The sequence below is a fragment of the Peromyscus eremicus genome, chromosome 3, assembly GCF_949786415.1.
Source record: "Peromyscus eremicus chromosome 3, PerEre_H2_v1, whole genome shotgun sequence".
Taxonomy (NCBI): domain Eukaryota; kingdom Metazoa; phylum Chordata; class Mammalia; order Rodentia; family Cricetidae; genus Peromyscus; species Peromyscus eremicus.
The window spans coordinates 73273831-73345919 of record NC_081418.1 but is presented as its reverse complement, the minus strand read 5'-3'; the positions used below and the strand labels follow the sequence as shown (position 1 = coordinate 73345919).

General features: G+C 39.9%; 1 protein-coding gene across 1 annotated transcript; it reads left to right on the top strand.

Moving 5' to 3' along the window:
• The first annotated feature begins 11945 nt into the window (after positions 1-11945).
• LOC131906999 (E3 ISG15--protein ligase Herc6-like) lies at positions 11946-68742 on the top strand. Its single transcript, XM_059257893.1, has 23 exons — positions 11946-12228; positions 14115-14274; positions 15446-15522; positions 23289-23516; positions 25294-25391; positions 27660-27787; positions 31039-31175; positions 31644-31717; positions 35727-35845; positions 36704-36763; positions 40485-40578; positions 42520-42709; positions 45555-45715; positions 52890-52994; positions 53864-53971; positions 59222-59353; positions 61184-61327; positions 63687-63853; positions 65431-65494; positions 65913-65983; positions 67866-68049; positions 68145-68247; positions 68477-68742. The coding sequence occupies exons 1-23, from the start codon at positions 12036-12038 to the stop codon at positions 68689-68691; spliced, it is 3012 nt and encodes a 1003-aa protein (XP_059113876.1). The 5' UTR covers positions 11946-12035; the 3' UTR covers positions 68692-68742.
• The last annotated feature ends 3347 nt before the right edge of the window (positions 68743-72089 follow it).

Genomic DNA, 72089 nt, shown 5'->3' with positions numbered 1-72089 from the left:
AAGAGTCAGAGACATCCCCTGCTCCTACCGTGAGGAGTCTCACAAGAAGACCAAGCTACACAACTGTAACATATATTCATAAAGCCTAGGTCAGTCCCAGTTCTATACAGGCTCCCTGGTTGTCAGTTTAGTCTCGGTAAGCCCCTACGAGCCCAAGTTAGTTGATTTTGTGGGTTTTCTTATGATGTCTTTGACCCTTCTGGCTCCTACAATCCTTTCTCCCCCTCTTCTGCAGGATTCTCTGAGTTTCACCTAATGTTTGACAGTGGGTCTCTGCATCTGTTTCCATCGGCTGCTGGATGAAGTCTTTCCGATGACAACTGGGCTAGGCACCAATCTATGAGTATAGCAGAATAGCATTAGGAATCATTTCATTGATTTTATTTTATTTTTTGACAGTTGTGTTTGATTCTATCCTAGGCCTCTGGGCTATCCAGCCTCTGGGTCCTGATCCTCCAAGCAGTACCAGGGGTGGGCTCCCTCTTGTGGGTCACAAGCTGGACCAGTCATTGGTTTGACACTTCCACCATTTCTGCACCACCTATATCCTAGCACATCTTGTAGGCAGGACAAATTGTGGGTTGAAGGTTACGTGGCTGGGTGGGTGTCCCAATCCCTCTACTGGAAGTATTGCCTGTTGTTTCTCCTTCTTCCTCCCAGTCTCTCCCCCCATCTCCCCTCTGACCCTCTCCACCCACTCCTCCTCTATTTCTACTTACAGGAAGGCAGGCCTTCCGTGGCTGTCAACCACACATGGCATATCAAATTGAAGGCTAGACAAGGCAATGCAGTATGAGGAAAAGAGTCCCAGAAGAAAAAAAAAAAAAAAAAAAAAAAAAGAGATGGCCAGTTTAGGCTCTGTACCCCTCATTTCTAGGAGTCTTAGTTAGGGTGATCATCGTAAATTCCTGGGAATTTCCACTGCTCTAGATTTCTAGCTCATCCCTGAGATGCCCCCAATTCCAGTTGTCTCTCCTATTACTTCTCTCCATTCTCCCCCCACCTGATCCCTCCTGTTCCCATCCTCCCACCCCCTCCTCCACTCAAGATGTCTATTCTATTTTCCCTTCCCAAGGAGATTCATACATTCCCCCTTGAGCTCTCCTTGTTACATAGTTTCTCTGGAACTGTGGATTGTAACCTGCTTATCCTTTACTTTACAGCTAATATCAACTTATAAGTAAGTACCTACCATGTCTGTCTTTCTGGGTCAGGGTTACTTCACTCAGGATGACTTTTTTCTAGTTCCATACATTTTCCTGAATATTTCATGATGTCATTGCTTTTAATAGCTGAGTAATCCTCCACTGTGTAAATGCACCACAATTTCTTTATCCCTTCTTCTGTTGAGAGACATCGAGGTTGTTTCAAGTTTATGGCTATTATGAATAAAGCTGGAATGAACATGACTGAGCAAGTGTCCTTGTGGTAGGATGGAGCATCCTTTGGGTACATGCATAAGAGTGATATAGCTGGGTCTTGAGATAGATTGATTCCCATTTTTCTGAGAAACTGCCATATTGTTTTCCAAAGTGGCTGTACAAGTTTGCACTCCCACCAGCAGTGGAAGAGTGTTCCCCTTGCTCCACATCCTTGATAGAATGAACTGTTACTTGTGTTTTTAATCTTAGCCATTCTGTGTAAGACAAAAATCTCAAAGTAGCTTTGATTTGCATTTCCCTGATGGCTAAGAACATTGAACATTTCTTTAAGTGCTTCTTGGCCATTTGAGATTTTTCTGTTAAGAATTCCCTGTTTATATTTGTACCTCATTTTTTGAGAAAATCATCAAAATAGATAAATCCTTATCCAAACTAACTAAAAGGCAGAAAGAGAATATCCAAATTAACAAAATCAGAAACAAAGAGGGGGGCATAACAACAGATCCAAGGAAATCCAGAATCATCAGATCATAATTCAAAAACCTGTACTCCACAAAACTGTAAATCTAAAGGAAATGGACAAATTTCTTGATAGATACCACTTACCAAAGTTATATCAAGACCAGATAAATGATTTAAATAGACCTATAACCCACCCAAGGAAATAGACACCATCACGATTTTAGCACAGAATTCTGCCAGAGTTTCAAAGAATAGCTAATGCCAATACTCCTCTAATTATTCCACAAAATAGAAACAGAAAGAACATCGCCAATTTCATTTTATGAGGCCACAGGCACCCTGATACCCAAACCAAACAAAGATTCAACAGAGAAAGAAAAGTACAGACCAATATCTCTCATGAACATTGATGCAAAAATACTCAATAAAATACTCGGGGGCTGAAGAGATGGCTCAGAGGTTAAGAGCACTGGCTGCTCTTCCAGAGGTCTTTAATTCAATTCAATTCCCAGCAACTACATCTATAATGAGATCTGATGCCTTCTGATGGTGGCAGGCATACATGTAGTCAGAACACTATATACATAATAAATAAATCTTCAAAAAAAAAAGTACTCCCAAACTGAATCCAAGAACACATCAAAAAGATCATCCACCATGATCAAGTGGTCTCCCTCTCCTTCCAGAATTCCAAAAGAGAGTGTTCATTTGGGAAGAAGTAGCTACTGTCAGCACAAAGCACAGCTCTCACCCTACATGGGCTAAAAGCTAGTATTTCTGAAGCCAAATATAAATGACCATGGCCCAGGAACACAGTAAACTTTTAGGTTACCCCAAATGCCGTGTTCCAACATAGAAGCAGTTTCAAGAAGTTTTTATACTTTTACAGAACAAAGAAAACTCATAAATCAGGGTACTTTTCAAACACATTGGTGGGAACATCAATGATTATAGCCCAACAAAGAAATCTAAGCTACAGGTCTCAGATGCTAAAAATGTTCTTAGTCCTTTGATGGGTTGAAAACTGGATTTTGTCAAATTAATACACTACAGGTTTGCATCTGTTAGTCACAGGATGTTAGGTTTAACACAGAGGTGCAAAAACAATGGTTATTTATGGGCTATAGGCAGCCCTACATAAATTGTAATTAGGTTCTGGAAAAGCGACATTCTAAGCTCTCCACATCAGTGATGTTCTTTCTATTCAGTTAGTAAGCCTTCACAGCCAGCTTCCTTCTAGGAATTCTTATTCACAGCTCCCCCTGCTGACCAAGCTCCACACTTCGTACACACAGGAAGCCACATACTATTTATTCCCATGCACCTAGGACTCTAATTTCTAGGTCTGATATAGATGAGTAGAGGGCAGGACAAAGCCTTCAGCAGAGAGGAATAGCTGGAAAAACCATTAAGAAAGAAACTCCTCGATCAAATCAAATTATTAGCCATCATGATCTGGATCAGACTCCTTTTGTCCTCCAAATCTGATACATTAGCATGTGACATATAAGATTATTATACTTGAAATTAAAATGTTAAAGCTGGATTTGTTTCTACCTGTATTTACTGTTATGTTTATTCTATGGACTACCTCACTTACATTTAGGTTATTTAAAAAAATTCTCTCTCTCTCTCTCTCTCAGGATTTTTGTCTGGTTTGAGCCTGTAGTTTAACTTCATGTGGTTACATCTAACTCTAGCAAAGATTTATCTTCAATATTTAAATTATCATATCTCTTCTATGTGATTACTAACTTGGTCTGATGTGTTTTATTGATATTATTTAGTTTGCAAAAATATATGGAAAGCTATGCTACAGAAAAGGTTAGATAACAATATACTATCTTTTTATACTTTTTTTTAACAGGATTGTCTTTTTATATGCCAAATATTAATAGTGATAGAAACAAGAAATCAGACATGCTAGGAATCAGAATTTTATACTCCTCATAGGTATAACCAAATATCACCTTTTTTAAATGGTTAGTGATGCAATAAGACTCTAGAAGGATTCATTGTAGTATTGCTCATTTCCTTTTTCTTAGCAAAATGCAAGTGATCTATTCTTTAAAAAACTTGGCTCATTATACTACAGACACCTTAGACACTAATTTAATAAAGAAACATCAGTATTTATGGTATATAACATCATAAATGTTGTTATTAGAGATTGATGTCTTTTATATAATTTGACGAGAGGAGTTAATGCAAATCTTTGAGTATCTCTAAGTACAGTAAACAGAATTAAAGTTTGTTAAACATCTGAGCATATTATAGAGCCTTTTACAATGTTTAATTTGTTGTATATTCATAGTGATAAAAGTTGGTCTGGCCCAGTACACACACACACACACACATACACATGCACACACACACACACACACACACACACACACACACACATACATTTTAAATAGAAATAAATTTCTTTTCTTTAGCTGTAAGAATTTGAATTTAAAATACAGGTATCCCAAATGGAGTTTCCTTTGGAAGATTTAAAGTAAGCTTTTGACAACTTAAAAACTAGTTATTCTTGTCATGTCCTAAGGAAATTTAAAACTTGAGCCTGTGACTATAATTTAAAAAAAAAAGAGGTTAGTAGCCAGTTCTTATTATAACTGTTACCAAGCCTAGACCAATAATGTATCAGAACTCAATTTACTAAAGTTATACCTTGAACTTTGAAGTCAACATTATATGTCTAATCTTGTATCATTTTTTACATACCTTGAATCACTTCCTAAGACAGCAGTTGTAGTGATATATTTGTAACCTAAGAAATAAAGCTTGCCTGAAGATCAGAGGACAGAGCCAGCCACAGAGTTAGCCACAGAGGTCAGGCAGTGGTGGCACACACCTTCAGTCCTAACACTCAGGAGGCAGAGGCAGAGATCAGTCTGGATCTCTGTGAGTTCAAGGCCACATTGCTACATGAGATTAATCCAGTCTAAAAGAGAAACAGAGCCAGGCAGTGGTGGCACACAGCTTTAATCCCAGAACTAGGAAGGTTGAAACAGGAAGTGATATGGCTAGGCAGAGAAAGGAATGTAAGATGGGAGGAGAGAGGAACTCTGCCTCTTTCAGGCTGAGGAGTTGGTGAGGTAAGAGGTGATGGCTGTGGCTTACTCTGATCTTTCAGCTTTCACCCTGATATCTGGCTCTGGATTTTTATTAAGACCAATTAGGCTTTGCCCAACAACCAGCATGGTAGCTGGAGTTTGCTTTACATTGAAACCTGTTTTTTTGACTTTTTTCTTTCTCAGCATGTAGCCTGTAAGCAAGGTAAACCTGTCTGAGTTTGCCTTTCTCAATGGGAAACCTAGTACTGGCAAAACAAGGCTTGATTTTTACATATAAAACCAAGTTAGACCGGTAGGTAATTGAGCCAAAACCACAAAACCACAAAACCTTTTTTTTATTTAAGAGACAAGTAATTTAAACATCTTACACTTTTTTAAAAATTTGTATCATCAACTAACATGTCCATCTTTTATACCCAAACTCATTGTAAAGCCAAAATTTTTTTAAAGGTGAAAACAGACCTTTTAGCTCTTGATTTTCAAGAGTGGAGAGTAGAGAAAGCCAAGATATAAGTGATTTGGGGGACCACTTGCTTGTGAAGTGGCCGAAGTTGTTATTGTCTGTGAGAATTCGGAAATTGAGTGTGCCATTTTAGCTCTGAATGGACTGACCTGGCAGTTTAGCCTCATGGGAGGGCCTGGCTGAGGTCCTCTTGGTGCTGCTAAATTATCTGACATGGCTAGGGCCCTCCATCAAGGCCATCACAGAGATCTGAGATGGATACATTTGACCACATAGATCAAGTGGCCTCTACCAGCTAAAATGACAGAGACTTACCCACTACCTGGACAGCCAGCCTGGGATCCTCCATGGTAATCTTAATGGCTTTGCTGGGGGGCAGAGGTCATTAGTCTTTGGCTGCCACACGGGACAGTGTTAAGTCTTCCAGCTGCCACCCAAGGCGGCAACATCAGCCTTTGTCCTCCAGACCCAGAAGATCTGAGAGATCTTCCTGTGGAGGAGGAACTTGGGAAACCGGCCTTACCTTGCTTGGCAAGGAAGAGTTGGGCAGTCAACCCAATAGTCTCCAGAGTTATTCCAGAGCCCTAGCAGTGGGCAGGGCATGGGGCCGTTTTTTGCTCAGTGATCAGCATTCCCACACATGAAGCAAGTCCAAGCTGAGTCTTCTGTGGAGGTAGCCACAGGGATACCAGAAGCTGGTATTTTTGTCTATCAGGGGAAAACTTTTCATTGAATACCTTTACATGCCGTATTCAGCAGATTTCTCTGAAGAGTTTGAGGGCCACAGCTAATCTAAATATACCTGGCTTTAAACAAAATTTACTTGTTTTTAGTTACTTGCCTCGGGGTTAACCTTGACAGCATATATAGAGGGCTGAAGCTTGTCCCTGTAAATGAATCCCATTTGTACATAGCGTGACTACAAGCATAGTTCCAAGTACGTTAAAGAATTTGATCATTATAAGCAGATCATTAACTTGTCTGTCTTGATTATCTTTAACAGTTTACAAGTTAATAAGATTGTGACATTACAATTTTATCCCTGTTAAGTTTGAGGCTTGAATAGTTTAAATTGAAGAAAGTTTATCATCAAAATAAAAGTTTAAACCATAAATACAGTCAACAGAGAGACTGGGAACCTTATTTTCCAGATCCTTACAGAATATCACAGTTTCAATTGAATATTCTTTAGTATCAAAATAAAGCCTTACAATATAAGTACAGTCCACAGAGAGACTGAGAACCTTATTTTCCTGATTCTTTCGTGGTGTACCTATACAGAATACCACAGTTTCTTGTATAACTCAGTTTATCCAAATAGTTAAAGCTTAACAAAGTAAGGCAAAGAAGCTAGGCATACATCTTTCAATCATTTTTTGCTAGCTTGAATAGACTTGGGAATTCATAAACATTATTTATCAAACACATGGTGTTCCTTATTCATTTTTTTAGAAGCCTGGTGTTGAACACAGTTAACAAAGGCATACATAGTTAGACATACATCTCTAAGTTTTTGTTAGCCTGAGTAGACCAGAAGTTGAACTTATAAGGCTGGGACAATAAATCTATGTATCCTGGACTTGGCAAAACAAGATATGAGGAGAAATGGGCTCAACTGACCAGAAGTTGAACTCAGAGGAGAGTAGGACTGCAACAATAAATCTGAATGTATATATCCTGGGTTCAACAAAAGCAGGACATAGGGAGTAAAAATTTCCTGAGAACTCCCCTAGCACCATGTTTCACCATATCCTCCTGATGTCTTTCTCTATCAAGGTGACACGGGAGAGATTTATGGAAAAGGGTCACAAATAAGAACTCTGCCAGAGGAAGAATTCCAATAGAGGAGACGGATAAGTGCCTTAGCAGAGAGAGGCCCTGAATCACAGTGGAGAAGTGTACAGGGGGTTCCAGCCTGCCCAGGAGAGACAGCCTTTCTAAGTGATAGATATCCAGGAGGGCATGACAGGCTCCAGGAGCCAGAGAGACTAAGAGGACACTTACCCAGTAGGTGAGGAGAGAGGCGTGGTTAGAGCAGGCGGAGGAGAAGTGGCTGGAGAGGTGAACTCTGGCATTCGGAGTGAAATACAGTGGGTGGCAGAAACCAGCAGAAGCAAATGATTCAGACATTACAAGGGTCAAATCACCCCCAGTTTTTCTAACTGCCAGAAGTCCTTCTATAATCTGGCTCGAGCTGGGCCACAACTGTCATTTCAAGGGGAGAGGGGGCATCTGTGCCCCTCCCAGGTCCTCAGCACCATATGTATGCTGAGGACAGGAAACTACCAAAATGACCACTCCATTAGGGGAAAGGTTTTTACTGTGGGTAAGAGAGAGAAAATATCCAGAGGCATCTGGAAGAGTCCGGAACAGAGAGAAAAAGCAGCAGATTGGCCGTGGCTAGGGATAGGGGAGCAGGAATGGCAAGGACTAGCAAGAGTGGGGATAGTAGACAATAGCCTGTTGTGTGGAGGATGAGTAAACAGCTGAGGCGAGAAGCCTGTGAGCTGGAACAGGCCTGCGGGTTGAGGGCAGGGGTAGGTCAGAAGGGCTAGGACACTGAAATGTATGATGAGTACTTGTGAGTGGGGACTATCGGAGCCTGGAGCCAGCATGGGCTTTGATACGCAACCACAGTATGTGTCAATAGAGAACCACATGTCCTTTCTGCCTGAGGGACATGCAAGGGAAATGATTTCTTTTGGCAGACAAAAACCATTTCACAAACTCCTGAGTAATGCTGGCTTTTCTCTAACTGCCAGAAGTCCTTCTATAATCTGTCTCGAGCTGGGCCACAACTGTCATTTCAAGACATGTGTTCTGCCTTTTGGAGTTTGGGGAATTGGAGTTTCCTTTGGATCTGACAATTCTTAAAATCCAAATTATGTTGAATCATGAGAATATATTTCTTTGTAGAGACAATGACAAAATGAGCCATTTAGACATTGCTATGCCTGTATGGCGAGTCCCCCCACAAGAAGACCACCAAGGAGCCGACTTCTGACGCAAAAACAAACGGTTTCTTTATTCAAGCCAAGCCCAGGCGAGACTTCCTCTGACACTCCGTTACAGCTAGTGAAGGAGGAAACCCCGAGCACTTATTACAAGGGGTTTGTATAGGAAAAAGTTTACGAGCAGTAGGTTACATATCTTGTGTCTTAGGATTGGACGAGGGAGCTAGGGGTGAGGTAGTTCTTTGAAGTTATTGGCTGAACTATAAGCGTGAAATTACTAATGGTTGACAGGATGCAGGGTATCTATAGAGACATAAATTTTTACTTCCTATATTCTGTTTCACTGAGCCCAAAATATATATCCATTCAGATTTATTGTTCCAGTTCAGTCACTGGTCAGCTCTGGGTTCATCTACAAGTCAGCAGATACCTCAAGATGGGGGCCAACTCTCAAGAGGGCTACTAATTTTTCCCCTTCAACACTAAAACTAGACTCATGTAAGATGGGAATTCTGGGTAAGCAAACAATCATAGCAAATAAGATGATTATGAAAGGACATAATTTCATTAAATTTGTCATTTCATTAAAACCAAGATTAGCATTATTTAATCTCTTAATATATCGGGTGCTTTGTTCTCCCAGATCTAATCCCCCATTCTCATCCCCAGCTCTGTATCAGAATACCAGTGGCATCCTTCCTTGACTCCCTGCTCCTATCTCCTGTAAATCCCACAGATCTTCCCCTTCTAACCTTCCTCACCCCACTCATTGCTTTTTCCAAGACCCCAACCCCAGAAGGCACCCCCTGCTAACCCAAGGGCTTCTCTTCCTAGGGCAACAAGTAGGCTGAAGCTGGACCCATACCATTCCTACTGATCTTGAGATCCAAGCCCCCTGTCTCATCCCCATCTCTGTAGCAGGAACCAAGATGCAGTCTCCCTTTTCTTTCTGACCCCATCCTCCATCACAAAGATCTCCCCTCACCTTCCTTCCCCCAATTCAGCCCATTGTCCCAGCCTCCAACATCAGCAAGCATTACCTGTGAATACACCAGCTCAGCAGACCAGGAAACAGGCAACAGCAGCTATCACACTCTACCAAAATTGAGAGGAAACAGAAATCAAGGAACAAAACACTCACCCAACAAAGACAAATGCATAAATCAGCACCTAGACCTATAGTGTAAGAACACCATCAATAACAGCCAGGGCAATATGTCTCCACAAGAGCCCAGTTAGCCTACTACAGCAGGCCCCGAATATTCTAACATGGTTGAAGAACAAGACAAAGATCTTAAAACCAACTATATGAAGATGATAGCATTCCTTAAAGAGGAAATTAATAACTCTCTTAAAGAAATCCAGGAAAACACAAACAAACAGTATAAAGAAATAAATAAAACTGGTTAAGAATTTTGGCAATGGAGTCAATAAAGAAAACTCAGACTTCTGAGAATTCTGGAAATGAAAAATTTAGGAATTAAAACAGGAACTACAGAGGCAAACTTCACCAACAGAATACAAGAGATGTAAGAGAGAACCTCAGGTGTTAAAGATACGATAGAAGAAATAGATATATCAGTCAACAAACATGTTAAATCTAAAAAAATCCCCAACATAAAGCATCCAGATAATCCGGGACACTATGAAAGGACCACATCTAAGAATAAGAGGCATAGAGGAAGGAGAAGAAACCCAGCTCAAAGGCCCAGAAAATGTTTTCAACAAAATCATAGAAGAAAATTTTCGTAACCTAAAGAAGGAGATGGCTATAAAGGTACAGGAAGGATACAGATCACCAAACAGATTGGGCCAAGAAAGAAAATCCCCTTGCCCCATAATATCAAAACACTAAACATACAGAACAAAGAAAGAATATTAAAAGCTGGTTTTCAGAGTCTCCATTGAGAAATCTTGGTCTTTTACTCTTGTAGCTGCTTAGGTGACCAAGAACCAGTATCTAGATAGCCCACAGACCTAGGGTAAAACCAAATACTACTTGCTTTGAAAAAACAAAAGACAAAAGTAAAAAGGTAACAATAAAATGACTCTTAATGATATTCTGCTATACTCAGAGATCAGTGCCTTATTCAGCAATCATCAGAGAGGCTTCATCCTGCAGCAGATGGGAACAAATACAGAGACCCACAGCCAGGCATTATGCAGACAGACACAGAGAGAGAGAGAGTCGCCTTGGAACACACAGCTCTAGAAGAGGCATTTGCATTAAATTCCTCCCTTCAGAGCTCAGCAAATTGAACCCGAAGATGAGAAGACAGAAGGAGTGGGGGAGACAGAGGGGATGGAGGACACCGGGAGAACAAGGTCCTCTAAATCAGCTGAACAAAACCCATCTGAACTCAGAGAGTGGAGCAGCAAGAACAGAGCCTGCATGGTCTGCACTAGGTCCTCTGCATAAGTACTTCAGCTTGCAGTTTAGTATTTTTATGGGACTCCTGAATGTGTGAGAGAGGGCGTCTCTGATTCTGGTGCCTACTCTTGGGGCCCTTTTATTCTTCTATTGACTTACCTTGTCCAATTTTGATATGAAGGCTTTCATTTCTCTGCAGCTGGACCCTGCCCTCAGCCTCTGCAATTGGACTCAGTTTCCCTCTGAAGTTGGACTCACTTGGACAACAGTTTCTTCCTTGCAGCTTAATTGGGGTTCATTATTGCTTCCCAACAGGTTTTCCAGCTCTAACTTTCCAGGCCTCTTACCCCTTTAACCCCTTGTACACACTCCATGATCTACGTATTATACATACAGACAGATAGATTTACCTTGTGATGTTTAGTGTGTGATCTGAAAACTAATAATCAAGATTGGAATGAAAAAACCTCAGTCAGGGTTGACGAAGAAAGCAGAATCCCTGAGAACTGACTGCCACTGAAATTGCTGTACCTTGTGAACTTATTGTCACTTAATAAACATGTCACAAACCTAGCAATTTGCCCAGAGTAGCAGGACTCACAAGTGGCTTAGTTACGGTGGAGATACTTTCTTCTTCCCTGTCTTCACTGCTACTCAAGCCCTTGAAACTCAAGCAGCCATGTTTTAAGGTGATGGGGAAACTTGCAGAGACAACCAAACCAAACTAGTGGGAACTCATGAAAGTTGAATCAAGGACTGTGGAGCCTGCATGGGACTGACTAGACTAGGCCCTCTGCATGGTGAGACAATTGTGTAGCCTGATCTGCTTGGAGGGCCCCCTGGCGGTAGGATCAGAATCCATCCCTGGTGCATGAGCGGGCTTTGTGGAGACCTCTACCTATGATGGGACACCTTGCACAGTCTTGAAGCAGGGGGAGGGCCTTGGACTTGCCTCTACTGGAAGTGCCTCCCCATGGGAGGCCTTGCCTTCTTGTGGGGAGGAGTGGAGGGTGGGTTGGAAGGGAGAGGGGGGGAGGAGGGAAGAGGGAGATCTTTGATTGGTGTCTAAAATGAATGGAAAATTTTTCTTAATTAAAAAAAAAAAAAAAAAAAAAAAAAAAAAAAGATGACCGGCAGGGGGAAGCCCGGTGGGAAAGCTGTTAGTGGCACCAGACAGGACACTCACACGAAAGAAACATCGTGACGTCAGAGACAAGGCAGCGTTCCTGGGAGGAGTTAGGGAGCTGGGTCACTAGCTTTAGGGAGCCCATTTGGCCCAGGTGACACGGCAGAGTCGCTGGTGGCTGGGCTGGCTGTGCAGAGATGTACTTCTGCTGGGCTGCAGACGCCCCGCAGCCTCAGCGCCTGGAGGCGGGAGATGGCAGTAAGCTCTTGCAGGCATCCAGTGGAGAGCGCCACTCCCTGCTACTGTTCAGCAACCACCGGGTGTACTCCTGTGGGGACAACAGCTTGGGCCAGCTGGGCCAGAAGAGAGAGCAGAGTACTGAACGGCCAGGTGAGTACCCAGCCCAGGAGCGGGTGCCTGGGGACGGGATGTGCGCGCCTCAGTCGCTGGACCAGGGATACTTCAAAGCTGGTTACTCTGCTTTGAGATGCTCAAGTCAGTGGTTTCGTTTCCTAGAGCTCTAGAGTCTGTTTGCTTTTTGTTTCGGTTTCCAATTCCTCTTCCTTGAGAAACTGAGAGCTAATCAGAACTGCGTTCCTCTAGACAGAAATAAGGTCCCTCCCCCCTGACTTTCCAGACTTTGCGGGGGGTGGGGGGTGGGGGGTGGGGGGTGGTCTGTCTTCCAAACCAAGTGGGTTGCGCACCTCTAACTAGTTTAGCAATCCCCTGGGGCATCTTTTCTCCTAATTTTAAACAAAAGTATAAAAGTATACTTTTAAACAAAGTACCTTTGGGCATTAAGGCTGTTATAAGAACCTAGAAAAGAAACCACCTGTGGGACCTGGAGAGATGGCTCAACAGTGAAGAGTTTGGTTCCTAGCACCTTTGTGGCAGTTTACAATCACCTTGTAATTCCAGTTCCAGGGGATCTGATGCCTCCGTGGGCACCAGCACACACACACATATGCACACAGTGACGCACACACACATACAAATAAATAAAAATAATACAATACTTTTCAAAAGAGGCCACCTGTAATCACACCAAGAGGCAGTTCTAATAGCCTGTCTTATTTTCTGTGTATGTATTTGATCCTTATAGAATCATGTCATTGTAAAGTATTGAGTTTGTATTTAAATAAGTTGTGCTTTTACTAAAACATCTTAATCTATTAGGGGTTTTTATATATGATACTGATTCATATTCTTGTAAGTATGGATCTAACTAAAACTCTAGTTTGTCTTTTTGTTCGGTTTTTGTCATTTTACATGTTAGGCAATGACTCTACCATTAGGCTATACTATAATGCCAGGCCTTGACCATGTTTGATTATGTGGTTATAGTAATTTGAAGAACTGGGTGGAAAATGAAAACTAGTCCTCTGTCCTTTTAGATGCAGTTCCTGAAAACTGCAAATTTAACAGGAAAAAGAAATTAACAGGCAATAAAACAGCATGCAATCCTAGTAATCTTTTACCTAGAGAGTAATGTGTGTGCATAGGAATTCATAAAAAGTAAATGAAACTCAAAGAGGTGCTTAGATTCAGGAACTTGTGTTCTATTTATCAAAAGAAAGGTGGTTGGGACTTTACTGGGTAATAAACTGTGTGGAACCATCAAGAAATAGTGATAGAGCGCTTGCCAGACATGAATGAGACCCTGGGGTCAAAGCCTAGTACTGCAAAAACAGAACAGAGCACAAAAGAAGCAGAAAGAAAGAAAAAGATAACCTGTGTACATCAATAACCTAAAGCATTAATCGGAGCATTTTGTCATTCATGAAGAGACCAGCACTGGAGTGTAAGGGCTCGGGCTGCACTGAGGGGTGTGAGCAGATTCCAGCCAGAAGTTTGTACAGAGCTTAAGGGAGAAAGACATAATAATGCTCCTGATTAAAGTGCTCAGAGCCTGGTAAAAGTTAGTGGGCAGCTTCTGTTCTCTGTGTTGGGGTTAGCAGGGCACGCTTCAGTTTCGTTTCCCTGGGCTATGACTATCCTTTTCAGCTGAGTTTCAGTTTGCTTACTCAGGAACTCAAAGTGACCAAGCCTTGCCAGCCAAGGTGTGTCCAGGTGGTCAGTATAACACAGCTGGGTTTCCAAACATGTGGTGTGAACATATTGGATTGCTTCCTCCCGATGTTTGTAAGGACTTTAGACTTTGGTTTAACAGACGTTGAAGGAGACAAAGACTCTTCTTTTTTGAAGGCAATTGCTGTCTTAAACTCTTAGAAGCTTATAATCTTTTGGGGGTTTTCTGTTTGTTTTTGTTTCCAAAGAACCAATTCAGGCACTGGATTCTCTGCACGTTGACCTCGTGAGCTGTGGGAAGGAGCACTCCATGGCTATTTGCCACAAAGGAAGGGTCTTTGCATGGGGAGCAGGTTCTGAAGGGCAGCTGGGGATCGGAGAATTTAAGAAAATAAATTTAACGCCTATGTGAGTATTTTAATTCACTCCCTGTTCCAATGATTTTGAGTGCTAGGTACTCAAATACCAGGACACAAAGATGACTATGACAAAGGTATCCCTAGCCTCAAGGGTTAAAATGTGGTGAGAGAAGTGGTCAGGAAATCATTTGAAGAACCAGTTGATTAATTAGAGCCCTTGAAGGAGAAAGTAAGAATGAAATGATATATGATTCTTGAGTCCTAATTTTATTTATTGTAATATACATATGCAGATACACTTGGACTCCTACAATAAATAAAAACCAAAACCAACTATTTTAAGTATAAACCATCGAGATACCAAGGATTCAGAAAGAAACCTCACTTTATTATCTTGTATCTGACGAAAGCAGTACCTCTCACATTAACCACACTCTATGTATTTCCCAAATATTCAATGAATGAAATTGTGATGAGAAAGCCTAGTGGGACAAGCTGTTCTCTTCCACTGAAGCTCTAAACTACATAGGCCTTTACTGAGCTAGAGACAGGAGTTCAAGGTCATCCTCAGTTGCATAGGGAGTCAGAGACCAGCTAAATCTATGTGAGACCCTTTCTTACCGTCCTCCCCTTAAAGGTCCTAAATCCCCCAAACAAATACACACACACACACACACACACACACACACACACACACACACACACACCCCAAAACAAAACAACTGATGCTTCGATTAGGAAGGAGTGCACAGCTGGTCCTCCTTAGGGAGTCAGATGCCTTGTCGCTTAGTGACGCACATGGTTGGATGTGTGAGATTGCTGCTGTACCCTACACTGTCCAGGGAAACTACAGCCATGAGAGTGGCATTAGCAGGGTCAGTGTGGGACAGAAGCTTCTGTATGGCCTGATGAAGAGATATGGGAGGTGCAGAATAAGTGCAAGAACCCAATGCTACTCCGTCTTCACAAGAGAACAGAGATGGTCTGGAGCTGCTGGAGGCTGGGAGTGAGACCATTTCTCTAAGTAGCTAAAATCATAATAAGAAAGAAGGAAAAAACAGTTTGACACTTTGAGAGAATGGCATTACAGAAGCATAAGAAAATAAAGTTGTTCCTTGAGCTCTGGTGTATTATCTAGAATACTTTCAAATGTCTGTAATTTCTTTGATAATTCATCGTAAACAAGGTTTAACAGACTTTTGTGTTTTTTTTAATTATAGGAAAATAAAAGCTCTGGCTGGCATAAAAATAATCCAAGTTTCCTGTGGACACTACCACTCCTTGGCATTATCAGAGGGTAAGAATACCTTGGAGACTTCTGAATGCCACTAGGAAATACTTTTAAATATAAATGATAACCATGGATTTTTAATCCACCAGGTTTCATTTTAATGCATTTATGACTGTTTTTGTTTCTTTGTTTGTCTGTTTGTTTGTTTTCAAGACCGGGATTCTCTGTGTAGCTCTGGCTGTCCTGGAACTTGCTCTATAGACTATGCTGGCCTTGAACTCACAAAGATCCTCCTGCCTATTCCTCCTTCGATGTGCTGGGATTAAAGGCTTGTACCACCACACCCAGCTGCATTTAGAACTTTTTAACTGTAGGTTTCATCAGATATGGTGTTCTTTTTTTTTTTTTTTTTTCAAATGTCTTAGTTCTTTTTCAAAACAGCTGGCATCTCACCACAGTAAGTGTAGCTGGAGAATTTTTCTCCAGCTCCCGCCACCAAGTCCCGCCAGTCCCAGAGCCCATTTATAAAATAAACACACAAACTCTTATATTATTTAAACTGCTTGGCCATTAGCTCAGGCCTGTTATTGTCTAGCTCTTACTCTTATATTTAGCCCATTTCTATTAATCTTTACTTTGCCACATGGCTTGTGGCTTACCGGTACTTTACATCTTCCTTGTCCTGATGGCGGCTGGCAGTGTCTCTCTCTCAGCCTTCCACTTCCCAGAATTCTTTTCCTTGTCCCGCCTATACTTCCTGCCTAGCCAATGGCCAATCAGTGATTTATTTACTGACCAATCAGCAACACACTTGACATACAGACCATCCCACAGCACTTCCCCTTTTCTTTTCTTAAAAAGGAAGGTTTTAACTTTAACATAGTAAAATTACATATAACAAAACAATTATCAAGCAAGAATTACAGATACAATATTAAAGAAGAGATCCTATCTATCTTATATATGTGAGTTTAAGGTTTTATATCTAACTTATCTTTTATTATAACTAAGGAAAATTGTAAGTATCTAGTCTTTAACCACATCAAAGACCTCAGAAGGATATAACACTGCCTGAGAAATGGGAGAAGGATATAAGCAACTTTTAGGAGTCTTGTAGGGTAGACAGAGACAGCTGAGCCTGGACAGTCATCCAAAGTTTTCTTGTAAAGTTGAGGCATCTGTCTTCAGCCCACAGGCCTAGAGTCTCTTATTCACTTTTCTCTGTGTCCTGTAGAATGTCTGGCAGTTTTCTCTGTAAAGCAGGAACCTGAAGGACCATTTTGTCAAGCAAAGTTCAGTGGTCACCTTTCTATGGGTCCTGCATGTCCAGTTGATCAAGCAGTCCAGGCAAGAACAGTTTCTTGCCCAAATGGCTATTTTTGTCAAGGTGAAGATAAACTCCGTATGGAGTGTCTTCGATGCCCATCCTCCTCTCTGAAGTAAATCGGTGCTGTCAGGACCAGACATGTCTCAATGTCCAGAAAGTCTAAACTTTTAAAACATTTTAAATGCCATATTCTGTAGGTCTTTGAAGTGTTTGAAGACTACCTATCTATCTGAAATATATCTATGTATACCTAGAAGACTTAACTAACATGGCTACAAATATTATCATAGATGACTAACTATTAATCTATTTTTTAATTATCCATTACAATTTTAAATGAGTTACATAAACATAATACCTCAAACAAGAATAGAAATATATATACAGTATAACAAAATTAAGTTTAAATTTGTATCAATAAACTAAAATCTATAGCAATGTAAAACATTTTAAACAAGTTGTTACTCTTTCAAAGTAGGTTCATTAATCTACCCTTTCATCCTATCATATCTAAACTATCCCCCTTTTTGTTTTAGAAAGAGATTGTATTTATAATCAACCTGATTTAAATAAAAATATTGTTTTTTCTCTGTCCCACACCAGAGGGCTCTTTTGATTTGGGACACAAGAATCTCTTAACCATTTTTTTTTTTTTTGAGCAATATGTCTGGGTTTAGAGGGGGAGTGAGCCAATTCCATCTCTAAAGCCAGCTTGGTATATTTGGGAATTTGGGCGTAGCTTCTCTTACTACTTCCTGCTGGAGGGGGGCGCTGTATCTTATGGGGACACGAAGAAAATTTTAGGATCATGGAGTAGTCCATGAGGCTGTATCGTCTGAGCCAGTTGCCTTGAAACCATTCTGGATGTTGAATCATCTGGGCCATGGTGTCACTGGAGAACTTTCAGGGGGTCTGGGCTGGTCAAACCTGATGTATCTTAATCTGGAACAAATCCATAGTCTCTGGCTTTCTGTGGAAACAAAAGCAGAGACTCCTTTCCAAAGTAACATATCCTTATATCCAAATTTTGAAGTCAAGGTACCTTTAAAATATACATTTTGGCATAACTCAACAGCTTTTACCATCAAATGTTTTTCTGCAGTTAAAAATCCCAAAGACAACACAATCCAGATTCTCTGTGTAATATCCATTTTTACGTGGCTTATTTTTTATACTACCTTTACTGTCTCTTTAATGACTTTATTTTTTAAAACTATGTATTTGTTCCTATAACTCTATATATCACTTTTTTTTGTCTCTTTCAAGCCTACGTATCTTTTACATACATTGTAAACTATTACATCTGAATCTGTCTTATTGTGAATCTCTTGCCTTAAACTGCAGCAGCTGTGGCTGCTGGCTCCGCCCACCTCAGCTTCCCAACATGGCTACCTTTACCGCCAGCTCTGGGAGCTATCGTGGGTCTATGCTTTTATCCAAGCAGCGTGTAGCCCAGAAACTTCTTTTTTTTTGTTTTGTACTAGCAAAGGCTAAATCCACCACATAGCTTAATGTGTTACTTGCAGAGGCCTCATTCCCACCATACTGCAGGTCGAGAGCGCACACTAGGAACCCGCCAGTAGCTCAAACCGGCAGCTGCCGCTTATTTGAGAGAGACAATTAGGAAGCTGTTTTTAGGTCCGTTTTAGAATCTTTTTTCTAAGTTTTTAGGTGGAAACTCTTGCCACCACGTTGGACGCCATTTGTAGCTGGAGAATTTAGAGCATGAGACTCTTAATCTCAGGGTCGTGGGTTCGGGCCCCACGTTGGGCGACATTTGTAGCTGGAGAATTTTTCTCCAGCTCCCGCCACCAAGTCCCGCCAGTCCCAGAGCCCATTTATAAAATAAACACACAAACTCTTATATTATTTAAACTGCTTGGCCATTAGCTCAGGCCTGTTATTGTCTAGCTCTTACTCTTATATTTAGCCCATTTCTATTAATCTTTACTTTGCCACATGGCTTGTGGCTTACCGGTACTTTACATCTTCCTTGTCCTGATGGCGGCTGGCAGTGTCTCTCTCTCAGCCTTCCACTTCCCAGAATTCTTTTCCTTGTCCCGCCTATACTTCCTGCCTAGCCAATGGCCAATCAGTGATTTATTTACTGACCAATCAGCAACACACTTGACATACAGACCATCCCACAGCAGTAAGGGAACTCTTTTTCACAGTAACAGCCAACTTCAGCACTGCCTTTATGCTGAATGTCTTGTCCACATCAGCCAACTAAAACTGTAGATAAAAGAAAAGTTGAGATGACTCAGAACCGTATGTTTTCTTACTGATCTTTCTCATACTTCGTCATCCTCATCCTCAGCTCAGATTTCTTGATGGAGTATATTGAGGGGAAAACCTGCTTTGTGCGGTGTCTGGTGGCTTCAAATTAAGGGAACAGATGACTAACAGAGAAAAAGGCACCCAGTTATTACTAATATTTTGGTGTGGGAGAATTCACGGAAAAGAAATGAGGCTAAAAGAAATACTTAAAACCGGGGACTTGCATAACACTTTCACAAAGGAAAGAGATTTGGGCTTCAGTGGATGGTAAGTGGCAGGGAAATGGTTAAAATTTGCCTGAGGAAAATAACTGAAGATAAAGGGGGTTTTAATAAGATTGGTTTGTGCAAATTTTTCTCAGAGCCAACTCTTTAATTCAGGGCTGAAAGTTGCCCTCTTCTCCCTGTAATTTTTCACAGAAAATACTGTATCTTGTCTTGTACAAGCGAGAGGAAGGGAAGGAGGGGGTTCTTCTCACACCTGCTGATTCTCAGTTGCCTTGCTTAAAAATAATTCTGTCACCACGGTGACAGTGACATATTTTCAGTTAGAGTACGCTGATTCCCTTGAAGTGACATATAGTATTTTCACGTTCTTTAGGCGATGTCTTATCATTGCGACTGCTTCTTTAACTGCTGAGCCTCAACTCTTTCTCATCTGTAGGAATATTGATGCTTGACTTACAAGCTGTGTAAGAAAATTCAATGAGCTGGGTGGTGGTGGCGCACGCCTTTAATCCCAGCACTCGGGAGACAGAGCCAGGCGGATCTCTGTGAGTTCCTCCAGGCCAGCCTGGTCTCCAAAGCAAGTTCCAGGAAAGGCGCAAAATACACAGAGAAACCTTGTCTCAAAAAACCAAAAAAGAAAATTCAATGAGAGAATGTACATAGTGTGTCTTGAGGGCTGTTTACAGCATAGAGTGGGGCATTACACACATTAGCCTCCATCCTCGCTCATTCTTTCTCTTAATGAGCACACTAAGTGTTAAGTTCTGTCATGACACTTTTCAAACTAATTTTTTGTGTCCCAGTACATGATCTGTCTTATAGGAGTTTCCATGGGCTACTGGGTGGAATGTATATTCTTTTGTGTTGGGATGAATATTCTGAAGATATCTGTTAGGTTCATTTGAAGTATGATGCCATGAAATTCTGATGTTTCTTTGTGTATTTTTTTCTCCATATAGCCTCTATACCTCTCTATACTTAGAGAAAGTAGGGTGTTAACATCATCTGCTGTTATTGGGTTGGTGTTAATCTACGTCTGTAATTGTGATCCTATAGTTGCTATGAAGTTGTGTGCACTAGAGTTTGGTCCCTGTACATTTAGGATTCTAATGTTTTATCAGTTAACTTTTCCCTTGATTAGAATGAATAGAAGAATTCTGATTTGTTTGTTTTGAGTCTTGACCATCTCTTTGATTAGTTCCAGTTTGAAGCCTATTTTGTCAGATGTTAAGATAGCAATGCTTGCTTGCTTCCTGGTCCCGTTTGTTGGGAATATTTTTTTCTATCTTCTCACTTTTGAGTGGTTCTTTTCCTTAAAGCTAAGATTATTTTCTTGTAGCTAACAGAAATACAGATTTTTGTTTTTTAAATCCAGCCTCTGTCTTTTAATTGGACAATCAAGTCCATTAATACTGAAATTTATTCTTAAAAGTGTGTGTTGATTGTGGTCTTATTCTCTTTTTTGGCTGTCTGCGTTCTTAGTCTTAGTTTGTGTTTTAGTAATTATACCTTCATTTTTTTTTCTTTCTACAGTCTCTTAGCTGTGCTTATTCTTGTCTTCAGTGTGAAGTATTTCTCCCAGTAGTCTTTGCAGGTCTAATTTTTACATATGAATTCTTTTAGCATGTTTGTGTCACAGAAAGTTTTTCTTTCTACTTCAGATATGGCTAATAGTTTCACTGGGTACATACAGTTTGTCATTTGTGGTCCTTTAGAACTTGGATACATTGCTCCAGGTTCTTCTGGCTTTCCGAGTTTCCATTGAGAAATCGGCCATTATTATGATGGGTTTTCCTTTATTTTTTTTTCTGTCTTGCAAATTTCAATACACTTTCTTGGTTCTGTATATTTTAATGTTTTAACTATTGTATACTATGAGGAATTTCTTTCATGGTCTCATCTATCTGATACTCTGTGTGTTTCTTGTGTTTCTGGGTAGGTCTTTCCTTAGTTCAGGGCTGTTTCCTTCTGTGACCACGCTGAAGTTCTGGCCTGTGACCTTCACCTGGGATCTGTCTCCTTTATCTGTGCCTTAGTTCCAAGATTTGGTCTTTTCGTGCTTTCTCACAATCCACGCCCATTCCTTTCCTGTGTTTTAAAATAGGTTTCACATTCTTTGCTTGTGTTGTTAATTCTTCTACTTTTAGTCTTGATATTCCATCTTTTACTTGATCAATTCTACTTGTCAGCCTTTCCTCTGAGTTTTCTAAATGGGTTATTGAGGTTTGTTTGTTTGTTTTTTTATTTCTATCTCCATTCAGCTTGAGTTCTCTTCACTATTTCTCTGTTTTTATTGAATTGGATCTCAAATTCTGTATTGTCTTTGTCATTTGTCTCATATCTGCTTTTTCCTGAACATTGACCAGGCGTTTATTCTCTAAGTTCACCAAACTGTTTCTTTTTTTTTTTAACTCCTTGAATTCTTCGATGAAGTTTACGCTGTTCTTTTTCAGGTTCTGTACCTCAGCGCCCATATGGTATCTCTCACTGAAGAGCATTTCTATAGGATTGGTGGGTTTGGGGGTGTATGTGCTGTCTTGATCTTTCACATTGTTTTTGCAAGAAGACAGGGGTAGGCGGACTTGTTTTGTTGGTTGTGTTTCTGATGTGGACACAGCAGGCTGTGAGGCTGGGCTCTAGTATAGGATGTGTGTACCGGGCTTGGTCTGGAGAATGGATTCACCCCAGTCTACATGGGGTGACCAGAGGTGACCAGAGTGAGGAAGGGTCATGCCAAAGCATGCAGGAGGGTTACCTGTGTCTCCTCATCACATGGATGGGTTAGAAGGTCCTGGGTGGAAAGGAGCCTGTTATCTGGTGAGTCCTAAAGAGAAAAGTGGCTGGGAGTGGGGTGGGATGGGGTGCCAGGATCCCTGGCAGGCAACTGCAGGGTGGCCTGAATTGGGAATTGGACTTAAATGTTTAAAAGTTCACTTTGGCCATCTTTGGCAGAAAAGACTGTTGGGAGCAAGGGGGGAATGTGGGACACCAGTTTGAGGCTACTATAATTTCCCATGGGGACTTGGCTAAAATGGTAACAATTGAGAGATGAGAAAAGGTTGTATTTTTCATAGATTTGGAAGCCGCAGGTGGGGGCTTAGGATTTTCTAGTTTGAATCACATAGAAAACACAAGTCAAAGACAACGCCAAGTATTTGATGGCAGAAAAGCTGTAAGAACACAGTTGCCTTTGCAAGGGAAAAGAATGGACACTGTTTTGAAGGGGCTCCTGAATATGAATTTGATGACATGTATGCCTTGCCTTTCACCAGAAAAATTTAGTCCCGTTTCCTTCTTTATCCTTGTTTTACCTTTGAAGGTTTGTAGAACTAAGTACAATACAGAGAGTAGGAGAAAATCGTGTATTTGCAACACCATGGGTAAACTTGTAGGCTATTATAGTAGCAACCCAAGCCAAACATAAACAGACAAATACTACCTACCTCACTTTCCTGTAAAATCAAAGAAAACTGGACTCATAGAAACAGAGCAGAGTGTCGGTTGCCAGGAGTGTACAGGTAAGGGAAACGGAGTGTTCAGAGGCCACAAACTCATGCGTCAGATGTACAAGGTCTGGAAACCTGTTGTCCCGTAATGTTCCTATCATTAACAATAATGCTTTATGTACTTGACGTTTACTAAGAATGCAGGGTTTTGTTTTGTTCCACCCTCTTGTACGCTTATTTTCTTGGAACTGGCCATTGAACCCGAGACCCTGCTTAGTCTGAGCACACTCTAGAACTATACAGCCCAGCCCTGCAAGCAGAATTTGAAAACAACAGCGGCAAAATCCCTGTGTGAGGCAAATTAATCAGTTAATTCTGGCATTTGTTTTAGAGTGTATATGTATATTAGAATATTACCTCAACATTTCAAATATATATATTTCTTTTGTCAAGTGTACCTCAATAAAAAAAAGTGTGGAATTGAGTGTGATAGTTTTTACTATTTTGGTAATCTCATAGATGTACAATTCTTAAATGTTCTTTGTTTCGTAGATGGCCAAGTGTTTTCATGGGGAAAAAACAGTCAAGGTCAGCTGGGCCTGGGGAAGAATATCCAGTCCCAAGCCAGCCCACAGAAGGTGAAGTACCTGGAGGGAATCCCACTGGCTCAGGTGGCTGCAGGTGGCAACCACAGCTTTGCTCTCTCTCTCACGGGGACTTCATTTGGCTGGGGAAGCAACAGTGTTGGGCAGCTGGCCCTCAGTGGGGAAAAAATGGAAGGTAAGAAACTAGTTTTGTCCTTACAACAAACTGATATTCCATTGCAGCTGGAAGACTAGCCTGCCATAGGGCACATCACAGTGGTTTCCAAACTGTCTCGTTAGCGTTACCTGGAAAGCTCTATCAGTTTCCTATTGCTTCTGGAATAGTATCACAAAACTTTTAGCGACTTAAAGCAATGTGCTTTGTATCTAGAGTCAGGAATCTGTTACTCGGTCTCAGCCAGCAGGGTTGCCTTGCTTCCTGAAGGTTCTGGGTGAGAATCCACTTTCTTGTCTTTTCCAGCTTCTATAGGGCTCTAGCATGAATTTAGGATATTCCCTGCGTCTTCAAAGCCTGTGGTGGCAGATTGAGTCTTTCTTAAATCATGTTATTGTGACACTGGCTCTTTTGCCTTGAGTTTCCTCGGTTAAAGGAATGACATGGGGCCCATCTGGATCATCCAGGCTAATCTCCCTACTATAAGGTGAATTGATTAGCATTTTTAATTCTACTGGCTTCCTTATTGTCCCTTTGCCAAGCAACCTATCATATTTACAAAGCTCTGGGCTTGGGATGTAAACCACTGGTCTACCTTGAAAGCTCTTGATGCCCAGGTTGAGCTCCAGGCCCATTAGATCAGAATGTCTGTGAGTGACAGTCAGGCTTCAGACATTGTTATGGATGTGGGAATCGCTGATCACATCAGGGGAAATGACTAGTTCCTGTGCTAAGAAAAAAACAAGTCTCCCCAAACTGTCCCTCTAAAATACAAGTCATTAAGAAGTCTTCTCCAAGAACTCCCTTCTCCTCTGGTCATCTCTTTGCGTTTGGCTAATATATATCAGCTCCTACTATGTGCCAGTACTTTGGAGAGCACTTACATCCCATCTAACACTTTTAAGGTAAGTTCTCTTTTTCTCTGTGTCACTAACACGTCTGTTCAGGCACCTACTGTGCATCAGAAATGAATACAAATTATGATAACATATTGGGAGCTTGGTATACTCTAGGTTAATTGTGTTATATGTTCTAGAAGGCTAAGGGCTTCCAGAAATAAGTATTAAAGTGCAGATTTTCCCCCTCAAATCATAATTTTTTTCTTCCTAATACTTCTGAATGTTCACTTTTAAAATTATGTTGAGTTATAAGACAGAAATGTAGAGATTACAAAAATTATAAAAATATAAAGAAAATTCTGAGATACCCCCATGCCCCACCCCCGACTCCAGAGTGTAGACAAATTTCTAAATGGTCTTATTAAATAAAAAACACAGAGCCAAATATAGTGGTGAAAGCCTTAGAGAGATCAGGGAAGCCACCAGCCAACCTTACCTCACCAACTCTGCAGCTTCCAAATGCGAGCTACTTCCTGCCTTACCCACACCTTTATTGCCTTGCTGTTCTGCCCTCTCTTTGGCTATCTTAGCCCAGCTACATCACTTCCTTGTCACTGTCTGTCTGTACAGACCTCCAGGTCTCTATGGTTGGAACTAGGATTAAAGGCGTGTGTCACCACAGTCACCACACACATGGCCACACCTAATATGGCCTTGAATACACAGAGACCCTGCCTGCTAAATGATAGGATAAGGGGCACGTGCTGCCTGACTTCTTGTTTACTGAAAGTAGCTGCCCTTTGCCCTTTGATCTCCAGGCAAGCTTTATTAAAGCACAGATAAAATATCACCAGATTTCAGCACAAATAAAATATCACCACACCAGAGTCTCACTTGGCAGCACAAGCGTCTCGAACGAACAAACCTGCCTCTGAATCTTCTTCTCTTCTTTCTTTCAGCACTGCAGATCCACAAGCCTCATTCAATTGGTGCCCTGAAGAGTCTGGGTGTGATTTATATTACTTGTGGTTATGAGCACACTGCAGTGCTTACCCAGGTAATCCAGAATGTGCTTCTCCTTTCCAGACATCAGAGAAGTATGAAAAAGATATGCGTGCTGTGTATTGTTTGATCTTAGTGTGTCCAGGTTGCTGTCACAAAACTCTATAGATTGGAGAGCTTACAGGCATACTTCTCACAGCTCTAGAAGCTGGGGTGTCCAAGATCAAGGTGCCAGCAGACTTACACATAATAATGGGTGACCTTCTGATTCCTAGATGACAGTTTCTGTGTTCTCACGCAGTGGGAGGGGTCAGGGTGTTCTCTCTTGAGTCTTCTTTTTTAAAGAGTATAATTTCATTAATGAAGGATTTACCTTCATGACTGAATCATCTACCAAAGGCCCTCTTCCACCTCCTAATAGCACTATATTAGAAATTATGTGTGGCATGAATCTTAAAAGTTCTTATTAATAAAAACAAACCCAGAGCCGGGTATTGGGGTGAACATTGAATGATCAGTGAAACAGAATAAGCCACAGCCACCTCACCTTGCCAATTCCTCAGCTGATCCTGTTTCCTCAGACTGGATGCCTCTCAGCTAAACTGTGCTGCTCAAAAGCCTAAAAGCTTAAACAGCTTTAGTTCCTGGTCCTCATGCCTTATATACCTTTCTGCTCCTGCCATCACTTCCTGGGATTAAAGGCTCTTGTTACCACGCCTGGCTGTTTCCAGTGTGGCCTTGAACTCACAGAGATCCAGGCAGATCTCTGCCTCTGAAATGCTAGGATTAAAGGCATGTGTGCCACCATTTTCTGGCCTCTATGTCTAGTGGCTGTTCTGTTCTCTGGCCCCAGATAAGTTTATTAGGATGCACAATATATTGGGGAACACAATATCACCACAATTATGTATTGTTTTAAAGATTTATTTTGTGGATTCAAATGTTTTGTCTGCATGTATGGCTGAGCACCACACACACACAGTGTTCATGGAGGCCAGAAGAGGGGGCAGATGCCCTGGAACTGTCATTACATACAGCTGTTAGGCTCTTTGTGGGTACTGGGAACAATAAGTGTTCTTAACTACTGAGCCATCTCTCCAGCTTCCGGAAATTAGGATTTTAAATTTATAAATTTGAAAACACAAATGTTCAAATAGGACATAAGATGAATTTCAATATCAAAACATACTATTTAATGTTCAAATATCTAAAGTGGAAAACTGAACTAAGTATAAATCAGGAACTATTTCAAGGCACTGTAGTAGAAGCTAATATAGCAGCTAATCTTTCAGGTCATTATTCACTGTCAACGTAGGTCTACAGAAAAATTTGTTTTATCATTTTCGATAATCCACTCCACAGACAAGAACACTCTTCGTTACATTCCTTGCTTGATACAATGACAAGCCAGTTTTGTTAGACTTTTCCTCTGCCTCTTCTGGCTGTTCACTGTATTCCAGTGAGCCAGATTCTTCTCATCAGCATAAGGAACAGACTTGAAAATGATTTCTGTAATTTAAATGCTTGTTTAAAAACTGCACTCTGCAGGACCAGGTAAAGTATCAATGGTATAATGCTTGCCTTGTTGCTGGAGTTGATTTTTGGTGCCAGAAAAAGAGTTTATACACCAAATGATTTTTAAATTTTATTATTATTATTAACTACTATTATCTTCAATAGATAAAAATGACCTTAGGAATGCTACAGAAGTGCTCTACCACTTAGCTACATTCCTAGTTCACCAAATTATTTTATTATTTTTATTACTTGTTTGAGAAACCATGACTTAAATTAGGAAACCTCAATTGTTTGAATTGTATTAATCTTAGTAGACAAGAGAAAGCTAAAAGTGTGTGTGTGTGTGTGTGTGTGTGTGTGTGCACATGAGTACAAATGCAAGAGGATTTAGATTTTTAGATTCCCTGGAGCTAGAGGTCCAGGTGCTGGTGAGCTGTCTGCCATAGGCAGTAGGAGTCAAACTCTGGTCCCCTGCAAAGCAGTCCATGCTCCTAAGTGCTGAGCCATCTCTCCAGTCCCTCTCTTAGCAATTTTAAGTGTGTAATATATTTTTAACATCTTCAAAGTGCATAATTTTAAAGAAAATCCTGTAAATAAATTTATAAATAATTTTTGGAATAACAAAATGATTTTGGGTAAATTTTTGGAAATTCGTAAATAAATAAATGTAAATAATTTTGGGACAAATTATGGAAATGTATAAATCAATTTTTAAAATATACAAACCAATTTCACATATTGCTTTTATCTTATGATAGTTATATTTCAAAACATGAAATTAATCTGACTCCTTATTTTTAAACAGGATGGGCAAGTGTTTACATTTGGAGGCAGTAACTCTGGGCAGCCACAGCACAGCCCCAGGAGTGAGAGAAGAGGCCCACAACTCGTGGAAGGAATTGGTGGCCGCGTTTCTAAGATAGAGTGTGGAAGGTATTGAGCCTTTTTTAAAAGTTTGAATAGAAAGTATTAAGTTTACTACTTAGAAACCCAAAAACATGTGGCTACACTTTTAATAAAGCATTGTTTCTTGAAAATATACTTCTTTCAAATACATTTTATTTAAAATTTTCAATTCTATTAATCATTATGTAACAAATAACTATTAGAAGTTTAGTATCTACAGACCACCTTACTGTGAGTAGAGGGTAGGAGAGAGTTAAGTAGCAAAGGTGGTAGTGTGTGCCGGCTTAAGTAGATTAATCTCGTGCATGCAGAACGTGATGACTCTTTGCATATATTCAGAGTTTTATATAACCTTGTTATGAGGGGATTTTGAGTACTTGTATATCTAACCCAGTACAGTAAAAAGTAAAATGCTTGAATTTAGGACACACGGAATAGAATATGGGACTCAGAAATAAATTTACACAGATACAACTACCTAGTACTTGATTGGGAAAACAAATGGTGCTAGTAAAATATTTATTCAGGATATCCACCTGAATGAGAGCACCTAATCCTAACCACTAGACCACCAGGGAGTGTGATATCCACCTGAATGAAAATGAAGTTAGATTCCGATCTCTCGCCCTGCACAAAAATTAATTCCAAGTGAGCCTGGAAGGTAGCTCAGAGATCGTATCCCGAGGATCTGTGTAAACGCCAGGGACGGGGCTATGGCAGTCGACCTGTAATTCCAGCCTTGGAAAGTGAAGACAAGGCATCCCCAAGAGACTAGTCACATCAGCAGTCTTTGGCTGGGTTCATGAATAGACCCCCCACCTTAATGAATAAGGAATAAAGTGATGGAGGAAGGTTCCTGACATCAGCCTGGGCTCCCCCCACCAGACACACATGTACATTTGCCCACACTCATGTGGGCATGCATACCTACATGCATGGACCCCATACATATACAGATACACAGAAAAGGGAAAAAAAAAGTCAACTCTAATGGGTTACAGACCTTAATTTAAAACCCGAACCCCTGAAAGTGCTAGAGGGGGCAAGAGGAAAATCCTTCAAGACACAGGCATGGTAGAACTTTCTGAGGAGCGGGACTCCAATAGAACAGAAGTAGCTCCAGGAATTAACAACTTGACTTGTGTGGCATTTGAAAGCTTATGCAAAGCAAGGGAATCTGCTGGCAGAGTGAACAGCCAGCCTACAGAACGGAAGAAAATCCTTGTCAGCTCCTCCAGACAGAGGGCTACGATCTAGCACATGGAAACAAACCCAAACTGCTAATAAATGGGCCATGAAATGAGTGCATAGTTCTCACAATAGGCCACACAAATGACCTGTAAACATTTTTAGCCATGTTTAACTTCTGTAGCCTTTGAGACTCCACCTCACTGGTGTCAGAATGGCTGTCACCAAGGCAAAAAGCACCAGGAGTCTTGGCGAGGGTGGAAAAAAATCCAGCACTGGTGGGAGTGTAAACTGGGGCCGTCACCATGGAAACTAGTCCAGAGATTTCTCAAACACTTAAAAGTAGAATTACCGTTTGACCAAGCCGTAGCACTCTTGGGTACACATCCAAAGGACTCCATACCTTACCACAAATACTTGCACACTATTCACAAAAGCAAGGGATGTCAGCCTAGATGTCTCTTGGTAGATGATGGATAATGAAAATGTGATAAACAAGTACAGTGGGATTTTCTTCGCTATCCAGAAAAATGGAGTATGAAATTTTCAGGAAAATGAATAGATCTGGAAATTACCATATTGAGAGAAATGACTCAGACTCAGAAAGACAATGTTCTCTCTCATGCATATCTTAGCTTTTACTGTTTGTCTGTGTGTACGCATGTGGGTGAAGGCGTGATAGGTCATGAAACTATAAAGGGAACCAAAAAGGGGAGGAAAGACGTGTTGAGAAAGGAGGACAAAGGAGTCCATTTGACATGAAGGCAGAAAGGGTGCACCAGGGGTGGACGGGTAAGGGAAGAGGGACACAGAGAGCTGTGAGCAAACATGGCGAAGAGGATCAACAAAAGAAAACGATTGGGAGCATCGTGATGCGGCCTACTATTCTGTATGCTAAGTTTCAAAAATTATAAATGCATGAAATACACGATATGTAGCTCAGCTGGTAGAGTGCTTGCCAGTAGAGTAAGGGTCTGAGAAAACACTGAAGGAAGACCCCAGACTCAAATAGTATATATGCAAAAGCAAAGAACGTTTATTCTGCAGAAACAGCCAGCATATGCAGGATCAGCCACTTGTACAAAATGACAACCATGAACCAAGCAAGGCATGCAGGCCCTTTGAAGAAGTTAGGGGAGTTTCAGGAGCAGTTGGTCATCTCAAACATAGTTGGTTAAGCAAGCAGCAGTTTCATTAGTATACTTTTTTTTTTTTTTTTTTTTTTGGTTTTTCGAGACAGGGTTTCTCTGTGTAGCTTTGCGCCTTTCCTGGGACTCACTTGGTAGCCCAGGCTGGCCTCGAACTCACAGAGATCCGCCTGCCTCTGCCTCCCGAGTGCTGGGATTAAAGGCGTGCGCTACCACCGCCTGGCACATTAGTATACTTTTAAATGGCTGAAGTTTAGTCTGACCATTTTTGGACATACTTGCCCAAGCTTGGGCAAGTCCGATGTGACTCAGAAGGGGGCTGCAGGTTTTGTCCTTGAAACACTGTGGAGCTGACTCAGGTCTTGTATGTGCTCTTTCCCTGTCTCTGAATGCAAAGATGTTGTGGGTAAATGGCCCTTTGTTGTGAGAGACACTTGTTTTGCCCCTCTCAGAGAACAGAAACCTAAATTCATTTGGAAGGGTGGGAGAGTTTAACCTCTTCATTAGCACTCACCAGGTCCCAGAGGAGATTCCTACAACCACATACACTAGATGTGGTGGTAGTGGTACCAGGTGTGGTGGTGGTGAACTATGCTTCTAAGTCCAGCACTAGAGAGGTTGAAGGCAGAAGGATCAGAAAGTGAAGATTATCCTATGAGATAGTTGCAAGCCTGGTCTACCTAAGAGTCAGTTTCAAAACAAAAACAAAAAAGACACATGGTGGGATCCATAGTAAGTCCCCATTGCTAGTACTATTTTGAATATTACTATAAGTTAAGGACACCCGTTTAGTGACGTCACCAAGTTCGCTGCAACACTAACACTAATGAGACAGTTGGCTGCGTGGCGAAGATAAGTCTGTCGTTTTGTTTTTCCTTGAAATCATGAGAGTCTGGTTCTTCAGAATATCATATTATCATTGTATCGTATTTTATGTTGTAGTTATCATACCATGGCATACGTTGACACCACTGGTCAGGTGGTATCTTTAGGCCGTGGACCAAGTCCCACAAGCAACCCAACTCATCAGGAGGTCCCAGCAGAGAACTCTGACATCACCTGCCTGCTCTCTGCAGAAGGTATGAGTGCTCCCACTAGCTCATGGCTGATGGACTGAAGGAGACATGCCATGTAGCCTTCCTCCACAGGATCCCACTGAACTATGCTTATGGTTCTTAGCCCTTTTGTTTTAAACTGCTGCATTTTTTTCCCCCATGGAGTAATGGGTAATCATTTCTAAAGACTTAACCAATACAAAAGAAGACATTAAGTTGGTTACTTAACTGTGTTAACAACATGCTTTGATATATTGAAGCAAACACCTGAGCATGCCAAACACGATTCATTATGCAAATGCCTAGACAACTAAAAGCTTTATTGAGTGAATAAATAGCATTTTCTGTGGTCAAAATTCAATTGTTAGGCTATTTGTAATCAAAAATTAGGAGAGTGTAAATTTCCAATAAATGAATAAACTTGACTTAGTTATGTATAGATTAATTTTTTTCCAGGTAAAACTCTGAACATGTCTGTTTTACATTTTTTAGACCTCATGGGTGTTCAAGTCAAAGACATTTTTGCTGGGGCACATGCCAACTTTGTGGCAACTCATCAGGTGTCAGTATGTATTACTTCTTTTTAAACTTATTTTTTCCTCTAGATTTCAGGAATTATTTCTTTTTCTGGCACTGGGGAACCAAACCCAGAGCCTTGTATGTGCTAGGCAAGCATTCTCCCCTCAGCTATTCCCACCGCTCCCTACATTTCAGGCTAGTGTTTGAAACAGTATATTTTTCATGTTTTCAGATTTCTTACTAAATGCACTCTTCTGTTAGAATGGTTTTGAATGTTAGAATGGTGGGCAATTTAACAAGACCTTGTCTCAAAAAATGAACAGAGGGCTGGTGGGGAGGTGTTCCATGGGAAAATACTTGCCTAACATGCAAAAGCCCTGGATTTGATCGCAAAGTGGGGATGGCAAGAGATGGATAGGGGCAGGGAGGGGAAGGCTTAGCCCAAAAGAAGAGAGGGAAGATGGGACAGGGGCGATGCCTGAAACAGAGGGAAAAGGAGTACAAAACCAGCTGTGGGGTAAAGTTTGGAATATGGAGGAGGAACAAAGAAGACATAAAAGAATGATATGAGATCCAGGAGGTGGCTTATCCAGCGAAGCAACAGCACAAAATTCCGGTCAGAGGGGCACCAAGTGTAATTTTTCCTTTGGGAAGGGAAGATTGTGTTGTTTTAACAGAAATCGAGAAACCTGCCTGGGGTGGGGTCAGAACAAGAGGAGGAGAGGAAGTTTTGTGACAACTGAGGCATTCTGACAGTAAAGTAAATTAGAAGATCACGGAAGGGTTTCTCACAATTCACTAAAAGAGTGGCCAAAGAATGTCCCGGAGCAGGAGGGAGAAAATGGAGTCCAGTGCAGTATGAGTTTGTTTCTCTGTCACCGTGATAAAACACTGTGACCAAAAGCAAACAGGAAACAAAAGGGTTGACATCGTGAAGGGAAGTCAGGGTAGGAACTCAAGGCAGGACTCGGAGACAGGAACTGAAGTAGAGACCATGGAAGAATACTGCTTACTGGCTTGTTCTGGCTTGTTCTGCTACCTTTCTTATACCTCCCATGGTCGCCTGTTAGGGATGGCACCACTCACAATGGGCTGGGCCCTCCCACATTGGTTATTAATCAAGAAAATGCTCTAGACACAAAAAACATAGGCCAATCTGATAAAGTCAATTCAACTGAGATCCCCTAAGCTTTATGTCAAGTTGACTAAAACTTTGATAAGTGCAGAATTGAGATGTCTGAGCAGTGATATAGTCCATTGTGACTGCAGATGGGGGTGAGTTGCTGATTAGTTATTGCTTGATGACCAAAGCTTATGTGAGTGTGAGAGAATCAGGGGCATGTGAGTAAAGGCAAAGGGAGATGTGCAGTAGTTAGAGAGAGAGGAAAAGAGAGAGACAGAGAGAGAGAGACAGAGACAGAGACAGAGACAGACAGACAGACAGACTGTCTTTGGGAATGTCCATTTGAAATTTGTGACTGAACGTGGTGGGTCAGCATGCTGTGAAGTCATCTTCAGTGGTGTTAGACATGTGGAATTGACTTTGGAGTAATCCAGACTTGAACGTAATGACAACTGGAATTTTGCAGTACAATAAGGGAGGCAGAAAGGACTTGTAGGAATGATTAGAGTAGTGAAGTGTAGGAGCTAAGCTAGTTGAGGAAGAGTAAGATGATGATCACAGAGTCTGAGATCTGAGTACATGAAAGAATGCTGCACTGGGAGCCTCACTCGAGAGGAAATGAATCAAGAAAATGGTATGTGATGGTCAGAAAGACTTTCAAACTGATGCTTCAAATGGAGCAATTGCTAATGATAAAGTCCAGTTTATGTCCGAGAAGTAAAGTGGTGCTTTTCAGTAAAGTGCGATTTTGCATCCTAACAATCATTTGGAGGTGTCTTCAAACATTTTGGGTTGGTACATTGACAGTGACTGCTACTGGTATCTAGTGGCTAGGGGCTGGGAATAGTAAGGATTAAATATCTTACTAGGTATAGGATCCTTCACAACAAAGAATTATCTAATCCCAGGTATCAATCATTTCAGTTTAGAAACCTTCTCCAGGTCATGAAGAGCTAAAATGAGGAGAGACAGGAGTGGAGATAAGATTGGGAACTGAGATATTGAGTAAAAGATAGATTGTGTTCATCAACTTTGAAGTTGCCGAGAATGAGGACAGGGAGCATGATGACGGGGGCAGGGGTAAACTCACAAGTGACACCTGCTTATTAAGTTTTCAAGGAAGGGGGACAGAGGCCATAGTCTGATGTCATGCATACAGAGAAGCGAAGGACTTTGAAGAAAATAAATGACACATGAGTGCCAGTAGGGGGCAGCACATTGTACTATGATCTTTGGATGTAAGAGAAAATAAATCTTGGTACTGACAAACTACAAAGTCACCAGGATTTAGATCAAGGAACTCAAGTAGGGTGTGAAAAGTGTGGCTCAGTGGCGCCTCTGCTTGTGTGAATAAAGTCCTGGCTCAGACCCCATCACCAGTAAGAGGTAGAGGACTTGAGGCATGGTGGTTACACATATTTTTCAAGAGGATTTTATTCTTGAAAAGAAAGTGGTACAGAATTTTGCCATTCATGACAAGTTCAGTAGAGATGGAGGTATTCTTTACAGCAAAACATTATTGTCACTCTCTTCTCTTCATCTTTAGGACACGCTCTTGCTGTGTATCTAGTCTAACCTGTAACTAGGATCCTCTTATAGCAGCCTCCCATGTGCAGGGAAGAAAGGCATGTGCCACTTTGTCCAGCCACTTTAATTTTTATTGTTTTAAATATATATAACACACCAAATACCCAGTATTTGGGAAGCTGAGGTAGGAGGACCTTAAGTTTCATGCCAGTCTGGGCTGTATAGTGAGGCCCTATCTCACATTACATATTAGATGTGTATATGTAGTATGTGTTACCATTTAAAACACATTGCCTACAGTGTTCCGTGGCATTAAGTGCACTCATAATGCCATCAACTACTGTCACTACCTCTCAAACCTTTAATCACCTCAAACAGACACCTGATTGTGGTAATATTTTATTTGTGCTTTAGTAACTAAAGATTGCCTGGAAATCAGAGGAAAAAGGCCAGTCATTATAAGTAAACAAAGAAGTCAGGCAGCAGTAGCACACGCCCTTAATCCTATCACTTAGCAGGCAGGATCTCTGTGTGTTCAAGGCCACACTAGGGAACAGAGTCAAGTGTGGTGACACACGCCTTTAATCCCAGTACCAACCACAGAGGCCTAGAGGTCTGTACAGACAGACAGAAAGTGACAGGAAAAGAAATGAGGTAGCTGGGCTAAGAGAGCCAATGAGAGAACAGAACAGAAAAGGCATATAAACGTGAGTATACAGGAAGACACTCTCTTTGGAAGCTGCGAAGTTGGTGAGGTGAGATTAGCTCGTGGTTTGTCCTAGTTCTCTGATCTTTCTCTCGGACTCTAACCCAAATTTCTGGATCTGTGTTTTTTATTTATTAAGACCATTTAGAAATTAATCTGTACCTGATATCTATTAAACAATAATTCCTCATTCCCTGCCTCCTCAGTCCTAGATACGTTCTGCTTTCTTTCTGTAAGTTGGTATATGGACATCCTTTATATAAGTGGAATCATACAATGTTTTATTTGATTTATTTCACTTAGCAAATTTTAGGATACACCTATCTTATAGTAGTATATCAATTTTTCCAATGCTAAATAATATTTCATTGCATGTTATATATGTATCATATTGAAAATGCATTCAACATGTGTTATTTCCATCTTGTGGCCATCTGAATAACGGTAAGATGAGTTTTGATTTATAACCACCCATTTCAGTCTCTATTTTCGATTTTTCTCATGTTATTAAACTTTTTAAAATGCAGACCAAGCGAAATGGCCCAAGTCAGGAAGCCAAATATTCAGGCCAACCTCATGCCAAAGCTCAACCCACCAAAAAAGGCAGAACTTGTGTGTGCCAGGTGCTTTATTGATTGTTAGTCAATATATATGTGCATTTCTCTGGTCATTTTTTTTGCCTTTATTATCTTTCTTGAAGCATACTAGGTCCACAAGTGTTTCCATGAAAATCCTACCAGAAATTAACCGAATCAACCAGTCACTGGCACAGAAATGGATAGAAGTGAAAAGAAATAAAGAGTGTGGAGAAGCTAAAAGGTGACCCAGCTTGATGACTTACAGCCACTCCCATGTTTCTCAAATGCTGATCACATTGTCCTAGCTGTAAGAAAGAAGGTTTGACTTGGTTATGACAGAATTTACATATTGAGTGGGATTCTCTTTTACTACCTCTTGATTGGACCAGTCATTGATGTTCATAGCAATTAATCTTTTATTTAATATGCGTAAGAGCTACAGGGAGAACATATACCTCACATACCCTTCTATGTAAGAATGAATCTTAACAGTAAGTTGTATTGTTTTCAGATCCTCATAGTTGCCTCACTAGCATTTCAGAATTTAGGTCTTCAGAGCGATGGGTTTTATTCAAATGCCTGGAAAAGCAACTATGAAGACTTTTGCTGAAACTCAGTAGTAATAACCACAAGTAGTATACTCATAATCTAGATATTAATAATGAATCTTAATTCATTATTAATTATTATTTATTCAGACATAAAATAAAGGAGGCTATAGGTATAGCTAACCTGAAACCCACAGGTCACATGAATCCTAGGCTAGCTATAACTACTACCCAGCAGATTTGTATAGGGCAATGCTTCTCAACCTTCCCAATGCTGCAACCTTTAATACAGTTCCTCATGTTATGGTGATCCCCTCACCATAAAATTATTTCCTTTGCTACATCATAGCTGTAATTTTGATAATTATGAATCATAATGTAGATATCTGATATTTCTGATGGTCTTAGGTGACCCTTGTGAAAGGGTTTTTCAATCCCAGACAGGTCGGGACCAACAGATTGAGTACCATGTGTATAACAATGTTCCTTCACAGTGTCAGAATATTGGACGCTGCCTGGTTGTGACTTAGCCTTTGTTATTACCTTTGCAGAGAAATTGAGATGATATTTTCATCTGCTGCTTGTTTGACTGCAAGTTTTTTGAAGAAAAGGTAAAACATCAATGGGAATTACCTTTATTTAAAATACTGGGGGAGGGGGTATGGTATTTAAAATGAAAATTACACCGGGCGGTGGTGGCGCACGCCTTTAATCCCAGCACTCGGGAGGCAGAGCCAGGCGGATCTCTGTGAGTTCAAGGCCAGCCTGGGCTACCAAGTGAGTTCCAGGAAAGGCGCAAAGCTACACAGAGAAACCCTGTCTTGAAAAACCAAAAAAAAGAAAAAAAAAATGAAAATTACAGAATCAGGTTGAGTGTTCATTTTGTCAGCACCCAGAGTGCAACATCAACGATTTTTTCATTTTGTAAACTACCTCCTCCATATTCTTTCCTCTGTGCTCTTGTTGGAGGGAACGGTATTTTATTCGGGCTATCTATATCTACAGCTAATCAGCCATGCCTGATAATTGCTTTATTACTTACAATCCAGGAGTTCATATTATAGTTACTGCTGAGTGGGATCAATAAATAAATGAGATCCTGTTTAGTTTTTTTTCCCACATATTGCTTCAGAGGAAAATCTAATTTTTCTCTTAAATGTAGGTCTGATTCTGAGAGTTGGTTAGGTAATTTGATTTGGATTTTTTTTTTTTTTTTGAGACAGGGTTTCTCTGTGTTGTTTTGGTGCCTGTCCTGGATCTCGCTCTGTAGACCAGGCTGGCCTTGAACTCACAGAGATCTGCCTGGCTCTGCCTCCCAAGTTCTGGGATTAAAAGCGTGCACCACTGCCGCCCAGTGCTTGATTTGGATTTTTTTTTTTCAGCAGTTAAGAGCACTGGATTCTTTATAAAGGATCTCAGATTTTTGTTATATATAAAATGAAAATATCTCTTACATTCAAAGAGACTGAACATTTGTTGGTCCTCACAGCCAAAGTTAATAACACACTTTGATAACCCACTGTGCATTCAGTCTGTTTAAACTGCTTTTAAGAGAACAATTTATCAACCAACCTTACTTGCTTCGGATTTCCTTTAAAATGAACTCTTAAAACCTATGCTAATATATAACTTTAATCTTTTTTTTTCATTTTTCTTTATTGAAAATTTTCTACTCACTCCATATACTATCCACAGATCCCCCTCCTCCCTCCTCCCACCCCCCATCCCTCTTTCCCAAGCCACCCCACATCTCCACATCCCCCAAATCGAGGTATCCCATGGGGAGTCAGTAGAGCCTGGCACACTGAGCCTAGGCAGGTCCAAGCCCCTTCCCACTGCACCAAGGCATCATATTGGCAGCAGATTCCAGAAGCCCACCATAGACCAGGGACAGATCCCGATCCCCCTGCCTGGGTGCCCCCCAACCAGTTTGAGCCAAAACAACCATCTTCCATATCCAGAGAGCCTAGTCCAGTGCCATGGGGGCTCCACAGCCACCAGTCCACAGTTCATGGCCTTCCACTAGTGTGGCCGGTCATCTCTGCATGTCCTCCCATCATGATCTCGACGTCCCTCACCTGCAGTATCTCTCCTGTCTCTCATCAATTGGATTCCTGGAGCTCAGCCTGGTGCCTGGCCATGGATCTCTGTATCTGCCTCCATCAGTCACTGGACAAAGGCTCTATGATGACAGCTAGGTTATTTGCTAGGCTGGTCACCAGAGTAGACTGATCCAGGCACCCTCTGGACCACTGCCAGCAGACCAAGGTGTGGTCATCCTTGTGGATTCCTGAGAGCCTCCCCAGCACCCTGCCTCTTCCTATTCCCCTGATGTCCTCATCTATCATGATATCTTCTTCCCTGCCCTCCCACTCTGTCCCTGTTCCAGCTTGACCCTCCCATTTCCCTATGTTCTCATCCCCTACTCCTCGCCCTCTGCCACACCTCCACACCCAGTCCACTCATGTAGATCTCATCCACTTCTCCTTCACAGGTCATTCATGTGTCCCTCCTAGGGTCTTTCCCTGTTAGTTAGCCTCTCTGGAGTTGTGGGTTGCAGTCTGGCCATCCCTTCCCTCACATTTAGTACTTGATTTGGATTTTTAAGACAGTGTTAGTAGTCCATGTAGTACTCATGTAGTCCAGCTGACCTTGATCTTGTTGTGTAGGTGAGGAGGACCCTGAACATCTGATCCCTCTGCTTCCAACCTCCCAAGTGCTAACATTGCCTAATAGTTGAAATAATTCTTTTACTGCTCAGTATTTGGGCCTTCTATCTCTCATTTCTGTAGATCCCACAAGATGGCACCTTGGTATATAAAGAAGGAATTGGGGGACAAGCAATGTCAAGGGTCTTAGACTCTTCTCTGTCTCCTCTGGAGACTGAACACTGCTGCTCTTTTGCTGCTGTTTAATTTGGTCTCCTACTTCTTCATGTAGATAGGTCTTGTGCTTCTCCTGTGAGCTTACTTAAGTTGACTCATGGGTTCAGAAGATGGAAGAGTCCCTGTTGTGTCAACACCCCCTGGTGATACTGCCTTCACCCTTACTCGTTGATCCTACACACACCTCAGCAATTCCTTGATTCTTTTTTCTTCCTTTGTGTGTGTCTTAATTAGGGTTACTACTGCTGTGTTGAAACATCATGACCAAAAGCAACTTGGGGAGGAAAGGGTTTCTTTGGCTTATGCTTCCAAATCACTGTTCATCATTGAAGAAAATCAGGACAGGAACCCAAGCAGGGTAGGAACCTGGAGGCAGCAGCCAATGCAGGGGCCACAGTAGAGTGCTGCCTACTGGCTTGCTTCCCCTAGCTTGCTCAGTCTGCTTTCTTATAGACCATTAGCACAAGCTGTATGTTAATGTTTTCCATTAATGAGTTAATGCATCGTTCAAAAAGTTTCTAAAATGAACTCTCAAACCTCTGTGCTGACAAGGTCTCTGGGAATAGTAAAACCACTATTAATGCGCCACTCCACCTCTAATGTAACTGTGGAAATATAAAGCTTAAGTACAAATGGAGGCTAGACATAGTGGTGTATACCTGTAATCCCAGCACTTAGAAACTGAGGTAGGAAGATCACAAGTTCAAGACCAGCCTGGTCAGAGTGAGACTTTGTTTCAAAAAGTAGTAAATAAATAAATAAATATGCAGATAAGTAAGGAAAAAAATAAACAGAAGTGGCGGTATGTGGAGGGGAGGCGATTCCAGTCTGTGGAATAGACTGACTGTCAGGGTTGATGGCGTCTTAGATTTAGTATATAAAATCTTGCTAGGGCTCAGGTTGTAACTTTGTGGCAGAATATGATTTACCATGTGTAAGGCTCTCAGTCAGAGGCCCTGGGCTCAGTCCTTGTATCATAAAATAAAGTACAAGGAAATAAAATAAAATCCTGCTAAAATTGCAGCCCACACTTGATGTTACTGACATAGAGATAACAAGCTGTTGTTTATTCTTTTTTTTTTTGTTGTTTTTTTGTTTTTTTTTTTTTTGGTTTTTTGAGACAGTGTTTCTTTATAGTTTTGGAGCCTGTCCTGGAACTCACTCTGTAGACCAGGCTGGCCTCAAACTCACAGAGATCCGCCTGGCTCTGCCTCCTGAGTGCTGGGATTAAAGGCATGCACCACCACCGCCTGGCATCATTTTTAACAAGAAAACATCTATACCTTTCTGTGTCACTCTAATCTATTATTTTGAAAAGAGTCAAGCTTTAAATAAAGTTAATATTTTGTGCACCGTAAAATAAAAAAAACCAAATAATATCATACAGTGTTTTAAAATGTCCTTTTTTCATCTGTTTATATGTTTTTAACATTTATTGTGTTTATAGAGATACTGGAGAGAAGAATTTCATTGATGTGGACTTAAATATGGCAAGGAATGTCTTCAAGAAGTTAACAGCAGTGAAATGGATTTCTTCCACGGTAACAGCCACTATTTATTTGGTTTACTCGAGATCCAGCACAATCACACTTCTTTATAGGAATAATACAATAGCAGCTTAGTTTTGGTGTGAGGTAGGTGGCAAAGATCTGTGAATGGGGCTGGATAGGGGGCAAGGCTCCATTATGAAGATGCTACAGTCCAGACATTGTGATAGGGGGTGACATTTATTTCTCTTTAAACCATTAAATGCATGATGGATGAAGTCTTTTTGTTTTCAATATGAGGAGAGTAACACTGAGACATAAAGCTTCTATCTAGCAAGCACATGAAAAGAGTGGTGGTTGAGGAAGCAGGATACCCTCTGGTGAGTGGTTTAAAAAGACCAATGTCTGTTCTGAGATGAATCCTGGGTGTATTTCTGATGAATCTCTGCTATTGATTCATCTGTTCTCTTCTTTGGATAACATTTCCTTTACCTATGATTTTAGTTTTTCTTTAAAGTCTGTGGTTCTGGACTGTGTAGAAAGGAAACCACATTATTTGTGAGTACAGGAAGCTGCAAATAGCAATAGACAGCTATCAGGATGTCTTGGTATGTTGGGACTGCCACATCATACTGTAGTATGAGTGTCTTATAAACAAAGAATATTGACTTTTTATAGTTTGGGAGCTGGAATATTTGGAGGCTCTAAGATTAAGCTGTATCTGATAAGGGGGAAATCGATAGAAGACTGTGTCTTCATTGTGTTTTCATGTTGTAGAAAGAAAGGGCTAAGAGTTTACTTACAGGACCACTAATCTCATTAACGAGGACTCTATTTTTATGACCTAACCATTAACAAAATTCTTTGTCTTTCTTCTTCACTGCATTGAAGGGTAGGATTTCAACATGTGGATTTTGGGGAGGCGCAGACAATCTGTGGCCCAGGAGAAAGGAAGACAGGCTGTATGTCCCTGTTGTCTTTTGCTTGAGTCTCTTCCTCTCCATCCGTAGGAGGAAAAAACAGTTAGGGAAAAAAAAGCAAAAGCGACTTCACACAGTTATTAGAATGATTCACATATGATCACTTGGCACATGACCCATACTCAATAAATGTCCAAACAAATATAAAGACGACCATACAGACAGGCATAGTGGCCTCAAATGGGCTAGCATTTGAGAGGCTTAATTAGGCAAGACGCTCAAGGGCTCAAGGGTTCCAGGCCACCCTGACGTACACAGAAAGACACAGTAGTTTTCCAAATAAAATTTGTTTTCCAAAACAAATACAAACCACCACCATCAAATCTCCAATTATTCCTACTGTTATATATATATATATGTGTGTGTCTTAAAAATCTATATATCTATAAAATAATATAGATATAATAAATAAAATAAAAATCTATCTATCTATATATATAATATATATATATATATATGGTGTGTCTTAAAAATCTATCCCTGAATGAAATAAGGAACAATTCCGAGCTATTTTGGCTATGAAAAACATAAAGACAAAAGTGGCATACCTGGTTTACATGGTGCTGTGGGTCAAAGCCAGGCCTTCGTGCACAACAGGCAAGCCCTCATCCAAACTGGTTTTGAACTTGTGAGCTCAAGTGATCCCTCATCTCAGCCTTCTGAGTGATGGACTCCACATGTGTGCCACTGCGACTAGCTTGCAGAATTGTTTCTGGGGGCTTTGCATTAGTTTCAAACCAACTATTTACTGTGTGTGTTCATTTACATGTGATTTCACTTTATTTCCTTCATGTACCCTAAAAACAATGGGCAGATGGCTCAAGTGAGTACTACCTCAAAGGTACATGGAATGTTCAAGAGTTGGTAGCGTTTTATCAATAGGCTCCAGAAGGACTTAAATGAACTTCCTAATTGGACGATAGTGTAATGAAACCTGCAGTCGTGACTTGTATTCATTCACAGTACTGTGTCTTCTATAACCCCATCCTTGTTCTTTGTCCCCTTTTGACCACAGATAGCCACATGTCTTGAGGATAATCTGCTCAAAGCTCTTCCATATCATTCTCTACATCAAGATGCTCTATTGATTTTTCTTTTGCTCCCGGAATGTCTCATGCTGCAGGATCCTAAGAAGCGGAAGACCTTGACAGTTGAATTTGCAAAGGCTATTTATGAAATGAATAAGAAATCATTAGCATTCTTGAGTAAGTTTTATAATATTTTATAAATATATTCAGTAGAATTGCTTTTGAAGTAGAAATTGTAGTAAACATTGAATAGGTTTTATCATACCTATTTGAGTACATGGTATGTGAAGTTTTGCAAAGATTAACCAAAAACTACCCCTCTAATCACACAGAGCAAGTGTTGTTCTTAGATGTGGGTAGGACTTTAGCATTAGACTTTGTTAACCACACAGTTTGCAATCACAGTAAATCATACATTACAATTTTTGCTCCCATTTTGAAAACTTTAAACATTTGACTAAAAAGCAAGGTTAAACTTACCACTGTTATTTTATTCAAAATTATGATATTTTCATAATTTTAAGTGAATGTTGAAGATCTGAGGTTTAAAAAATACAAGGGTAAGTATAAGTGAAGTATAAAAGATTCCTGTAGCATCTTCAAAGGAGGTTACAGACTCTTAAGTTTTGTGTAGAAACATCAAAGCCCCCTATTATGGTAGTTGGGAAGATGGCTCAGTGGGTAAGTTCACATGTTCCAATCCTCAGCACCCACATGAAAAGCTGGCATCACTGCATGCACCTGGAACCCCAGGGCTGTGAGGAACAGGGAAAAGAGAAGAGCTGAGGCTTGCTGGCTACCAGACCAGGTCCAGATTCGGTGAAAGAACCTCTGTCAAAGGAATAAGGCATTGAATGATAAATCAAGACACTGGACATCCTGCTCTGCCCTCTGTGCATTTGTGCACGTGCATATACAACACACACACACACACACACACACACACACACACACACACACACACACTTTTATAACAACCTTCTCTCAAGAACTACCAAGTGTTGCTTAAGGACTATGTTATAGGATATAACAGTCCTATAGTTAAGGACTATGTTAATTGATTGCTTAAGGACTATGTTAAACCAGCTTTGAAAGTTTCCATCACTTTCACATTGCCAGTGCACAGGCCTAGGGGAACAAAGTCCAGTCCAGAACATGGAATGTGCAGTGGAAAGTTGCTTCCATTCTTCTGCTGCTGTAATAGTAATTGACATGTATTTCTTTGATGTATATACACATGCGAGAAAAATGAAAATGCAAAGCATAATTATGGGATTAAATTATTAAACTGTATGTGCATTTTTATTGATTGAATGAGAAGTGTTTTTTTAATTAAATATAAAAAAATTTTATGTGTGTGTACTTTAAGTGAATTTGTGTGCATCAAGTGTGTCCCAGAGCTGATGGAGGCAGGAAGAGAATATCGGATGCCCTGGAGCTGGAGTTACAGACAGTTGTGAACCATCGTGTGGGTGCTGGGAACTGAACCTGGATTTGGTTGACTCCTAACCATGGAACCATCTTTCCAGCTCCAGCATTTGCACTTTTTTCCAAGAGATTTTTCTGGGTATTGGAGTGAACATCTGTAATTCCAGCACTTGGGAGGTAGAAAAAGAGGACTAGGAGTTCAAGGTCAGCCTTGGCTAAATAGTGAAGCCTGGGTAATATAAGACATTGTCTCAAAAAGTGCTTTTCTTTTCTAGATCTAGGAGTCACATTTCAAAAGGCCTGCCTCACTCTCAGATTGAAAAAAAAAGTTCCCATGTTCCTACCATAATTTTTGCATGTATGTAGTGTGTCTGGTGCTAGGGACTGAACCTGGCACCTTGAACATGTTAGGCAGACAGTCTAATACCAAGCTATATTCCCAACCCTTCATACTATCATTTTTACTTATTTTTAAAGATATTTTAATTGACAAATAGTAATTATACATATTTGTGGAGTGCAGTCTGACTTTTTTTTTTAATCAATTTTTTTATGTGCACGGGTTGTTCTGCCTACATGAATGTTTGTGTACCACATTGATGCCTGTGGCCAAGGAAGCCAGAAGACAATGTTGGATCCCCTGGAACTGGAGTTACAGATGGTTGTGAGATGCCATGTGGGTGCTGAGAATCAAACTCTGTCATCTGTAAGAGCAGCTAGTGCTCTTAACTGCTGAGCCATCTCTTCAGCCCCAGTATGACATTTTTACAGTGTATGCAAATCAAATAAATAAAATCTATCTAACTGACATTTATCATCTCAAACATTTATTGCTTCTTTATTTTGGGAATATTTGAAGTTCTCTCTACTGGCTGTTTTTAAACAATTAATTATTATTAACTGCTTTACAATGTTGGAATGTTGGAAGTCTTTCCAACTGCACACTTGTACCAGTTAATTATCCTCCCTCCCTGGTCACTTCCTTCTACCTTCATGAGATCAACATTTTTAGTTTACACTCAAGAAAACATCCCATGTTCCTGGCTTATTTAGCAAGTTCTTGAGTTCACCCATGTTTCTAAAAAATGTCAGAATTTCTTTCCCATTATAATTTTCATGTTTCAATCTTTGACCCATATGGTTTATGGAGGTAAGATTTTAATTTTTTCTAACAAGTTTTAAAATATCTCCGCACCTTTGTTAAGTGATAAGTTTTGTTTTCAGAATATAAAATGTCTTGCAAACTCAAGTTCATGATCTGTGTGGTATGCATCTAGGTAATATCATTTAATTGCATTAGCTTGGTAATTTATTTGAACCTTTTTGTTGTTATTTTTTGAGATGGAGTCTCTTGTCACCCAGGATTGCCATTTTTCTGCCAATGCCTTCTGAGAACTGGGATTTTAATATTTATGAAAGTTATTGTCTGAGAACTCCTATTTAAAAATACCAAAATCCAATGTAATCTCAATAATGTTAAAAGTGAGGTATCTGCTCTTTAAAATAAGTGTCTTAAAATAATCCAGCAGAAATGTCAGGATTTAAGAGCCGAGAGGAGGAACATATTTCTCATGTTTGGTTTTCACACCCTCAGAAAAGTGTTGGACATCTTTGGAAGTTTCTTTTCTCAATACACTGGTCCAGATGCTAAAGGAAGCTATCATCATCATCTCTCAAATGTGTGATCCAGTTTCAATCAAACAGCATCAATATGATCTTAAAGTTCTTTTAGAAATGATGAAACATGTGCATAAGGTAAGGTTTCCTCTAAAGGAATGTATATACCAATTCATTAAATAATAATTCTTTAGGTATCAGCCAGTTAAACACTTTAAAATATATTTTTTTATTTATTTTAATTTATTATTCTCATTTTTACATACCAATCACATTTCCCCCTCCTTCTCCTCCTCCCATTCCCCCTATCTTCCCCCTACTCCATCTCCCTTCCACTACTCAGAGAGAGAAAGGCCTCCCATGGAAAGTCTGTAACAAAGTCTGGCACATCAAATTGAGGTTGGGCCAAGCCCCTCCCCCCTGTATCGAGGCTGAGCAAAGTATCCCTCCATAGGGAATGGTTTCCAAAAAGCCAGTTCTTGCACCAGGGATAAATCCTGGTCCCACTGCCAGTGGCCTTACAAACTGCCCAAGCCACACAACTGTCACCCACATTCAGAGTGCCTAGTTCGGTCCTATGCAGGTTTCTCTGCTGTCAATCCAGAGTCCCTGAGCTCCCACTATCTCAGCTCAGCTGTCTCTGTGGGTTTCCCCATCATGCTCTTCACTCCTTTACTCATAGAATCCCTCCTCTCTCTCTTTGACTGGACTCCAGGAGTTCAGCCCGGTGCTCAGCTGTGGATCTCTGCTTCCATCAATTACTGAATGAAGGTTCTATTATGACAGTTAGGGTAGTCAGTTCAAATACCCTCTCCACTACTGCTTGGTTACCTGAACTGGCTTTTCTCTGTAATCAGATTGGTGACTACCAGCTAAGACTCTAAAAATATACTTTTTTAAAGATTTATTTATTATGTATAGTGTTCTGCCTGCAGGTATGCCTGCATGCCAGAAGAGGGCAACAGATCTCATTACAGATGGTTGTGAGCCACCATGTGGTTACTGGGAATTGAACTCAAGACTTCTGGAAGTGCAGCCAGTGCTCTTAACTGCTGAGCCATCCCTCCAGCCCACACTTTTAAAATGTTTTAAATTAAAATATAATTCTATCATTCCCCCTTTCCCTTTCTTCCCTGCCACCCCTTCCACATCTCCCCAGCTTTCTCTCCCTCAAATTCATGGACTCTTTAATTATTTTTGTTACATATGTGTATAAATGCATATATGTATGAAGTCAACCTGTTGAGTCCATTAGTGCTGCTTCTAATGATATGACTCCAGAGCTGACCATCTAGTATTAAATAACCAATTAGGGTATCATCCCTGGAGATGACTAGTTCTCTCTCTCAGCAGTCCTTAGGGTGTTTTTGTTTTTGTTTTTCAAGATAGGGTTTCTCTGTGTAGCTTTTGCGCCTGTCCTGGAACTCACTCTGTAGCCCAGGCTGGCCTGGAACTCACAGAGATCTGCCTGGCTCTGCCTCCCAAGTGCTGGGATTAAAGACGTGTGCCACCACCATCCGGCAGTCCTTAGGTTTTATTGTAGTCCTTTTTGTAGGGGTGGAGCACTGTGACATTTTTACCTTCCCCAATAGCATATCTATTGGTACTGTCATTGCTCGGACATCATTTAGGCAACCTTATCATTGAGGTATCATGGGTGCATCTTCCCTGTCATTTCTAGGAGACGTAATCGTACAGCAGGCTTCCTGGTCCTCTATCTCTTATAATCTTTCCACCCCCTCTCTCACAGAGTTCTCTGAAACTCAGATACAGGCAATTGTAGATGTATCCACTGGGTCTGGACAACACAAGATCAGTTGTTCTTTGCACTCTGATCAGTTGTAGTTTCCTGTAAAGGTCTATATCTGCTACAAAGCATCGTTGATGAGGGGTAAGAGCTACGGTTATAGGTGGATACAAGGATGGGTATTTGGAATGCTGTTGGGAACTATACTGGTCTAGTAAAGTGGCAGTAGTAGGTTCTCCTCTAAGATCCGGACCTCACCAGCCCTCGGTAGTTGTTTGCGTTTCCAGTACCAGGCATGATTTCCCTCCTGTTGAATGGGCCTTAAGTCCAACTGAGAGCTGCTGGTGAATGCCAAGATTTGAGTACCACCTATAGAGATACCTTGCCTTATTTGGCCGAGTTGGGAATCATAGGCATCACAGCTGGGTAGAACTGTTGTAATGTGTTCTGAGACTATAAAAACTAGACACCCCCCCCCCCCGGGAGGAGGCTCTCAGGTCAGATCCACATCTAATGCTGTCCGTCCTGTGTCTGACGGGAATGGTGTTTTCAACCTCTGGGAAGTAGCCAAAGGCAGCAGAAATAGCCTAATTGTTTTGGGAGTCTCTTGAGCTGCCCTGACCAACGACTCTAAAGAATGTTTCTAATGTGTGGTACTGGAGTTCTTGTTAGATGTCTATGGCCCTTGTGGGGAGCATTGTTATCCCAAGTGGCATAAATTTGCGTGTGTGTGTGTGTGTGTGTGTGTGTGTGTGTGTATGTGTATGTATTGTGTATTTGTGTGTATGTGTATATATATACATACACACATATATATATAATCATGTAATTTTAATTTAATACAAAAATAAAAGGATTCCTATCACTTTTTCAAACATCCCTAATGTCATTTTCACCTGCTCTCTCACTTCCTTTCTGTAATGACCCCTCCACCCCCTCCCCAGTTAAAGTCTCCCTGGTTTTCCCATTTCCCCGTTCATATCAGTTGTGTCCTACGATTCTCTTTCAAGCATTCCTTCTCTTTCACTCTCTCGCTGTCTTCGTCAGGGTTTCTATTGCTGCAGTGAGACACCATGACCAAAAAGCAAGTTGGAGTGGAAAGAGTTTATTTGGCTTCCACTTCCAGGTCATAGTCCATCATTGGAGGAGGTGAAAATAAGACCTCAGGCAGGGCTGGGACCTGGAGGCAGGAGCTGACGCAGAGGTCACGGAGGGGAGCTGCTCACGTGTCTTCATCTGGGCAGTTCTTAGTTGAGAAGGGGGGGAGCGGCGAAAAAACTCATCAAGCTATATGGTTACTTTCATTTGTTGAATATATAACGTAGTAAAAGTTAATGTTAAAAAGCAGGCTGAAGGAAAGCCCGTAGAGGGCTCTCTACCAGGGTGCCCAGAATCAGCCGTATTCAGAAGTCACTGGCCAGACTGGGTCATCTTCTTCCTGCTATGGGTGGTAGTCTCAATGTAACAGGGTTTCTAGTCCAAGAAATGGACCCCACGGCTACTTTTACCAGGAAGCAGTTTGTTATGTGACAGGATTCTAGAAGATTATTATCCAAAGAGCTAGAGACCCAAATTTTGCAGGGTGGAGGCTTTTATAGATTTTTTTGTGTGTCTTTGTCTTCCATACATGGGTACATACATTTTAATTGCGTGTTTTGAAATACTAAGCAGTAATGACTAGAATGAGAAGGGAGGGAACTGTGTAGCTCTGGCTGTCCTGGAACTCACTCTGCAGATCAGGCTGGCCTTGAACTCAGAGGTGACCTGCTTCTGCCTCCCAAGTGCTGGGATTAAAGGCATGCTCTGTCATCTCCCTGTGAAAGATATTGCTTTTTAACCTTTCCCTTATAGTTTAATTTTACTTCTTAATAAACTGCATCTCTCCTTGATGATTTTTAGTATTCCATTTGTAGAAAATCAGATGCTCACCTAATCACACCCACTTGTTTATCTGTCCTCTACCACTCTCCTATCTGGGCAAAGTGGTTTTTTCTGTAATTACAGCGGTTGGTAGTACAGCAAGGAGAACCAGAAGTTTAAGTTCATTCTCAGCTATCTATATATAGGTATAGATATTGTGTGTGTGTCTATGTGTACACACACACACACACACACACACACACACACACACACACACACCTGATATCAGTTTCGAAGTCAGTCTAAGCTACATGAGATTCTGCCACAAATAAAACAAAACCGAGAAACTGTCCTAGTCACTGTATTTTTATGACAAATATTGGTATGTGGTAGAACAGGTCAGGGCTTTTATTCTTTAGGATTGTTGGATTTAATGTAATATTTAAATGTATATTGTTATTCTTCAAATTCTGCCTATTAGAATTTTTGTTTTGTTTCATTTTTGCTTTTTAGTGGAAAAAGTTTTTCTACATTCTCCAGGCTGACCACCAACTCAGTCTCCAAAGTGTGAGGATTGTACCATCACACATAGTCTGTTTGTTGGGCCATTGGCCATGTTTCTGACTTGCCATTGATTTGAATGTATAGAATAGAGAGAACAGATGACTTACAAAATTGAGGCTGCTCCTCTCCACCTCTCCATTCACTTAAATCTTCTTCAATTGCTTACATTATTACATATTTTATAGAGCTCTTTCATTCATTTTATAAACATATTTGTATCCTTTCAGCAACTGATGGATGTTTGTGTGATTCTAACTTCTTGATCATTTATATTCGTGTACAAGTTTTTGTGTAAATAAATGTTTTCATTTCTTTTGGGCACACAGCTAAGAGTAGAATTGTTGAGCCATATGAACGCTCTGTCCTGTGAGGGTCTACCAGCTTATTTTCCAAAGAGCAGCACAATTTTGTCTTCCTATCAAGAAAGTATGAAAGTTATATTTTTCATATTCTTCTCAACTAGTTATTACCTGCTATTTTGATTATGCTCCCATAGGGTGATAAATGGTATCTCATTATGGTTTTCATTTGCATTTTCATGCTGACTAATAATTAATAAGGTTGAACATCCTTTGATGTAGTTATTGGTTAATATTTATTATTTGAAGTTTGCTTATTTTAAAGTTAATTTACCTTTGTTTTTTATTATTGAATTATAGTTACATATATGTGTGTGTACATATGTGTATATAGTTAGATACATACAGATTCTTTATGTAATTTGATTATACTTTTCTTTTACTCTGTGCATGTATTTCACTTTCTCAGCAGTGTCCTTTGAAGCATGAAAGTGTTGGTGCTTCTCTCCCTCCCTCCCTCCCTCCCTCCATCCCTCCCTCCTCTCCCTCCCTCCCTCTCTCTCTCTTTCTGTGTGTGTGTGTGTGTGTGTGTGTGTGTGTGTGTGTGTGTGTGTCTCGTGTCCTCTTGGCTGGCCTCAAGTTTACTATATAGTTGAAGATAACCTTGAACTTCCGATGCTTCTCTCTCCATCTCCCAATAGCTGAGAGTATAGGCATTGTATGTGGCAGGGCTTCATTCATACTAGACAAACACTACTAACTAAGCTATAACCTTCAGCCTTACCTTTTCTTCCGAAACTTAAATTTCTAACCATTTGTCACTAGTCTGTAGAAATCTTGCCAAGTTTACCCATTAATACAAATCTTTTGATCCACCTTTGTGTTTCTGTGCATATAATCCTATAACTTAAGAATAATATGCTTTTTACTATATTTTTTGTATGTAGTACAAGTAAGCTGTAGATGAATGCTTACTGAAATGATTGGTTTTTTGAGCATTATTTCTTCTGGGAACCCTTGTTGTACCCCTTACATCACAGCTACTTTCTGATTATGTACAAGTGGGCAAGCCACACCAGTGCACAGCTTCTTGGTTTCGCAAATAAATGCTTATTTTTAATTTATATGTGTGGATGTTTTGCTTGCATGTATATCTGTGTACCACTTGTGTGCCAGTATCTGTGGAGGCCAGATGAGGGTGCTGGATCCCACAGAACTGTAGTTACAGGTGGTTGTAAGGCATCATGTGGTGCTGGGAATTGAACTCAGTTCCTTCAGGTCCTCCAGAAAAGCAGCAAGTGCTCTTAACCGCTGAGCCATCTCTCCAGCCTTCTGCAGATAACCCATTAACAGAACCTTTATTCTTATTGGCTTGCTTTTGTATTGCCTGTGGCTGCTTTGATACTGAGTGAGGTTGAATAGCTATTGGAAACTATGTGGACCTAAGCACAAAATATTTACTATCTGTATTTAAGATGGTATTTGCTGATTACTGTCTGTATAGTAAGCCATATGTAACACCATTTTTTTAAGTTTTTGGCTAAGCCAGCAGCAATTTATTCTCAGGGTCATAGTGTGTTAATTTAAAGGCCTGGCAGGAATTTGGCTTGAGGTCAGAGCAGGTAACCTCTGAGGCTACATCCCTGGAGTTCTTACATCTATCTGCTCTTGGAAGATATAGTTTTAAGAGGTTCTTCTGTCACCATAGACCTCTTTTAGAGACTTGTGTCACCTTCTTTGAGGCCTGTCCCTAACATTTCCTATTAGAAAAGGCTCCTCACCGCTGTCCTACCATGGCCTACACTACCTCCATCATTATTCTGACATGGAATGAAGTCCCTCTCAAGATTATTTTTTTAATTTTAATTGAATTTATTGAGATTTTTGTAAAATGCCCACAAGTGCCTTATATGGATTGTATTTTGGGATACATACAATATTTCCCCAAGTATTATAAATATATACATGTGAAATTGAAAAAGGAAGAAAGACACACATATACAAATTGATATACAACAAGCATTTGTAGATATAAGTAAAGGAAAAAAATCAACTGTCCTGCAAATGTACAGAGGGATTAGCACTAGAAAAGACACCATGGATAAGCCAGAATTTTTTAGTGACTGATAGATACCATGTGAAAATTCTTGAGTGACAAAATTTGATTTTCTAGTGAAATATGCAGAGTGAAGATTATTCCATCCAACTCAACTTGTCTGTCTAAAATACCCTTACTCCATTACTGACAAATGCATATTCAGATATAAATATAAATGTAGGTATCACACTTTACATCATTTATTAATAGAAAATGAAATTCCAATTCATGTGTGGTGGTATTGTGTTCCCCAAAATATTGTGCACCCTAATAAACTTATCTGGGGTCAGAGAACAGAACAGCCACTAGATAGAGGCCAGAAAATGGTGGCACACACGCCTTTAATCCTAGCATTCCAGAGGCAAAAATCCCTCTAGATCTCTGTGAGTTCATGACCACACTGGAAACAGCCAGGCATGGTGACACATGCCTTTAATCCCAGAAACTGAGCCTTTAATCCCAGGGAGTGATGGCAGAAAGCAGAAAGGTATATAAGGCGTGGAGACCAGAAACTAGAAGCATTTGGCTGGTTAAGCATTCAGGCTTTCGAGAAGCAGTTCAGCTGAGATTCATTTGGATAAGGACTCTGAGGAAACAGGATCAGCTGAGGAACTAGCGAGGTGAGGTAGCTGTGGCTTGTTCTGTTTCTCTGATCTTCCAGCATTCACCCCAATAACTGGCCTCAGGTTTGATTTTATTAATAAGTACCTTTAAGATTCATGCTACAGTCTTGTTCTTTTTAAGGCTAACCGTCAGCTTCCAGAAAGTACTTTCATCATAAGTGAGCTTTCTGCCATCTTAGACATAACTATAAAACAACGCACACTGTCCTTCTTGTATCACAATCTGGTAAGTATGACATATTCCCTTGGGAGAATGTTCATGGTATAAAGCAAGACATGTTAGCAGCTATGCTATCCCTAGATTAGAAAATGTCCTTATTACCATACTAAACTGGCTAACTTGAATGGCCATTGAAAACTGAAACATTTTGCTCACAAAACAAATGTATTTTCTTATAAATGTGCCTCTAAGGGCTAGGTATGTAGCTCAGTTGATAGAGCGCCTGCTTAGCATGAATGGAGGCCTGAGTTCTTGATCCCCATTACTGCATAAACCAGGTATGGCAGTGCATGCCTGTAATCTCTACACTGCAGTGGAGAAATGAGGATCAGAAGCCAAGGTCAGGGTTGGAGAGATGGCTCACCGGTTAAGAGAACTGGATGCTCTTCCAGAGGACCTGGGTTCTGTTCCTAGCACCCATATGGTGGCTCACAACCGTCTACAACTCCAGTTCAAGGGGATAGATGCCCTCTTCTGGCATCTTTGGACACACTGCAGACACTGCCCACATCTAGAGGGCAGACGCACATGCGACAATAAAACACCCGCATATGTAAAATAATAAAGTAATTTAAATTTTTAAAAATATTTTTTAAAAAAGAAGTGCAAGGTCATCCTCTGGTACATAGTCAGTTTGAGGTCAAACTGGGATACATGATATTTTGTCTCAAAAATGAAGAAGGAAAGACAAACAGGCAGACAGACAGATGGACAAAGAGGGGGGGGGTGCTTCTTGGTAATGGCATTCTTAAAAATAGATTCAAAAGATCCTAATGGTAAGTAAAGTGATGAACTTAAGGAAAGGAATTAATGTTGTTTTTCTTTTCATTGTCAAAATTGTTGTTTGCTTACTTTTCTTTCTTTTTTTTTCTTAGCTATTTTTAGAATGCCCCGATCCTACTGTTTTCAGTGATTTTCTATTCAGCTTTGATTTGCCATCCAAAATTAAGTTAATGAATTATGAGTCCTCTGTAAAGCTGATGGTATGTATGTTTTTGTTGCCATGACAAAATATACTTTATAAACAGATATATGTAACTTGGAGTTTTGGAAGTTCAACAACATGTTGCAGGAATCCAGATGTGCCTGCCCTCACTTCTTCGCTACCCTCTCTCTCCCCACCAGCATTAAAATACGAGGAGAAGCATAAAAGGACTTTGCCATGTGCTGAAGGGGCCCATTGTATTGGATGGCCTCACTTTATAAAACCTATTCTCACAAGGAATCACCTACTCTGTGAGGCTAATAGTAATCCCTTTCAAGGGTAGTATCCCATAACCTAATAATTTTCCAGAAGTCCAATTTAGAATTTAATTATCACCACACTGGAGTCAAAGTTTCACATGATTCTTTGGAGACACAGTCAAATGATATTCAAGTCAATATGGGTTAACATTTTTGTCATGAAAATTTCAAACATATATAAAATAAAAATAATGATACCCATCACCAATATTATCAGGTACAGACATTTTACCACATGTTGGTCTACCACTTTTATTAATTTTGCAGTTGTTACTAGTTTCTCTTCTGAAGTATTTTGAGAAAAATGCCTGCTCAAAATTCATTGCACATTTGATCTTCTAATTTTTTAATTCTGCTTGCCTCGTTTTTTGTGTGCGCTAACTTTATCACTTAAGGGGTCACCTCATGCTTCTTTCATTTTAGGTTTCTTACCAACTTTTACTTTTGCACAGATAGAAAAATTATTGAAATTTCATCTCTTATTTTTGTTAAGGTTTCAACACAGCAATATTTCTGATCTTACCACTTCTAAGTCATTATCTAGAATTCTGAAAGTAATGCTGTTAATCCGAGCTATTGCTTGATTACTCACAGAACAAAGTAGTGTAATGTTTAACCTTTTCTTTTTAATTATTAAATGTTGCCAGTATAAACTTTGTATTTATTTTACCAGTGTATGTTCCTACCAGCAATGTATAAAACCCTCTTTCAATCGTTCACCAGAGCAGAATGCTAGTGACCTTTGTGACCTTTGACCAGTTAATCATGATTCAGTTTAATTTGTATTTCTCGTTTTACATTCCAGTCCTTACTCTCTGTAGGTGACATCATTTCCCTACATGAACATTCCTAGTAAGCCATTCTTTTCCTCTCCTCACTTTATCTGATTTTAACTATGGCTGTGATCTTAGTGCCAGGCTTCAGATTCTTTAGTTCTTTGGAGCTTGGCTTATAAGCATCAACACATTTAATACTATTTTATTAATGCTTTGATAATTTTGTATAATGTATTTTGATCATAGTAACTTCTCATCAAACTCCTCCCAGATCCATTCTCACCTCTCTTTCCACCCAACTTCATGCTCTTTCTCTCCACCACCCTCTTTTTTAACCCTAGCCAATTTGTGTTACCCCAATACTCTTGGGTGTCGAGCCTACCAGCAGTCATACCTCTCCCGCTGTTATCACAGACCAGTATCTCTTCAGTTAGGGGTGGGGGTTTATACTCACCCCCTCCCATGACTCTATGCTGGGATTTTGACTGGGTTGAACTGACACAATTCGTGTGCATGCTGTCACAATCACTGTGAGTTCATATGTGCAACTAACTGCCCTACTGTGTTCTACCTCCCCTGGCTTTTTACAATCTTTCCACCCTCTCTTCTGTGAAAATCCCTGAAACTGTAGGGAAGGAGTATGATAGAGACCCTATCCCTGAAGACAAGATGCTGCATCCTTGACTCATAGAATATGGAGAGATCCAGCAGGTACTGGTTTGGAAGCTTCACTCCTACTGGGTAGCTTTCATGGTGCTGGGAGGTGCTATGCACACTGCCACAGGAGAAAAATAATCATCAGTCTCACTTACCTGTGAGTCCTGACTGTCCTGGCGAGGTATGCCCACTGGTGCATTAGGAGCATGAGTGCTATGGAAATAACCAACCATTTTCTGGTTCAATTTAAAGTCCACTCTATGAGATTAAACCAATACCTGGCGCCATTATTGGGGCCAAGGAACCTGTGTCCAGATAAGTTAGAGGCCCTAGGGGAGAACCTACTAATATTATTCTGCTAACTGGATATGGTATTAAAACAACTAGTAATGACTTATTGCTGTACCCATAGATTGTTAGTGAATTTCTCAAACTTCATCAAAGAAACTGCTTCTTAGATGCACAGCAATTAACACAGAGGCCCATCCATAACTGCTCAACATGCAAAGAATAAGAGCTTGCAGAGTGCTCAGCCCTAAACAGGACATCTATATCCTATACCCAACATATATTTTTCTGATTTTGAGATGATGGCTGGTTTGCTCGCTGAACTTACTTTCCACTCTGACCATTTTGTTCCTTTCTCACAGTTATATTATTACCACACAGCATTTACATATTTTCTTGCTCACCATCAGCCTAAGTTTCTTGTTAGATATATAATGTTCTTTCCCTAGACAGTGTATTAAGAGTTTTTCAAACATTTTTAATTGCTAAGGCTTGTTTTCTAGGTCATTTCTCAGGAAAGGTTCATATTGATTTACGATATGTAGATTTTAATGATTCATTGGAATCCAACATCACAAACATTATTGTCTTTATTATTAATTTAAATATCATTGGCCATCTCTATAAAACAAATAAGTCTAGGACACAGTGTCCACAAAATAAGCCATTTCAACAACAAAATATTTCTTTTTTATATTCTATTAATTACATATGACTTTTGCCAATGTACTATGCCATAAATTCCAGGTTTTTACAATAAGCAATCAAGACACAAAGAACATCCTAGTAATGTCATTCCAAAAGTAAAGACTCTCCCTCTGCTGTTACTAGCTCCTGGTAATCACTGTATCATCAGTCTAACCAAGTCTTTTCTACATTCTTCTCCCTAACAGTCTGGTAAAGGGAAAAAGTGAAGCCTTCTTCCCAAACATAACCTCCCCTTAAAATCCCTTCAAACAATTCCTTCCATATGTAGTATTTTCTTCTACAGAATGTCTAGTCTATCATGTTAATGAGTAAATAAATGTACATGTTACACATCATGAAAGGCTAGGGGAGAGCATTTCTAGTAGCAAGTCTTATGGGCATACTTGGGAAGCAGACTTCACAGTTCTAGTCTCCAAAGGATATGATGAACAAAGTCAAAATGGTAAACTTCAAACTAATCTAATTACTTCAAACTAACTAACCAATTCAAATGCAGTAATGTAGAAAGGGGGGACTCCAGTATGGAGAACAGGTGGAGATAATGTGGACAACAGGCTAAGATGGAGATTCTCTGTAGTGGGTAGCCATTCCAGATATTGTCGAAATTATTAAGGCCACTCCACGTAGTTAAAAGGAAGATTTATTTAGTGGGCAACTTACAAATGAAGGGATAGGTAGGTCACAGAGTCTGGGGAAGGTGTATCGATCGCAGTCCAGCGGTGTTCTCTGGAGCTCTGCTCGGTCAACCTCTACCGTCCGGGGTCCAGGAACAGAGAGAGAGCTGGCTCATCCAGATCTTGGGTCTCCAGGCGCCTCCCTTGGCCCTGCCTTGTAGGCGTGACAGTTGCCGAAGCCTCAACGGGGGTTGGAACTTCCAGATCAAAGCTGGAATGGCTACCCACTACAATTCTCAGCCTCAATGGGGGTTGGAACTTCCAAATCAAAGCTGGAATGGCTACCCACTACAATTCTCAATCTAGGTCTTCACGAGGCAAGGGAAATTACAGGTATTTCTGCCTGCTACAGTCAGTAGCCACTGTGTGTCACTCAGAGCCATGGACAATATTTTCCAGAAGTCAAGTCAATGTTGCTGAAGCATCCCAGAACTACAGACTCCCGAACACAGAAGTCAATTAAGAACTCTGGGTCGGGGGAAGCTCAAGGAATAGCAGAACAATCTAGTAGAATCGTATAAATGTCTCAGTATGTGGTGGTCAGAGATCTGGAGTAGGGGTTCCCCAGCCCAGAGTCACATATAACCTTACCTAAGATGGCAGAAAGCTTATATGGGCAAACACACCCGGCCTAGAAACTTGTTATCCACCAATCAAACTGTCACCTCATGATTCCTAAATATTGCTTTATCATCCAGGTGATAGACCTGAAGGCTCAGAGGTATGTTGAAGGTTAAATCAAGGGTACCCAAGTCCATTGTTAAATTTCCAATCCAAAGGAGTTTAACAGAAGCAAGAGCAAGGCCTACAGTCGTGAAGGAGTGTTGACAATTTAGGGGAGCTCAAGATAATCCCATTTAGAATAGCCAGGACAGTGCTTAGTAACAGTGACTCCCTGAAGCACAGTTTTAGAGACTTCCAAAGTGGACGGTTATTATTTGCAGAGAGCACCCTCTCAGAGAATGTCTTCTCTTTGTCTTCTTCCTTGTCTCCTCCACAGCCCTTAGAGTCATTTCTGAGGTTTGGGTGCTACCACTGGACTTCTGGAGGCTGGTGGTAGATTGTTCACTTAGTATGTTTGATACCAGCATTGATCATGCTTACTGCAGTAAGGGATTTTTGACAGTTTTAATAACTTAATTGTTCATACCCAGTCACTAATTTTTGCCCATGAACACTAGATGTCACAGTTTGTTTGATTGATCCTGTAATTGCATTATCTTACATTTTAAAGATTCAATAATACCTTTGTTAAATTACAACTATATAGAGCATTGGTAGCAAGAGACAAAAGGTATTTTATTGGAAATACTAAATATAAATCAAGCCTGGTGCTTTGTGCCTATAATTCCAGCACTCAGGAGATTAACAGAGGGGTATTATGAGTTCAAGAAGTTTGGTTGCCTGGTGAGACCTTTTGCAAGAGCAAAACCAAAGGAGCAAACACAAAAGAAGTACTTAAAAAACCCTAGGATTAGTTTTTATAAAATGGTGGGGAATTGGGTAGCCTGGGCTGGCCTTGAGTTTGAACCTGGTAAATAGTAACCAAGATGATCTTTAATTTCTTACTAAAACATGTTTACATTTATGTGCCATTTGTTTGTGTGTGTGCTGCCATCTACAAACGGAGTTCAGAGGACAGCTTGCTTGAGTCAGTTCTCTCCTTCCAGCGTGTAGGTTCCAGAGAGGGGATTGTGGTTAGGAGGTTTGGCAGCAAGCTCCTTTGCCTTCTAAGCTATCTCGCCAGCCCCATATCTTGAATATTTTTTGATCCTCCAGCTTCCCCCAGCAGGAACTGGGGGATTGTTCCAGCATTTACACTTTTATCCCTGAAAGTCTTAAAGGTCCAAAGGAGAACCAACTGAAAACTGTCTTTTTCTAAAAGTGTGAAGCCAGGGAATCTGAAAGCATGAGACCACCATTCCTAATACTGAGAGTCAAACGAAGTCACCTGGTTGAAGACACCATGCGTCAATTAGGACAAGCTGAATCCCTTGACCTTAGGAAACCACTAATGGTAAAGAAAAATGTCTTTTTTTTATTGTGGGAGGGGACATAAGAAGCTACATTAACAACCATGGTGATTAAGGTATTAAGTTTTCCAGAAGTTCTCCCTTTCTCTTAAGGGAATAGAACATTTAATTACATGATAAGTTGCAGGTTAACTCATTATTGATGGTTATAATGAGTCATCCCAGTACTTAATGAAATAAAAATAACTATTTATTTTATAAATCTTCTAGTCCAGCTGAACTTCTGGGTATTTTATGAATGTGCATTTTTATGTATGATGCTAGGAATAAAACCACCATTTCCACACACGCTAAGTAAGTGCTTTACCACTGAGCTATATCCCCAGTCATATGGATTTTTGTTGGAGTTCATTTACGTATCTGAAAGTTAAATAGGGATTGGCTGCACTGTGCTAATACTAGCTGAGGACATTGAGTTATACTTTGTATGTCCTTCCTCCTCTTGGGACCAGCAAATGTGTTCTTCTCATAGCAGTGCTGGAGATGAAAGCTAGCAATCATTAAATATTGTTTGAGCCAAAGAAGACTCATGAATGAACCCAAGCCGAAGGCTGGGAAAATTGCAAAATCCCATGCAAAACAATTCAATCAAGAAATAGTGAGGAACTAGGACTGTTCGCGCACTCAATAGGTAGCAAGTGTAATAGGCAATTTCTCCCACGTTGCTGGTCTCGACTTTCTACAATGTAGGTTTCAATTCCAGCCACTCTTTGTTTACTCTCTATTTAATCCTGTGTGGATGCCTGTAGAGTATTTACTGTGTGGCACTTCAGGACATTTACCATATTGCATACTTAACAGAACATTGACTAATGCTGTGGGTAAGAGGGCAGCCTGGAGTCCCAGGGGGACTTGATACCAGCTGAGAGGGTAAGTAGTGAGCTCCCACAGAAAACAGATCCTGGAGGATAACACTCAGACCAGACAGGGTGACTTCTCAGCATGTGATTCAAATCAAAAACAAAGAATTTTATTTTAGAAACCAGACTCCCTTTGTATCTAGTTTTCTTATACTTTGTGAGGATATCGATAGAACATTCTTTTCTGTATAGGAAATGACTGTCCTTAAAAAGATGTTAACTTCAAGACAGATATAAAATAAACCAAGCATGACAAGACTGTCCTTCCTAATCCTTGCCCTCACTGTAAGTCCTAACCAGGCCAAAGAGTTTGGTCAAAGATCAGCAGGAAAGCTCTCTAAGACAGAGTAAGCAAAAATGGAAGGAATGAAGCTTAAGGTTGCTCATATTCAAAATACAAGGCCTGGGAATCGTAGAGTGCTTGCCTAGCATTCCGGGGGTCCCAATTCAATCCCCAGCATCAGAAATTAGATATACAAATAAATGAAAGAAATGAAATTAGCCAGAAAAGGAAGTAGAAAAGGAATTGTCAGAGCAGGCAGGGTAAAATGAAGTCAGTACTGCGCCATGAAATCCAGAGGCAGGGAGAACTGTTAACAAGAGGAGCTGGTTCATCTGTTTCCCCTGAGTGCGATGGCAGCTAGCTTAGGCAAAAGTACTCAGCCCACACTCACCAGAAGGGCTGCTTACAGGAAGTAGAGGCTGGAGAGCCCAAAAAGCAGTTCTTCAGAGACAAGGTTGCACAGTCTGAAAGAGAATATGAATCAGCGGGCTCCTGGCCTACACTGCTTGGCAGCAAACTGAGAGAAGACAAGGTGTGAGGAGGTAAAGCAGTGTGTGTGTCTGGCAGTTCTAGAGAATTCGAGAATGGTCAGGACAGGCCCAGGACTTTTCCACAAAGGGCAAAGAGCTGCATTTTAAATAAGAGTCTTGAAAGAAATGTTCTTTCTGTAGGTCGAATTTATTCAAGAAATCCGTGCTGAGAGTGGAGGGGTGAGTTCAGAGTTCTTCCACTGCATATTTGAAGAGATGACAGACCCCAAGTATGGAATGTTCATGTATCCTGAAAAGAGTTCCAACATGTGGTTTCCAGTCAGTGTAAGTTATGTCTTTCTCATAGAACATATTAAATGCTGCAATATGAAAACCATAGACGACAGTGTAAAATTAGGACTGTACAATCTCTTTTGAGTAGTGCCACATCACACAAGGCACAGGAGCTGTGCCTTGGCATGATCCGGCAGCATATAGAGAACCAGACTTATCTAGGTGTGCTATTGCATACCAAACCTCAGTGTTCAAGGCACATATGGAGGGGACAAAGCTGGAGGACAGCTTGAGCTGTTACTGGTAAGCTCAGGAAAAACCAAAAAACAGCACTCTGGCCCTACTCAAGATCTACAGAATCAGAACTCATAACACATATAAAATTCCCTCAGTGATTCCTGTACACGTGAAACTTTAGCATTAATGAAGTGTAATTGAAATACAATAGACAACACAGAAAATACCCAATTTGATGATAAACCTATACACCAGGGAAATGATCACCTCAGTTAAAATAATAAACATGTACATCATTACCGAAGGCTCTCACACACTCCTTTCATGTCCATCCTTCCTAAGCAACTACTGGTCTGCTTCTTGTCACTAGAGAGTGAACCATAGTCTGGTTCTATAAATTTATATAAATAAAGTTAAGTATGGTCAAATTTAATATCTGTCATTTTTTTCATTGAATATAATTACTCTGAGATGCATCCATGTCATGGCATGTGTCCATAGTTCACTCCATTTTTTTTAACTGTGGAGTGATATTCTATTGCATGGATATCTTAAAATTGTTTACATAACTCTGAGGAATAGTTATTTGGTATGTGTCCTTAATTTTGAGAATTATAATATGGAGTGTTTCAAATTAGTAGAAACTGTTGATAGAATACTATAGGTAACTGAATTCTGAAAAGTTGGTTGATTTGTCTATAATGTTTTTCATTTTTATCTTTTTTATACATTGTATTATACAGTGTCTTACTATGAATGCCAAGCTACCCTTGAACTCACGATCCTCCTGCCTCCATCTTCCAAGTGCTTGGATTATAGGAGTGCACCACACTTAGCAAAGCCCTCACTTTTAAGTATAGTCATACAGTTCTGCTCAGTAGAAAACAGATATACACATACCCCCAATTAATAAATGTATATGGCTTGGTAAAATATCAAAATCAAGTTGAACCAGAGTACATGTTACAAATTATGGGATAGAAAACTGAGTAGGTTAGGAGAGGCCTTTGCAGATGGTTTGTTCTCTACTTTTAACTCATTTCAAAATTCCATCTGAGGAGAAAATAAGGCAAGGAGTGAGGAGAACGAACATTCTGTGAGTTACTGACCCTCATGAACCTGCTTACAGCAAGAATGTCACTGGAGTGGGGATCTTAGAATTTCACACTAGCAACACTTCCTCTCCTGGGCTGCGGTTTGGGCTGGGAAAGTTTTGTTTTGTTTTGTTTTTCTAACCAGGACTACAAGATGCAGAGAAGAAAAGTAAAGGCAGCCGCATTAGTCTGTTTTTGGTGGTGTCACTTTAATGGACTACCTGAGTACTTTGTTAAGGAGAGTAAGTCTATTCAGCTCAGAGCTCTAGAAGTCTAAGGGCCATGACGCTGACATTCATTAGCTCTCACAAGGACTCCTGGCACAAGGCATCAGGACAGGATTTTCTGCAGGCTAAGAGATGGCATAGTAAGACAGGATGCCAGAGTGAGAAAGGGGCCCCATGGGAGCTCTACCAATGGTAAGCATCTATGTGGGGCTGCACTGCTAAATGGAGACATCATTAATGTAATGCTCACCTGGCATTTGTTCTGCCAAATTGAAGCATCAATATAGAGCCACCTTCCTTCCTCAAGGTTGCTTTTCTCCATGAATTGGAAGGGAAGGACCTTAAAATTCCAAATGAAAACTTTGTAATTGCACCTGAGCATTTGTTTCTACATTCCAGATATGCTCTCAGTAGCAAAAAAAAAACAAAAACAACAAAAAACAAAAAACAAAACAAAAAAAAACATTTGCTTCATGTTCTGTATTGTTAATTTATATTTAAAATTATGCAAGAAGCTGGGCATGATGGTACATGGCTGTAATCCCACACTTGGGAGGTAAGGCAAGAGGAATTCAAGGTCACCCTCAGCTATACAGTGAGTTTTGAGAATATCCTATAAGTCTCAAACAAACAAACATAAACAACAGAAAGAACATTATGGAAGAAATTTAAATTTTATTGCAACTTAGAACAGAGTCTGAAATGTTTAGTCTTTTGAAACCCAGTTTGTGTCTAACTTGGGGTGTTAATTAGAAAAAGGAGCTAAAATTGGTTATTTATTAATCTAATTGTGCCTTTGTATAACTGGTTATTTATAATAGCTTAGGAGTTTTTTTCCATCTTATTTTCCAGCCTAAGATTGAGAAGAAGAACTATTACCTTTTTGGGATCTTGTGTGGACTCTCCCTATCCAATTTAAAGGCTGTCAACCTTCCTTTCCCACTGGCTTTATATAAAAAACTTCTGAAACAAAAGCCATCACTGGAAGATTTAAAAGAACTCAGTTTTCCCTTGGGAAAGTAAGTACATACGTTTGCTTGTCAAGAACAGTATTAAGGCTTAGTGCCCTTTAGATGAGCTTCTGTTATCATGACTTGCAATAAGCCTTCAAAAATGATGAAAAGCCAGGTGCTCCTTTGATCATTAACTAACTAATACAATAAAAAGATTGGACCTGGGCTTTTTAATCAAGATGGAAAGTACTTAGGTGACTTCTCAGGATGTGCATTGGTATTCTTTTTATCATATATATATATATATATATACATATATACATACATATACATATACATAGTGCTATAAGTGCACATACATATATCGATACGCTTCATAAATATATGTTATGTATAAGTGCATATGTATATAGTTTATAAATAGACACAGTGCCATATAAGTGCATATATATATATATATATATACATAGTTTATAAATAAATTTAGGGCTCTAAGTATATACATGTATAGATAGATATGTTTTATAAATAGATGCAATGCTATAAGTCCATATTAATAGAAGTGGTTTATAAATAGATTCAGTGCTATAATTGTGTGTAAATAGAGAGATGTGATTTATAAATGTAGTGTGATAAGTGTATTATATAAAAGATGTGATTTATTAATAAATACAGGGCTATTAGTGTATGTATATACAGATATATGATTTATAAATAGATACAGAGCTATAAGTTTATGTAGATAGATGTGATTTATAAATATAGTGCTTTATGTGTATATATGTGGTTCATAAATTAATCTAGTACCATAAGTGCATATATATATATGGTTTACAAATTGATTACTACCATAAGTGCATATATATATATGGTTTATAAATAGATATAGTACCATAAGTGCATATGTGTATGTTTATAAATAGATACAGTGCCATAAATCATATATATATGTGATATATATGATTTAGCAAAAATGAAAGCACGCTCAGGTTTACTAGTAACTGAGTGAATATGCATAAAATGCCTTTTTTCTGCCAACAAGTTTTTCTTAAAGTATTGACAAAAAATTGAGGGAAATGATTATTTTTTCATGGACTATTAGTGGAAGATTTTTATTAAAGCAGAATTTCTCAACATTGGCAATTTTGACATTTTAAGCTTTTCTGCTTTGAATGTGTTGGGTGGGGATCCAACCGCGGGCCTCCTCCCTCTTGGACAAGAGCATCTACTGACCTATAACCTTGGGCACCTGGTTGTTTGAATTCTCTTAGTGAGAGGTTGTTCTGGGCATTATGATGTGTTTAATAGTGTCTGGGACCACTACTTACTAGATGACAACCCTTAACTGTGACAGCCAAAGACATCTCCAAACTTTGCAAAACAAATCCTCCCTACTTTAGAAGTAAGGGCTCCTCTGTGTAATAATTTTCACAGTATGCAGCAGTATTAACAAGGTAGAGTTGATTAACAAATCAAATTTTAAATGAAGATAATTCCAAGAAGAGGAGTAGGAAAAAGTATGAGAAGAAATTTGCACTGAATTTTGTGCATGTCTATATTACTTAATTTTGCCCCATTGAATGATTATTACTTTGAAATTTAATAATACCAAATATGTAATTTTAAATTAAATTTTTCAATAGGAGTTTGCAAGAAGTTCTAAATTGTGAGGCTGGTGACATTGAAGAACTTCATATACATTTTTCTGTGAGTAACAGGAAACTAGGTTGGCTTTAATCTGGTTTTTTGGTGGGGAGTTGCTCAAGATTGAATCCATGCCTGGTCTACATAGCAAGCTCCAGGTCAGCCAGCATTACATAGAAATACCCTGTCTCTAAATCTTAAAAATCTAAATATATGGGTGTGTGTGTGTGTGTGTGTGTGTGTGTGTGTGTGTGTGTGTGTGTTTAAAAGTCTGGAGTTGAGTGTGGTGGTGCATTCTGGGAAGGGGTATAGGCAAGTCTGAGGCCAGATTGGCCTACATAAATAGACTCTGTCACAACAAACAAAAGACTTAACTGAAAAATGATTGTCTCCAGTCATTTTACATTTTATGGAGAATATGTACTGACAATAATCGCAGACTTATGTTCATGTTTATCACTCGATTGTGTTTTGGTTACAGATACACTGGGATCAAGAAGATGTTGACTTAATTCCAAATGGGATCTCTATACATGTGAACCAAACCAACAAGTAAGATTCAAGACCTAAAATGTCTACTTTGAATAGGCATTAAATGCTTGTATCAAAACAATTTAAAATATATCTGAGCTTCTCAGTTCTTCATTTTGGTTCCTCATCTTTTAGAATGCTAAACAGGTAGGAGAAGAGAAGAAATGATTCAATAATATATATTTCTGTCATCTAAGAGATTTTTAGTCCCTAGTCTATGCTATACTCCGTTCCAGATACTGGTAATGGAGCTGTGAAAAAAGACAAAATGCGTAACTTATATCAGAGTGGGCAGGAAGCTGATACCCAAATAGAGCATCATGTAATGTATCAAATAAATCAATTAGTGCCTGCTTAAGGGATCTGACTGCAAACTGTTCATAAATGTTCAATTAAAGTATTAGTAACTCGAAGTCCACCAAGGCAGGAATAGTTTAAAAATTGGCAAATGTTACAAATGAGGTTTTCCTTTCTGTCTTTTCTGTTTTCCTTCCACCTGCCCTCTCTCTGTTTTTCTCTTCCTCTCTGTCTCCTTGCATCCCACTCTCCCCCACCTTCCTTTTGGAAAACTGGTTGTTAAACGTTTAGCAGCATCTGATGGATTATGGGGAGGACAGAAGGAGGTTTAAACAGGTCAGTTAACAAAGGCAGTTTAAAGGGGCGTTGGGGGTGTGTGACCATGTTTCTAGTGGCAACCCCACTTAGCCTACTTTTCATTACTATAACGAAATATCAAACACTGGGTAACTTTATAAAGAAGGCAGTTTTATTTATCTCACGGTTCTGAAAGTGCACGAACCACATCTGTCCGTGGCCTTCTCGCTGGCAGTATCTTGAGTGTGAGAGAGCAGTACCTGACAAGACATAAGGAGCATGAGTGTGCTCCACTTTTGAACTTCCTCTTGCACCCCATTGGGCTACCAGAGTTCAATGATGGTGCTCTATGTGGTGATTTTGTGTAACTAATCACTCTCCAAAGGCCCCACCATAAACACTATAGTCAGATCAACTTTCTCTCTTCTTAATACCCAACAATGGGAGAAATACATGTCAAGACGTAAATCCTCATCCACACTGTGTCACTTGCCACCAGGAAATCTATGATACTGTGCAAAGTGTACTCTATAATGCAAGGCAGACCTTTCAGAACTTATTTCCACAAATTAGTTCTGCTAAAAGAGAAAAGGGGGGGGGGAGGAGCAAAAGGCACCAGCCCTGAGAACATCACTTTCGGATGAAAATCTATTGACTAGATAGAAGTTTCCAGGTAAAGAAGAAGCACGCCATGCTAGAGAGAATGTTTACACTGCATGGTTCCCTAACAAACAAGAGGCAGCAAGATGAGAGTGGCAGAGAGGAATGTGTAGAGACAAAGAAGCAAGGGTCAAATGGTTGGACTTATGCCCACCCTTAGTCTCCTGTGATAGGAAAGCACATGACATTCCAGAGTCATCATACTAGAAAATTTTGAATTTTTGACTATTCTCTAAGCTAGTTACATGAGATGCAATACTTCCTTATGATGCTGGAGAACAGCCAGTGAGCAAAATGGCTAAGCTATAATGTTTAGTAGGTTAGAGATATTAAATGAATTTTCCATGTATAATAAGCTCGTTGGGACATATGCCTATAGAAAGTCTAGGAAGGCTTATGTTCAGATTGGAGTTACAATTGCTCCTTGCAATAAGGAAAATGGGAACACCCTAAAGCCAGAATCCTTCTCTTTTATCCTCTAAGGACTTTTCTTCTAGTTGGCCAGGTTTTCATCTCCCTGTGTTGTATAGACTTGTGGGCTACACAGAAGAAATATACTTTTCTTTCTCAATAGAGCAAAAAGAGCAAAATAGATAACATTGTAGTCACTGATAAGGAATGTCATTTTTTTTATTTTTCTTCCCTCAAGGAAAGACTATGTTTCTAAGTGTGTCGATTACATTTTTAACACCTCTGTAAAGACGATTTATGAGGAATTTCATAGAGGATTTTACCAGGTGTGTCATTGGGATATAATTACACGGTTACAGCCTGAAGAGCTAATGACAGCAATAATTGGAAATACTACTTATGACTGGACACAATTTGAAAATGTAAGTGATGACATGAGTACCCTCTAACTTTTCCAAATAACTGATACATATCCCCCCCCCAAAACTTTACCTCTTTTTTTCCTCTTGTTCTCAAGAATTCACAGTATGAAAAAGAATATCACAAATCACATCCAACTATTCTACTCTTTTGGAAAGCTTTCCATGGATTAACTTTGGATGAAAAGAAAAAATTCCTCGGTAAGTACTGTAATAGATAGTCATTCTTAATGTGATTGATCATTCTTAGTGGCAAGGCGCATGAATTTACAGAGAGCAAAACCCACATATCATGACTTTTCTAGGCTTCACCTGCCCCTGTGCAGTTTCCTATGAACAAAAAAATATGTTGCCGATATTTATTAATTTCTTATTATTTATCTCGAGTTTTTTAGATAAAATACCTTAACAAAATTGTATTCCTTTCTAGTGTTTCTTACAGGACGTGATAGACTTCATGTAAAAGGCCTACAGTGTGACGGAATAACATTTCGTTGTCCTCAAACTCTCAGTGAAAAGGATAACCCAAGATCATTGACGTGTCACAGTATTCTAGACCTGCCTAAATATTCTACCATGAAAAGGATGAAGGAAGCACTTCAGGTGGCAATCAATAATAACAAGGGGTTTGTCTCATGGGGATGATGCTGAAATAATCACCTCCCACCATTATAACCACTGGTGTCAGGAATTATATCTTTGACTTTTGGGTTCTTCAGTTTTTCCTTAATCTAATTCATACAAAAGGTTAAAGGATTTTACTTAGAATTAGTCAGACAGTTTTTGAGATAGAGAAGTTATAAATTAATGTTTTAGTGGAACAAAATTCTGTAAAACATTTGCTATATTCCTAATCTTGCTATTAGAATGTTTGTTTGGGTTGAAATATTTTTCTGAACAACAATTATCATTGAATAATGTACTAAATATTTTAGATATTCAGTATTGGTGCTAGAGAGAGAACTCAGTGGTAAAGAGCACTGGCTGCTCTTTCAGAGGTTTAATTTCCAGCACCCACATGGCTGCTCACATCCCACCTGTAACTTCAATCCTAGTAGATCTAACACCCTCTTCTGGCCTCCAAGACACTGCGTGGATGTGGTACACAGACATACACACAGACAAAACACTCATAGATGTAAATTAACAATAAATAAATAGATAAATAAATAAATAAAATAGTATTTACTTAAAATGTGATTGTACTAATAATAAACTATTGATTTGAAAGAATGTATAACTCTGAAAAAGTTAGCAAAAATATGCACTGCTTTCAATATGTTTTTGAGGGACATAAATGTATATTTTGTATTAAGAAATATATTTAGAATTTTTGATCTTAGTAAATGCTAAATAATTTATTTTCAAAATCTAAGTGTTGAAGTTTATGATTCTTTGAACATATTTATACATATACTTAGTACAGGGTTTCTGAAGTCATTTTAAATGTAGATAATGTTATTTTGGTAAAATACTGAGCCCAATCAGGAACTCATCAGAAAATGTGAAGAAGTTGAGATATGTCTTATTATGACGTTATAGAGCAAATTAATGAAGCAATCTAACTACTATGGGAAATGACCAATATGTCTTATATAGTGGTTTTACTTAATGTTAAAATGTAAACTACATTATGCAGCATTGAGATGATTTTATAAACTTATATGGTTTGTCATCAGAGTGGCATATATGCTGTTGTGACAGGCCCTCATTGTAAAAGTTCCTTTCCTGAAAGGATGTTGTATAGCACTTTATCAGACTTCACATGCGAGTTTTTCACTGTCTCCAGAGGAACCAAACAAAATAATAAACGTAGGAGATTATAAGATGTTTGTCATCAACAGCAACAACAAAAACAAGTATTTCACTGGAAGAGGGAACCGTCTTCAGTTAATTCCCTGACTGCAGCATTGTTCCAGGACCAGACAAAGATGTTACGGAGAAACAGAACCATAAAAATCTTATATAGACTGACACCAGAATTCTTTGCTACATTTTAATGTATGCAGCACATCCAATAAAAAGTAGAAGGGATAATGCCTCGCAACCAAGTAGGAATTAACCCAGAAATGCATTTAAGAATCAACTCTATCTCACCACATTAATAGGAAAGAATGCCTGTGTAATACCTCAGAATTGTCAGAAAAGAACCTGGGTCAAATTTAACAGCTAGTCATGTATGAGAACTCTAACAAGGGCTAAAGGAGACTGCCAACTCGATAAAACCTAAACACAGTTGACTTCTCAGTGGCAAAAGACTGAATGCTTCCCAGTGCCAAGGAAATGAAAAAGCTTATCATATTCATGTAACACTATATTCAGGGTATGAATCCATATTATAATGTGAAGAAAATAAAAGACATTAATTCAAAAACAATGAACAAAACTGCCTTATTTTAAGATTGTATTAACTATGAAGAAGAGTCTATGAAAAAGCAGATTAATATAGAAAGAGCTCAGGACTCATGATCACAATCATACATTCGATTGAAAAAAGCATCATTTACAATATAAAAAAATACCAGAGAGCAATTTTAATACTTTTTAATATTTTACAATGATAACTATATTGTTGAAAGAAACTAAGGAAGTCTTGATATGCATAGAGATATCATATTTATTAATAGCAATATGCCATTTTTCCAATTTTTGTGTGTATGTTTGTATATGTGTGTGTCTGTGTATCTTTGTGTGTGTGTGTGTGTGTGTGTGTGTGTGTGTGTATGCATATGTATGTATGGTGCCTCTGTGTCTATCTGTCTGTCTGTGTCTGTGCATATGGTATGTGTGTTTGTGTCTGTGTGTCTGTGTGTGTATCTGTGTGTCTGTGTGGGAGACTTGCTATGTTGCTCACTGTTTTGAGAGATTGTTTGGTCTCAGACCTACAAAACTGGGACTACTGACTGGCACATGTGGTCAAATGATCATTTAATTTAACCCAGCAATTTGCTCTGTAAAGAAATGGATAAATTGATCCTAAAATACATTATGCAAAGGGCTCAGAATAGCCAAGACATAACTGAAAAAGAGCAATGTTGCAGGGTATGGTGGTTTGAATGAGAATGACCCAATATGCTAAGATATCTGAATACTTGCGTCACAGTTAGTGGCCCTGTTTGGGTAGGATTAGAAGGTGTGGCCTTGCTGGAGGAAGTATGGCATTGGGGGGTGGACTTTGAAGTTTCAAAAGCCACATACCATTCCCAGTTTGCATGGTGGGCTTCAAATAGAAGAAGATCACATCTTCAAACATCCTAGATCAAGATGTAAGCTTCCAGCTTCAGCCACCATGCTTGCCTGCCCGTCTACTGCCAATCCTTCCCACTGTGACTGTGATGGACTCTCTTAGCCCTCCGGGACTATAGCTCCATATAAACCCTTCCTTCTATAAGCTGCCTTGTTTGTGATGTTTTATCATAGCAATAGAAAAGTACTAATACAGGGGGCTTATATGCACTGATTATGTGACTCACTTTGAGTATAGAGTGAAAGAGACAGCGTAAAGTAAAAAAAAAAAAATGTACAGGTCAGTAGGTCACATAGAACAGAACTGGAAAGTCAGAAATAAGTCCAATCACACATGGACAACCAAGAGCCCCTTTCCTTCCACCAATGAGTAAAAACTAGAACTCTGTACATGGTAGGCAAGTAGTCTGCCACTGAATTATATGGCCTTACCCTTGGTAAGGGCACAGGCCTATATCTTTCAGCCAGATCCTACAACCTGAATCAGAACACACCTCCCTGAAGCTCTCTCTGGGCCACAGAGTGAGCATGTAGTCTGTGCTGTGGCCTAACAGCAACTCCTGATTTATGGTCCCCACCAGTCAGTACCTGGCTTCTCCATGCTTTTTTTTTTTTTTTAATCACATACACTATGCTAAACTAAATCCCAGGGTGTAAAACTTCTACCCTTAAACAGTTATAAAAAGTCAGATGTTTCCTTTTTTCTGGGGATTGAACTGATATGCCTAAAGAAGATTCTCTGGGAAAGGTGCCCCCAATGACACTCCCTGAAGAGGTTCCTTTGGCCTCTGCCCTTA

Bases quoted from the DNA above. Each gene is read 5' to 3' on its own strand.
- LOC131906999 (XM_059257893.1), top strand. From the start codon at position 12,036: ATGTACTTCTGCTGGGCTGCAGACGCCCCGCAGCCTCAGCGCCTGGAG. The intron at 12,229-14,114 runs GTGAGTACCCAG...TTGTTTCCAAAG, and splicing joins GCAGAGTACTGAACGGCCAG to AACCAATTCAGGCACTGGAT. The intron at 14,275-15,445 runs GTGAGTATTTTA...TTTTAATTATAG, and splicing joins AAAATAAATTTAACGCCTAT to GAAAATAAAAGCTCTGGCTG.